Source organism: Humulus lupulus, chromosome 9 (assembly GCF_963169125.1).
Source record: "Humulus lupulus chromosome 9, drHumLupu1.1, whole genome shotgun sequence".
Taxonomy (NCBI): domain Eukaryota; kingdom Viridiplantae; phylum Streptophyta; class Magnoliopsida; order Rosales; family Cannabaceae; genus Humulus; species Humulus lupulus.
The window spans coordinates 155,907,771-155,979,859 of record NC_084801.1 but is presented as its reverse complement, the minus strand read 5'-3'; the positions used below and the strand labels follow the sequence as shown (position 1 = coordinate 155,979,859).

At 40.7% G+C, this 72,089-nt stretch overlaps 1 protein-coding gene and 1 long non-coding RNA gene across 3 annotated transcripts; both read right to left on the bottom strand.

Moving 5' to 3' along the window:
* Nucleotides 1–41,036: 41,036 nt before the first annotated feature.
* On the bottom strand, nucleotides 41,037–42,488 carry LOC133800208 (uncharacterized). Its single transcript, XM_062238160.1, has 3 exons — nucleotides 41,832–42,488; nucleotides 41,243–41,789; nucleotides 41,037–41,152 (listed from the first exon to the last, which is right to left on the bottom strand). The coding sequence occupies exons 1-3, from the start codon at nucleotides 42,486–42,488 to the stop codon at nucleotides 41,037–41,039; spliced, it is 1,320 nt and encodes a 439-aa protein (XP_062094144.1).
* Nucleotides 42,489–67,376: 24,888 nt separating this feature from the next.
* Nucleotides 67,377–70,564, bottom strand: LOC133802256 (uncharacterized). 2 transcript variants are annotated; one of them, XR_009877224.1, is made up of 3 exons: nucleotides 70,398–70,564; nucleotides 70,237–70,315; nucleotides 67,377–67,630 (listed from the first exon to the last, which is right to left on the bottom strand). It is a non-coding gene; the product is annotated as an uncharacterized LOC133802256 (long non-coding RNA). The 2 variants fall into 2 exon arrangements; XR_009877225.1 differs by lacking the exon at nucleotides 67,377–67,630 and adding an exon at nucleotides 68,641–68,687.
* Nucleotides 70,565–72,089: the final 1,525 nt, after the last annotated feature.

Below are 72,089 nucleotides of genomic sequence, written 5' to 3'. Positions count from 1 at the left end.
GATCTGGTTAGTACCAGCTAGAGATCAGGGAGAAGGATATGCAAAAGATTATTTGTACCAGTTAAGAGCACTGGGAGTGCTGAGTATGTTTTGAGAATTTATTTAATGCTAAGTGTTTATGAATCAGATGAATAAAGCATTCAAAGGTTTATTTGAATGGGATTTGTAATCGTCTTGGACAATGGTATTGTGGTGTATTCTCTGCGGAGATTTGCCAAGGTTAAGGAACGCCTTAGGGGCAGGAGTTTCCTTGGGTAATAAGGATATTACATGTGCCTTGAGAAAGCGTTCTGAGTCTTCTTGTAGATCAGAATCAGTTAGTAGGTGGTTATGACACCTTAGTGGCAGGGAAAAGGGTTGCTTATGCAACATGTTGGTTAAAGTATCTGACCAGAACTAGAGTAGAGTTTCTAGTGGGCTAGGTGGCCAGTTTTATGTTTGAGATTATCATTTCAGAAAGGATCAAAAGGAAATAAGACTAAGTGAACCACAAATAGGAAAGATTGAGTGGAAAGTCTTAGCTGGATTAGCTAAGGGTTTTACAGTTTCAGGTATGAATTTATTATGGTATAAGGATCGGACTTGGGATCCGATGGGCACTAAGATTAATTGGGAGATTCTGGATGAATCTCATGCTATTCTTTTATTCTCTTCATTCAGGCATCATGGAAATGTAATAGGATATGAAAGCTTTATAGTGGTGGCCTGAGATGGAGAGATACATAATGGAATGCGTGGTAGAGTTCTTAACCTGTTAGCAGGTCAAGACAGAGCATCGAAAGTCAGCAGGGCCATTCCAGCCTTTGAGTATTTTGTAAAGGAAATAAGAAAGAATTGCGATGGGTTTTGCGGTGGGATTGCCCAGGTTAGTGGGACAATATGAATTGGCATTGGATCATTATGGACTAGTTTTTGAAGTGTATTTATTTTCATCAGTAAGAACAAGTAACACAGCTGATCCGTGTTCAGATCTCTATGTGAGAGAGAGGTAATGCGCCTTCATGGAATTCAAGGTCTATCTTATCAGATGAAGACTCTATTGTTACTTCCAGGTTTTGGAAGGGTTAAGAAAGGAAATAGGTATATAGATGGAATTCAGTACAATTTATTATTCTCAGACCGATGGTAAATCAGAGAGGGAAAGAGAGAGTTATCCAGTATTGGAAAGGTACCTTATGAGATGGGTGAGATGTTATATCTAGATCCTGAGGTGGTTCAGGGGACCATTGAGATTATTAGAAGTTTGAGCTTGGATGCTCACTTCTCAAAGTAAATGAAAAAGTTTTACTGAATAGAAAAGCAAGAGCATGGAGTTCCAAGTAGAAGATTGTATCTTCCTTAAAAGTATCACCATAGAAATGGTTGAGGAGTTAAGGGCAAGTTCAACCCTAAAGTAGTATAACAGTTTGAGTCCTGGATAGGACTGGTCAGGTTGACTTTGGTTCGATCATATCTTTGGCACTGTCAGTTGTGAACAGTGTATTTTGTATTTCCATGCTGAGGACGTGGGTTGAAAGAAACTCATGAGTTGAGCTATGAGAATCTGGGGATTTGTGGCTAAGTTATCCTGTAAGAAATATCCAATCCAGATATGAGACAGAAAGAATAAGTTTCTGAGGAACAAAGTTATACCTTGGGTTAAGGTATGTTGCAGAAACAGTGAGGTCAAGGGAATGACCTAGGAAACTGGAATCAGTTGTGCATAATTTATATTCCGGGCGGTTCAAATAAATTTTGAGGACGGAATTTCTGTAAGGAAGGGATAGTTGTAATGCCCCAAATTTCCTAATAAGGTGTAGGACCTTGATTAGGAGGCTGGGAGGGCCATAATTGATTTATTGTGTTATTAAATGATAATATGCATGTTTAGGTGTATTAAATATGCATGTGAACCCATTCCTGAGTAATTGGGTGATTTTCATATTTTGGCCATTTCGGGCATATTTGGCATATATGTGATATGTGTGTGGTGCTTTATTATTATTTGGTTATGCCAGGGTTACTCAGCACGAGATGAACCTAGGAGGTAAACTAGTGGGAAAATCACAACGGGATTTATTCTTGACTCGGAGTGAGTCAAGGGGTATTTAGAGCTTACCGGGTTATTGGGTAATGGGAATAAATATTTGGTGATAAATTGGGAGTTAGTAAGATCAGGGGGAAATTCTTGAGGTTTTGACTATTTTTCCCCCGGGGACGTTTTCGGGACCCCGAGTGTTAGAATTTGTTTGAGGCTACTTAAGCTTGAAGTAAACTTTAAAGGAATAAAATGAACGTTCAGAACGTTCTCTCTCCCTCTAAGTTCCATTTTCGTCTCCCGATCGCATTTTCGAAGGAAACTTGAGTTCTAGGACTCGGATTCAAGCAAGAATCGAGGCATAGCGATCCTAGGAAAGATTAGAAGCGTATTAGCTGGAGCATTTAGTTGGAAACAACTCGATTGAAGGTAATTCAAGTTTTAAGTTTTATTACTATTCATGAGCATATTGAGTTTTCTTGCTGGGCTTCGGCTCACGGGTGCTATGTGGTGCAGGTAAAGGAAAAAGAAAGTTGGACCATCCTTGAGTTGGAGAGCTTAGGTGATGATGTGTACATATGCAGCTGCTCGATCGCCACGACTGAGGGTTGAAAGAGGAACTAGGGTTAAACCCTATTTTGCCGCTTAGATCGGCTGGTTGTAAATATTTTCTTGCAATAGATCTTTAAATTATATTTTTGGGATCCCAATGTGTACTAAAACGTTCTATTGAAACGTTACATCTGAACCAAAAATTTTAATCCCTGAACTGGTAATCATACTTAGTTACATGATTTTGGCCAAATGACTCGATTAGTGAGTTTAGCACTATTTATAAGGCACACTGTAACGGTCCCTGGTGTTTAGGGCGTTAGAGAAGCTCTGATGTGGTGGAGAATAGTACCTTAGATCAGGAATGTCGCCATGATGGGTTGGGAGGAATTCAGACAGTGACTTGACAAAAGAGCCTACTATGACGCAGTTTGAACTACGAAGAATAAAGAGGTTATGAACTCAGTTCAGAATGGTAGGATGATGATAGAGTATGTCAATAAATTTGATGGGTTGGTCAACCCGTTTCTGATTTGATACAAGCAGGTGTAGGCTAGAAAACAGATTTTTTGAAAGACTGAACTCTGGGATGGTCCAGAGCACCAGGGTCGTTCCAGTGTATGAGATTTTCATCTACGCTTGACTAGTAGGGAGGGCCTTGTTATTAATGACATAAGAGATAAGATATGGAGTGTGAAAGTCGTAAGGCAAGAAACGCAGTCAATGGTATTCCCATTAGCGGGATTAAGTAAGGGCAGATGCCCAGTAACCAGAAAAGAATGACTCCTGATAGTTTTACTACTCCTGGTTTTGACATAAAGGATTATAGTTTATAGGTTAGCCGCCAGGGTGGCGATGAGCCCTGGTAAGGTTATTTTGTATGCGCCAGATGTGGGAGATGCCATATAGGAGGATACTAAGCGAAGGCATGTTCTCTACAGGTAATAATTAAGCACGTTAGGGCAGATTGCCCAAGATTGGAGAAGGGGGCACTAGTTTGCCTTGTTACAGTCAGAGCCTGAGGCTAGTCCCTCAAAGGCAACCGGTTAACTAGTTAGTCATTTGCTACATAATGAGCTGGATGAGTTCGGTGTTGTGTGTCTCCCAGAAAAGATCTAAATAAAAAGTACATTCTTCAAGGTTGTATACGATGGGGCTTGAGATATTAGTGCCTGCTGGGGAAGTATTGGAATGCAAGTGGTAAAAGGTTTACGGTAAAAGTGATTGAACTCGTCATATGAGAGTTTTCATATGAGCTTGAGTAGGAGCTGATCTGTTAAATAAGGGGCAACCATGGATTGCAGAAGATGGTGGTAATGTCTGGACTTGAAAGGGAAGGGCCTGGTTGCTTCTACAGGATGCTTAGGCATTGGGGTAGATATCAACTGGAATATATCAGTTAAAATGAATGGAAACTAGATTAGCCAGTAAGGTTTCAGATGGGTGCACACATAATTATTGGGTATGCTATGGGCTTTGGGTATGGATAGACTCAGTATCAAGGAAATTACGAAGAATAATAATAACTTAGCAGAAAGAATTAATGGTTCAGTTGAAGAAAGTATCTGATTTAAGGATGAATCAGACAGAGCATCATATCGTGTGACACGTCGACATTGCTTGTTAAGGATGAAGGGTTCAATTTCCTGGTTGTAAGATAGGACAATGTTCTCAGGAATTGATTTTCGATCTGGTTATTACCAGCTGAGGATCAAGGAAAGAGACATTCTTAAAGTTACTTCTTGCACTAAGTAGGATGTAACAGATTATCAGTGAAAATTCTTAACTAACCAATGCTTCAACGACACAAGTAAGTTTGACAAACAGAGACTAAAGAAACGACATGGATGAGTCATATCCAGGTTGGTTGGGAATGTGTTGGTCTACTCCTAGTTAGAAGCAGAACGTGAATGACTACTGCATTGATAATATTAAGACTGATGAAGCAAGGTGTCAGGTATGGCTCCAGAAAGTGTATGCTTTAATTTCTCCAAAGGTACTCAAGGTCATGTTATAGGAAGTAAAGGGATCATGTATGGAGGAATGCAATCAGAAGTCACAGAGAAATTATTGAAGAACGCCTGAGTGGTGAAAATTACAGTGAGACCATCAAGACACGTCAGTTACTACTCGAAGCATTTTCGAAGACAGCTACACTCAAGATTAGGATGACACAAGAACCTAAGGTTGGGCTGAATGAATAGTTTTGTATCAGATATTCAGAAGATAGACTAAGAATTGGTTGGCACCCTATGGTATTAGAATCCGTATGCAATGGATGGATACGGAAGGACAACGAGAAGGGTACTTTGCTTAAGACATGAAACTGTAAGGTGGTACATTAAATACTACGATCCACCCAGGTATAGACTGAAAGGATGATTGTTCGTGCTTCACAGTAGATGAAAGAATAAGAACACGGATGATATACATGGAGCATTAAGTTGATAGTACTACTAGATAACCATGGTTAGGGTGCGGTGTGGGCATCTGCGAAATAGAAGTGAATGTATTAGCGCAAATGATTTGAGCATTTGGTCATCTGTAGAGGAATAGCCTTGAGACCAAGACCTAGTGGAAATTAATGGGTTATTTGTATTAGAAACCCTTGGTTGCATAAGGGAAGATTAATATGGAAGTTGACCTCCTAAAGTTGGAGAGGCCTGTGCCAATTGGATATGATGCCACAGGTTATAGTAAAGTAAGACAAGATAATGATCAAGATTGATATGGTATCCGCACTTGACAATGGATAGATATATCTCTATGGACAACGAAATTCAGAGAAAAGATCATGTAGGAATGGTTCAAAATCTTACTATTGTAGTATGAATGTATTAAAATATGAAGATCGGATAAGTGATCCGATGGAACCTGGTGTTGAAGGGGAGATTCTAGATGAATACAGTAACCAGGACATTTAAATGGATGTTGAAATTTAGAAAAACCCGTATATTGGAAGGTAAAAAGGTGTAGTAGTGGACCGTAAGAGTGGACCATATTAGACGGCAAGTAAGAAGGTTGGAATTGAAAGGTTACGACTTGACAGATTGAGTTAACACACTTCAGTTCATGTGCACATCGATAAGGCATTTGGGCAACATGAGACTGTATGTCCCCATAGAACACAGAAGTTGATAGTGTCAGATTGAGACCCTTTACTTTCCAAGTTCAGGAAAAGGATATAGAAGATAAAGAGAATAAGAATAAAACTTAGAACTATTGGTTACCTTCAGATTGACTGGCAATCTGAAGAAGTGATTCAGATTTTGAAGAATTATGCATCGAATGTGCAAGTGTTTGGGGCATCAAGACAAGTACAATCCCTTGGTGGAATAGTCATAGTGGTGAATGCCAGTCAACGATTAGGGTGACTCAGCATAAGATATAGTAAGGTAGAGAGCAAGAAGTACTTGTTCTAAGTAATGAAATGAAAAACAGAGAATATTAGTATTCAGTACGAGTTCGGGGAAACCAATGTAGATATTAGGATTATTAGGGCAGAAGTGTCTGCCAATCTGAAAGGACATAAGACTTTGCAAATTTCAAATATGGGAACACGAAGTTCCAGGACATGAGACTTTGTATTTCTCCAAATATTGTAGGAAAGAAAGGATAAGATATTTTGGGAAAGAAAAAGAATTTTTGACTCCTGTTTTAATAAGATTTCTGAAATCTTACCAAGGACTAGGCTGGGGGCTTGTAGGCTAGCCTTACCCTAGTATGGGTGGTGGCTTATAAATGTTACTGGTACCAATTTCAAGGAAAGAATTGTATGATATCACTGCTGATGAGGCGAGGAGACCCTAGGATTCCAGCGAGAGCTATTGAACAAGGAAAATGTAATGGAATTATGATAAATGAGATAAGGTTTTATGGATTAAGACTGTCACTCTAATAAGAGTGTTACTGAAGGATAAAAGGGTAAAAGAATGGACTCTGTGGTTATAGTCAGGTTTATAGGATTTGTGTTCCGAAGTGTTTGAATAAATTTCGAGGATGAAATTTCATTAAGGAGGGGATAGTTGTAACGTCCCAAAAATGCTAATAGGGTATAATGCCTTGATTAACGTGCCAGGAGGGTATAACTGGATATATGTGTGATTAACTTATTAAATTTGTGACTATGTGGCATGCATGATATATATATAATAATGTGATTATGATTATATGCATGTTTACAAATATTAAATATGCATGTGGGCCTATTCTTGATAATTGGGGCATATTTTTAATATTAGCCTGTCGCGGGCATAAATGTAATTATATGTGTGTAAATGATTGAGACCACATTATTATGTAGATAAATTTGCAGTATACGGCTCGAGGTATTCATAGTAAGTGGATTGGCGGAATAGTCACAACAGGGTCCATTACCTGACTCGGGTGAACCTTGGGGTATTTTGGGAAGTTTAATGTATAATTGGGGTTTATTGAGTAATGGGTAAATATTTGATAATTAGTTGGGCATGACGAGATTAATTGGCAATTTGTAGGATGACTTGAGGAATTAGCAGGAAACAGAGGGAAAAATGACCATTTTGCCCTTAAGGGCAATTGAGAGGTTGAGTTAATATCAAGGGAAATATGGTCTTTTTAGTTTGTGGATAGGCTCATTAGAAGCCTGTAGACACAAGGAAATAGGCAGAGTATATTTCTCTCTCTCTCCCTCCTTGGTCGGTTTAAACTTCTTCCTTTGGTGGGCATTGAAGCAAGTAGAGTTCTTGGGGAATTACTAAGGAAAATGCTGAGAATTTGAGCTTTAGAGCCAGAGAATTGAAGTTAGGATCACTGAAGATTTAATTCAAGGGCTTAATCTGTAGTAAGGGTAAGAGAATCTCTCTATTCTTAACTGAATTTTAAAGTTTGGTTTAGCTGTATTTAAGTTCTAACTTTGAGTCTGAATTTGAGTTTTGTTGAAGATATGGATTAGTTCCTATGGTAATTATGATAAATTTGTTGTGATATTATGGATTCTAGGCTTGATTTTCAGGTCTGGTTATGATTTGGGTGTATAAGTAGGTTGGGTTCTAGGCCTTTGAGATGGGAAAAAACTCTGGAAAACCCAGGGGATTCTGGGTTCACGGGGGCACGCCACGACTCTGTTCATGGGCACCGTGACCCGCATGCCCCAGATGCCCTGGGAGGGCGTCTGATTTAAGGGTGCGCTGCAACCTTAGGGGTTCAAGTCATGACCCGCCTCCCAATGATGCAAGAGGTCGTGCCTCTGACTTGAGGCGCGCCTCGACCCTTAGGGCCAGGTCGCGACCCACCTAGACATTTTTGGCCTAGGTTTGTCTTAAGGCTTGGGGAGGCTTGGGGATTTAAACTTAAGCGCTCGACACGATTTCTACTATCTAGTTTAGTAATAAGGTGAGGGAGGCGATCAAACATCTCCTGCGGCCATTAGAAATGAGGAGACACTATTTCAACGTTGAAGAATTGTTAAGGGCTTGGGATGAGGGAAATTGATAATTTGAGGTGAGTTATTCGTCAAGCCTAGTCATAAATTTAAGTAAAAACCACTTGAAGGTTTCATAAGCAACAATCGTCCACGTAGAGTTAGGTGTCGAATAGTAGGGAAATTGATAGATCAGTTAGAATAATGGCCAAAATAGGTTATGTCAGAGGGATTAGTTATATTAAGTATATGATGGGCACGAGTGTTTGTACGAGAAGAAGATACTGTACACTCAGGATGCGGTATGATGAAGAGATGATGATTACGTAAGTACTTGGCACAAATATTCATACGCACAAACTTGGATGACAAATTTTACCAAGCTCGTAGACCTATTGGAAAGATTCTCGAAGAACTATTAGGAATGAACACATCAACAAGGCTAGCAAAGTTATTTAAGTTATATGGGAAGTAACCACAAATCATATGAGATTTTGGGACAAATAAGAGTGGATGCACAATTTATGCTCAAGCTTCAGAGAAGATGCTGAGAATCAATAGATGGCTAAAAGGAAAAGTTGAGAAGTAGACGTGCTTGTAGGGTGAACTACAACATTGACATGGATACAACCAGAGGGGTTCTTTGATAGTCATGTAAAAACTCAAATCTAAAGCGATGGGAAGGAACCTATAATGACTGCAAATCTTCAAATTAGAGATGTCTATGTAGCAGGGAGCGAGACGATTAATTTTATAGGATGAGGAGTTAAGTGGACAAGCTTTACGAAACATTAATAAGGAACTCAACAATTCCATTCTACGAAAGGATAGTACGAATATAAAAAAATGAACGAAACACTATCTACAAGGGAGATGAGGGGCGACTATGCGCAAATAAGGAAAAATAGACAGTCACGATGAAGAAGTCAACAACCTGAAGCACGGCACGACAGCCGACAACTAATACACAATTGATAAGTTAACACAATGGAGGTACAACATTTGTAGCTAGAATGGTGGACAAAGTAGTAGATCATTATTAGAATGCGAGAGCATCAAAGTGACGTGCATCTTCAAAAGGATATTAGAAGAAGGTTTTAAGAGCTACAACTATGCGGAAGTGATCAATATGGCAAGATTTCATCAGGGACAACGACGACTTCAAAAGCACCTTACCAGATGGAGCAAGGGTGAGTAGAAGACCAAAAATCACAATAATATGAGCAGTGGACAACAACATTAGGCAAATAAGTGAATTGAATTGGGAATATAACAAATATGATTGTCTTGGAGACAGTCAGGGCAACAATGATATGCTTCGACTACAAGAAATGAATAAGGTTTTCAAGGCATGCTTGATCAAGTTCATCACAGTATCTATGGAAGATACCTTGGATTATTTTATAGAGAGGAATGAGTAATGGCATTTATGAATAACTCAAGAAGTTATTGCAAACCATGAATGTGCCAAAGGGCAGAATGTGATCAAGTAAATATGGGAATCATTACGAGATTTTTTGAGAACGTTAAGGTAGCAGGTAAAACCGTAGGGATGATTGTAGAATAGACGTAAAAAGATAGCACATCTTTTAAGCATGCAAAGGTTTGCATAAGGAAATGAACAAAAAAAAAGTTGAAGTTTAGCTGGAACCAAGAAGGGAAATCCAATTTTTGGAGACAAGAAGAGAGAACAGGTCTTGGGTTTAAGGGAATCTTAAAGTAAGTGTCCATTATTGAATAAATCTTTATACTACCATAGCTAACCAAGGGTAAGTAAGGTTATACTGTATGAGAAAAAAAGGATGAAACAAGACGATGAAATGGATGATGTGTTCTAAGCAAGGAGAATGTGTACTTTGAGGTTGGGAACATGTATCTTTATGAGTATCTCTAAGGAGAGGCCTTATGAAATTGACACAAAAAACAAGCTAAAACAAGGCACCTTAGGCCTTTGAGGTTCTCAAAATATGTTGCTTGGCTTATAACAAATGTAATAATTGAATATGTGATTCGTGGTAAATTATGCACCACTTATGTTGCATATGATGAGTTGCTAAGCAATGGAGATTTAGAAAGATATGCATAAAATACAACAAGGATTCCAAATGAGAAGGATATGTCATTGATTAATGGAGTTGTGGAGAAAGCTACATGGAATATGTAAGAGCAGATTCTAGAAGATGTGATGAGTTGCGTATTAGACTTCACAGGATGTTGAAGTAAATATTTACTATTGATGGAGTTCTCTTACAACAATAGTTACCACTCTACTATAGGGATGACACCTTATGATATATTGTACAAAAAGAAATGTAGATCACATTTACACTAGGATGAGGTTGGTGAAATGCGATATTTAGGTCCGGAAGTAGTATGACAAGCAAGTGAAGCGGTAGAGAAAATCAGAAAGTGAAAGATAATTTCTCAGAGTTGAAAAAATGAGCTATTCAGATCCCAAGCGAAGGAATATTGAGTTTGTAGTAGGTGATCAAGTATTTTTTAATGTATCACTTATGAATGGTGTTATGAGTTTCAGAAAGAAGGGCAAGCTAAGTCTACGATATATAGGCCCATTTGATATTTTGGACAGGATTGGACAGGTGGCCTACCGATTAGCACTACCATCGGCATTAGGTAAGACACATAATGTGTTCCATATTTCAATGCTAAGGAAATACGTGTCAGAACCATCTCACATGCTGAATTATGACGTTTAAGAACTGAAGCAGGACTTGAGTTACGATGAACGACCAATACGCATTCTAAAGAAGGGAACTAAGGAGTTAAGGTCCAAGAATATCCCTTTAGTCAAAGTCCTGTGGGGTAATCGTTAAGAAAGAGAAACAAGATGGGAGTTAGAGGAGGACATGAAGGAACAATATCTTGAACTATTTGGTAAGTTAAATTTCAAGGATGAAATTCCTTTATGGAGGGAAGATTGCAATAACCAATTATTATTCTACTCTCTGGAATAATGAGATTTCTTCAAAGGTTTATGTTTTCCCAAAAAAGATTCACTTGATGATGTGGAAAAATTAGTACGCACGGGGGATACACGTGACTGTTTAGATGGTTAATTTCTGGTCGACCATCGACCAGAAGAGAATTCGTACGACAGAGGGCATATTTCGTAGGCGACACGGACTGGTCGCAGTATGTCAGATATTTTATATAGATATTTGTTCTTATACTTATGTAAAAAGTGTAATTTCCATTATTATTCAGATATGTTTGTATTAAATGTAATCAAGGCCCATCAGCCCATAAATAGATTCTTGAGCCTATAAATAAGACTCAAAGGGCTCATGAGAGGGATCTCTAGAGACTGGGAGAGAAAATCATTGTTCTTACACAATTCTTTGTATCTATTATTGAGCTTGTGAAACTTGGTAAACCCTTGTTTACTGATTGCGAGTTTTCATTACATTAATAAGAACACTAAGTGGACGTAGGTCATTACCATCACTTGAGGCCAAGCCACTATAAATCCTTGTGTCAGTTATCTTCTTGACTTGAATTCATCTAATTTCTGTCGTTTCTTTTTTGACTCTGTGTCGTTGACCAAATCTAGGGTCAATATTTTGGTGCTTTCATTGAGAGCTGAACTGAAGACCTCCAAGAAGATCGAATGGCGAAAACAACTAGGAAAACTGAGCAAACCTCTGGGAATGTGCCAAACCAACCTCCCCCTCAAGGTGTAGCTGAGGATGAGCCACATGTGGAATTGGAAGAGGATCAGATGGATGCTGAAAATTTAAGGACGACTTTGATTGTGTTGCAAGAGGAATTAGCTAATTTGAGAGAAAATCAAGAGAATGTGGCTGAAACAATGGTGTTGCAGCAGAGGGAGATTGATAGGTAGCGCCAAGAGTTGAATGAGCGGCAGGCTGACATGGACCGCCGACAGAGGGATGCCACTGCTGCCTTAGAGGCAGCCATTCAATTGGCACGATGACAGACTGCACCTGCCTCCCAATCGGATAAGACACCTAGTGCTCACCCACAAAAAAATCCGTATTCAGAGCATCCCCAGCATCACCACAATCTGCCGCAACCAATGCATCCTCAGAGGCTAGGGCAACCCCCTGTCGCTCAACAGGAGAGGCCTTTCCTAGATCCTGAGCAACAACCAGCCTCTCACGTTGGTCAAGAAAACACCCAGCAGCCAAGGCAGAATAGGGCCGAACAAAATCCTAAAAGCCCTACACGCCCGACGGCTGAGGAACAAAACCCCTCGAGCAGAGGACAACGTCCTTCGGGGGGCAGAGGGCAGGTGAAGTCAAGCTCTGCGGTTACGGATCCCCCACGACATAATAATGCCAGGGTTCCTACCAACCAAGGCTGGCCTCCACCTATTTATCAGGACGTTCCAGTAGGGAGAGAGGGAAATAGTGCGAACAGAAGATCGCACCGTCATAGGTCACAATTTAGATATGGCCATGATTATAATGAGGCGAATTCTGGTAGGAGGTATGTCGGTTGATGGCAAGAGGAGAAGGGTGAAGGGCAGAACCCTGCCAATGGAGAACCGACCAATAAGCCAGAATGCTGGGGGGCAACCTATACAGCCCAATGTATTTGACCGACTACGTGTGAGTGAGAAAAGCCGTAGGGCTGAAGATCTGAGGGATGTTCTCAATGATCGAAGAGAAAGGCACGACGAGTATTTCCCCCCAGCACTGGTCGCTCTAGCAATACCAGATGCTATACAGGCCTAACTAGATGCTTTAAATCAGGCTGTCCAACAACTGGTTGGGAACCGGACATCCCATATAGAATTTGACTGGAGAAAGGGCACTCCATTTGTGTAGAGAATCGTTGTGGCAGAGACTCCAAGAAAATTTAGAATGCCGATCTTACCCAACTTCAATGGATTAGAAGATCTTGTATCTAATGTTAACAAATTCGAGATACATATGGACATCCTAAAGGTGTCAGACGATGCTCGGTGCATAATTTTTCTGGCAACTTTATCTGAAACTGCTCAGGAGTGGTTTTTCAAATTTCCTCCAACCAATATAGTATCATGGGAAATGTTCATAAAGGAGTTTTATGGACAGTTCTATGATGGTCAAGTACATTCGATTGAGGTCAATCAGCTGGTCGAAATACGCTAGAAGGAAGGAGAGACCCTGAAGGGGTATATTCAACGATTCATGCGAGCAGCTGTTGGGGCCAAGACGGTTGGGGATGAGGGAAAGATAATGGCTCTCACTGCTGGGGTACAATGCCACTCACCCCTTTGGAACAATTTATGGAAGAATAGAGCCAAGAGCACTTAAGAATTTCTGGATCGAGCAGACGGGTATATCAAGCTCGAGGAGGCCATTGCCAATGAAAGAAAGTCTCCTACAGACGACCAGGGCCCGAAAGAAGATCCCACCAAAGCTGCCAAAGGATCTGGGAGAACCAATGGAAACATTAAAAATAATGGGAAGAATGGGGGAAAAAGGGCGAACCATGAGCCAACAACGTCTGATAACAAGCGCCCGAAACAGAATAGATACAAGCTGAGGTTCACCAATTACACAGCCCTAGTCGATAGCAGAGCGGAGGTATACCAGGCCAGTCACACTACTATTCCCTTTAGGCGACTAGCCCCAATCAGGAAAGATATATCCAAGAGAGACACTACCAAGTTTTGTCATTTTCATAACGACTATGGCCATGACACCAAAGAGTGCAACCAGCTCAAGGATGAAATTGAGTTCCTTATCAAATAAGGACATCTGAGGAAGTATGTGCGAGCGACTGGAGGTTCTCAGCAAGAGGCTCAAGGGGGCAACAAGCAAGCACCTGTACGCCAACGCTTGCCTCCTTTACAACCAGCTCCAGTTGCTGGTGCATTGATGACCATCTGTGGGGGACCACACATAGCAGGTGACAGTGGGAAGGAAAGAGAAAGGTATGCTAGAACCTTACGGCACAATTAGGATATTGAAATGCTGAACGTTGAGGAGCAAACTCCCAAAAAATCTCGAACAGAGGAAGAATCAATAACTTTATCTGAGCTAGACGCTTAGCATGTTCAATTTCCCCACTCAGATCCTCTGGTAGTGGATGTTCAGATCGCCAACATGATGGTTAAGCGAGTGTTGGTGGATACAGGAAGTTCAGTCAACATTTTGTATAAATCTTCACTGGAAAAGTTGAAATTGTCAGTGCAACATTTGGAACGATGCAACCAAACCATTTATGGTTTTTTCGACGAAGGGCTCGCACCGACTGGCTCGATCAGGCTTCTAGTCACAGCAAGGGCTACACCTGAGAATAAGACAATACTCGCAACTTTCATAGTAGTTGATTGTCCTTCCGCATATAACGCTGTGATTGGAAGGCCCATTCTCGTTGATCTACGGGCAGTGACCTCAGTATGGCATTTGGCCATGAAGTTTCCAATCGACGTAGGAATTGGATGCATGTTGGGAAACTAGCGAGAAGCACGGGAATGTTATAACTCCTTGATCACAAAAGCAAAAAGAGGCGGATTAGGAGAAAAAGCCGAGAAAAGGTTGCTGGTGACAAATGAAATACAAGCCCAATCAGGTGAACAGGTCACGAAATAGGGTGTTGCCCAAAGGGAGGTTAGGGATTTAGATCCTTGCTTTGGGTATTTTGAAGAGAACATTGGACCCGTGGAAGACCTCGAGGAGGTCCAATTAGAAGAAGCAGATCCGACCAGGGTTGTGAAAGTCGGTATAAACTTAGAGACAACAAAAAAAAAAAAAACAGGTGGAATTTTTGAAAGAGCACTAGGAGGTGTTTGCCTGGTCGCATAATGATATGGTTGGGATAGACCCAGCAATGATCAACCATGTCTTAAGAATAGACAAAAACTTTCCACCTGTGCAACAAAAAAGAAGGTTGCTCGACAAAGACAGATCGAAGGCCTTAAAACAAGAACCCGAGAAGCTGAAGGAAAATGGATTCATCAGGGTAGCATTTTATCCATCTTGGGTCTCTAATCCCGTACTGGTTCCCAAGCCGAATGGCAAGTGAAGGACGTGCATGGATTTGACAGACCTTAATAAAGCCTGCCCGAAGGATTGTTTCCCACTTCCAAGAATCAATCAGCTTGTCGATGCTATATTAGGGCATGAAATTTTATCGTTCATGGATGCATAATCTAGATACAATCAAATCGGTATGCATCCACCTGATGAGGATTACACTAGCTTTCGAACAGATACAAGACTTTACTATTATAAAGTAATGCCCTTCTGTTTGAAAGACGCTGGTGCGACTTACCAGCGATTGTTCAACCATATGTTCAAAGAGCTAATCAGCGTTAACATGGAAGTATATGTCGATGACATGCTGGTTAAGACAAAGAAGGCTAAAGAACACATCAAGGACCTGTAAGAATGCTTCAAAATCTTGAACAAATATCAGATGAAGCTGAACCCTCTCAAGTGTTCCTTTGGTGTTGGATAAGGAAATTTTTTGGGATTCATAGTAAACTCATGAGGAATCAAAGGTAATCCTAAAAAAATTCAGGAACTGATCGAGATGCAATCTTCTACCAAGATTAAAGATATTGAAAGCCTAACAGGAAGGATTGCCGCCCTGAGTAGATTCATATCTAAGTCAATGGACAAGTGTGTTCCATTTTTTTATCTACGCAGGGGTAACAAGAAGTTTGAATGGACAGGAGAGTGCGAGTAGGCCTTTCAGGCGTTAAAATCCCACATGTCGCAACCACCAATCCTCAGTCAAAAAAGAAACTTTGTTGATCTACTTAGAAATCACAGAGTATGCTGCTAGTGCTGTTCTAATCAGAGAAGAAGACAACATTCAGAAATCAGTATACTATGTAATCAAGAGGCTTGTGGGGGGAAGAATTACGGTATCCACCCATTGAAAATTTGGCCTATTGCTTAATGCTGGCCTCTAGAAAGCTGTGACCCTACTTTCAAGCTCACCCCATCGTGGTACTCACCGACCAGCCATTACTGCAAGTCTTGTAGAAACCAGAAGCCACTGGTCGGTTATTAAAATGGGTAGTTGAACTAGTGTAGTTCGAAATTTCTTATTCTCCACAAGTAGCTGTGAAAGGACAAGCTCTAGCAGATTTCATCGCAGAATTCACCAGAATCCCAGTTAGAGAATCGATGGAAGAAACTCATAGTCATCATCAAGCTCCTTCCTGGAAGTTGTTCATAGATGGCTCTTCAAATGAGCATAATGCAGGAGCAGGTTTGATTTTAATCACACCCTATGGACATCGGTTCCAGTGTGCAATCATATTCAACTTTACAACGTCCAACAATGAAGCCGAGTACAAAGCTCTGCTCGCAGGATTAAGACTAGCTAAGGACATGGATATAAAGTCACTAGAAATATATAGCGATTCCCAGCTAGTAGTTGATCATATTATGGGAGAGTATCAGGCTAGGGGTCTCAAGATGGTTGCTTATTTGAACAAAACAAAGGACTTATTGGCACAATTTGAAAAGTATACTCTCCAACAAGTGCCTCGTGATCAGAATTCAAATGTTGATGCCTTGGCCAAGTTAGCAAGTGTGAAAGATGTCGATGCCTTGAGCATAGTACTAGTTGAACATTAGTTGGCACCGAGCATTCAAATACAAGAATCCTCACTAGTGATTCAAGCTACAGACACGTGGATGATGCCCATCATCGAATATCTCGAACAGGGATTGCTACCAGTAGAAAGAAACAAGGCGAGGATGCTTCAAAGACAATCAGCTCGATTTATTCTGGTCGACAGAATTTTTTACAGAAGAGGATACTCAATACCTTTGTTACGGTGTGTTTCTAAGGAATAAGCCAAGGAACTGATGCAAGAGGTCCACGGAGGCTTTTGTGGAGATCACGCTGAAGGGCAGAGTTAGTCAAAAAAGATCTTAAGTCAAGGGTATTTCTGGCCTACCATGAATGAGGACTCTATGGATTTTGTTCGAAAATGTGACAAGTGTCAGAGATTCTCCAAGATATTGCGAGCATCCCCAAATGAGCTCAAACAGAAGAAAAGCTCGTGGCCATTCACAGTATGTGGAATTGATCTGGTCGGGTCTTTACCTACAGGAAAAGGGAATGCCAAGTATGCAGTAGTTGTTGTTGACTACTTTAAAAAGTGGGCCGAAGCTAAGCCACTAGCAACAATAACGACCAAGAAAGTATTGGACTTTGTTATAAGGAAAATCGTATGTCGATATGGGTTGCCAAGGAAAATTGTCTCAGATAATGACACACAATTTGACAGTGATCTTTTCACTGATTTCTGCGAAAGGCATTGAATTATAAAATGTTTTTCATCTGTAGCTCATCCACAGGAAAATGGACAAGTTGAGTCCGTCAACAAGGCTCTAAGGACACACTGAAGAAGAGACTCGAAGAAGCAAAAGGGTGTGTCCAGAACAATTACCAGAAGTACTCTGGTCGTATAGGACATCCCATCAAACAGCAACAGGCCATACGCCATTTTCCTTGGCCTACGGGTATGAAGCCATGTTTCCTGTTGAGCTAAATCCACCATCACATAGAAGGCTCACATACGATCAAAGCACTAATGATCAATTATTGATGGAGTCTTTGGACTTGGTCAACGAAAGGAGCGAGCAAGCTCAACTTTGAGTGGCAGCTTACCAACAAATGGTCGCTCGAGATTTTTACTCTATAGTACGTGAAATAAAGTTTAACGTGGGGGATTTGGTACTTAGAAGAATTTTTCTCAATACTCGTGATCAGGCTGCCGGAGTGCTCAGACCAAACTGGGAAGGTCCGTATCAGATTGAAGAAATCCTTCAACCAGGCACATATAAACTTGCTCGCTTAAATGGAGATCTCATTCCTCGCTATTGGAATGGAGAACACCTGCACAAGTATTATCAATGAACAATTATTTTTAAAGAATTGGCTTGTATTAATTTTACTTTTTACAAGGTTATGAATAAAGGCTAGTCAGTCATATGACTGGTCGCTTACAAGTGTAAGATCAATCTTCGATCACTCGTACAGACACGATTTTTGTCCATTTATTACAAGAAATAAAAGGAACTGTGCGCAACCAGTTATTCTTGATAATTATTATATTTATTACAAGTATTTGCTCATTACGTGTGTTGTTTTGCTATATTATCGATAATTGTTTATAAGTATGCGAGCAGTAATGTTCAAATAGGACTTGGTCATGGCAAGTGACCGAGAACCTTAAAGCTCCTCAATCACTTGGGGGGCATATAAGATACTAAGCAAGCAAAGCATATCAACTGGCATAGGTAAACACACGACCAAAATAAGGGAAAGCATACTACGACACTTAGAGCACTTTGCAAAAAATTTAATTAAATTTTGTAAAATCTAGAAAAAGTGTTATGCTAAGTTCGGTCATACGAGCAGATGTTATAATAGTAATAAAGATATTATAATATCATAATGAAATATCTTTACACCATGAGCAAGCTTTACACTGCTCGGATGTAATTAAAATTAAAAGAAAAGCTGCATTACGCAGCAAAATTGTCCCAACATTACGAACAAATGTTCGCATATTTTTACAAAGTAAAAAAGAAAAGAGAAAAAACTATTGCGCTGCTTGAGGAACGTCTTGCTGAGAGTGATGGTCGACTGTTGTCCCTGCATCTTCTTTGGCTCTGTCGATGCCTATCGCCAAGGAAATTTCAGGAGATTCTTGAGCTTTCTTTTCTGCTTCTAGGCGAGCAGTGCACTTCACAAGTTCAACTTGCCTCATCTGCTCGGGGAGGTTGTTCTTCCAGAATATATTGAAGCAATCGAAGGTCACTCCTTTGAACTTCTCCAGGTTCTGGGAGTTGTTTCCTCGAGCAGCCTGACTCGCCCCTCCAGCTCAGTGACCTCCTTCATGCTGGCCACCAGGTCATCTTGTAGTTTGGTCGCTTCTTTGAAGTTGTTCTCCGAAGCCTCCTTGAACTTTTCTTTGGCGGAAACACCTTTGGCTAACTCCTCATGGCACTTCTTTAACTCCTCGCTCAGGTTGGCAACTTTAGTCTCGGTTGTCTTAAACTTCTCCTCGCACACCTTGGTCTCCTTGGCATGTTGCTCGACTGAAACTATAAAAAAATATACTTACTCTAAGGACTTCAGAAAGCCCATGACTCAAAATGCATGATTGCAAAACAAAAACAAACGATCATACAAAGAAGTTTGGAGAAGTAATGGAATAATGGAAAGGGAAATTCTAAGTAGTATACCCGAACTATTATTACTGGTCGATATATTATCTATAGAACTACAACTACACTCACTATCTGCCTTGAAGAAGATTGAATTAAAATTACTAGTCATAAATTTAATGTTTCCATCCCTATCAAATAAGTGACAGGGGATAGACAAGTTATCTAAGAGAGAGAGGTCTATACCGTTCTCGTCAAAGGATTCGAATATCGGGCCAGTGTACTCTGGTAGTTTTTGTTTTCCCCTCCCATGGTGGGCAGGGGTAGAAGCAGCCCAAGGGTTACTGGGTGGGTCTCGGATGGTCACTCCCGAGGGTCGTCGTCTTGGGGGTTGTGACACATCTTGCTGTTGCTCGGGGAGTTTCTCTCCAGTAGCACTCCCCGTAGTGGATTCCCTCTTATTTGGATGAGGTTCCAAAAGACCGACCAGCCTTAGATTACTTTCTGTTACCAACTCCTTGACACTCTTCTCTATGTTCGTCATGCTGGCTAAGGTTGTGGCCCTTATCTCCATCTCTGTAGTGGGGTTTGGTCGGTGCTATGGACCTAGGCGCAACACCAACTTGCTAAGGATAATGAAAGGAAAAATTGACAAAAATAAACGACCAGAGACTAGAAAATTTACATCCTCGTGTAAAGGCCAGGTTGTTAGTGACCAGGTCCATCGTATGGAAGTACTCCTGGAAGTATTTTCCTATGTTGGATTTGTAGGTAACATCACTCAGGAATATGCGGGTAGATTCCTGGTGGCAGAAGTGGAAAAACCCCGAGTTGTTTTGGTTGGGGTTGGATTTAAGATTGAATAGATAGTTAATCTCGTGTGGTGTAGGCACAGGCCATTTTTTGTGGTTATAAATGATATAGAGTGTTGATAGTACTTTATATCCATTGGGTGTTATTTGAAAATGAGCGACCTCAAAATAATTGGCCACCCGTTGGAAAAATTCATGCATGAGCAAGATTACCCCTACCTCGATATGAAACCTCGACCAGGCGCTAAAGGCACCTTCGGGCATGTTTTCCCTCTGGTCAGGTGTGGGTTGTGTAAAGTAACTCCAGGAAGCCCATACTTCTTAAAATACTTAGCCACCGTCCTAGTGGATATGACACTAGGAGGGGGGACATACCAGTCCATTTCTGCTTGGACAAGATTTTGGCTGAATGTCTGGTGGAGAGAAATTTAGAGGGTGAGGGTCAGTTGACAGACCCTCAGTATTGGTTGTTTTTTTGTTAGAAGGAGAAATGATGGATTTCTTTTACCTGCGAGCTGTGTATTTGACACGACCCACGTGTGCCTGACTAACTGAAGGACTAGTCATGGGATTTTGATGTGAAAATGAAGGCTCAGGGAAGGGAAAGGAAGGTTTTTCTTGATCCTCGAACAGCAACGCAAGAAGATCGTCGTCTATTGGCCTCTCACCTCCCCAAGGATTGTGCATGAATATCTGAGAAGAGCAAGGGGGAAGTGAGAATCTACGACCAGTAGATAGAAGAAGAGAAATATAAGGATAACGTTGCTTGTGTATAAAAGTTAAGCTTTTATACGACCAGCAACATCCTAATATAAACACTACAAATATGCGAGCAGTTTCAAAAAACAGATCAAAAAGCGAATGTAGAAATTTTTTTCAAGCAAACTTTTTGACTCCGAATACAGTGGGGAAAAATCAAAATTTCACTTCGATTTCGGGCCATAAATCAGTACTCCTATGTCCCAAGTTAATTTCTAAACTCCACCTATTGTTTTATACTACCTAAAATGTCTATTCTACCATGTTTCAGCATATATTTGTACAAACCCAATGTTGACGCGGTTTTTCGCCAACAGTGAATTATTTAAATAACTAGGATGGATTAGTGCTTAATGATAAACCGTACTAAGAAAATGACAATGCTCAAGGATGTTGGAAATTAGCTGCAAAGAAAATGATCACTCCTTTTTACGTGGTTTGGAGGTTAAAATCCCCCTAGTCCACGAGTCAATATTATTGCTATAAACTTCTCTCTATTTTTACAGAGTATTTGCATTACAGAGAGAGTCCAACCCCTTGCACTACCCAGGATCCTAGTATTTATATGAGAATGATCTCTGGGTAGGTATTGGGGTCATCCCGTGATCTCTTGATCCTTCACATCATTTCTGTGACATTGATGATTGATATCTAAATTTTACATTGAAGTGTGGTCTAATCAACAGATAAAAAAGGTAATGGGCCGCATGGCCTAAATCAAGCGTGTGGCGTCTGATCACGCATGTTTATATTGCGTATCCGGGAATTCGGGAATGAAACAGACACATGATCTCTATTTTATGCACGTTTATATTGCGTGGTCAACTTTATAAAGACCCTGATGTACGTCAGACGTTTGGCGTACCACGAGCTTAATGGAATGTTAGCTCGTGCCTTTTGATGCCATATTGCACGAAATGGTTCCAGGTGACAGGTGGCTAAGTGTTTCATCAGCTCGAGCTATTTGTATAGGGGATGGCATCGAATGTCCTCGGCTGAGAGGTGACCACGTAGTGCATAGATTACGGCTTTTTATTAGCTCGCCGTACCTGAGTTATCTCAACAAGGTACGTGCTAATTTTCAGGGCGTATATTTTCCCCCAAGTCCCTGCTCCTGCTCCATGACATCACTTCAGACTTACACGGTAGGAACTTTTAAACTCCTATGGCAATCATTCGGACCATGTCCATTACTTGAGTATTGAACATGTGGAACGCCGTGATTGGCGTCGGTCCGGGTTTCGAGGATTGTATTAAATGGCCTGACCACCTTTTTGCCGCCGTTACGTCTTTCGAGTTATGACCCTCGTATCTCATATTAATTTGATCGGACGGTTCTCGCTTCCTCATGCCTCTTACGTATAAATAGGGTTGGCAGTTTTCAGTACTCATCACCTTTCATTCGAAATTTTTCTTTATTTTCTCTCTTCTGAATTTCAAAAGCTCTTCTTCTTCTGATTAAAATCCCATAAATCCCCATACTCTGACCACAAAAACCCTTCAGAAGTCCACTCTTAAGGATTCCTCCAGGACTCCTACTTCTACACTACCTGCAACCTTCTCTTGGAAAATATATTCTAAGTTTTCTATTTTTCGTGTGTTTTGATTTCCTTTTTTCTTTGTCATGCAAATCTACATTTCGTAGTCATAAACAGTAGGTTGTTCTAGAATCACTTTGGTGCACATGTTTAGATTTTAGGCGTATTGAGTAGACCCTAAAACTTGTCTAGGATTGTGATGTTCATAACTAGGTAATTTCTGGGTAGATTTTTGTGGTATGGAAGGCGAGAGGTTTTTAGGGTATAAAGCCGGGTAGCTTAAGGGTCACGTCTCTTGGGTGGTTTTTCTTTAAAACCCTCTTCCTAAGGAAAGTAGTGGCCTGACTCGCTTGACAGACGAATCCCTGAATATTAGGGGTCTGTTGGAAAACCTAGGCGCGTGGTACAGGCAACGTGTGGCATCACACGGGCTGATATTGCATCAGCTCACGTGTTAGGACATCTTGCCTTTAATGGAGAGATTAGTAGGCCGGGAGAGCCATACTTGTTTAATTATGCCATTAATTGATAATATGTGTGTATATGTGAATTATATTATAATATGACGTTAAATACATGCATGTGGGTCCACATTTTATTTACAGGGGTGTGATGGTAATTTGGCCCGTTGAGGGTATAATTGTATATTTTTATGCATGTTGACGATATATGTTGAGACCACATTATAATGTGGGTTTGTTCGAGCTATTCGGCATGAGACGATCTTGGAATATTGATTAGCGGTCTAGTCATAACAGGTTTAAGTTCGGGGCTCGGGATGAATCTCGGGGTGATTTTTATGATTAGAGCGTTACCGGGAATTAAAGGGTAACGAGATATAAATTATTGGTGTTTGAAATTATCGAGAATAGCGGGAATTGAAGAGCGTTAATTATGATTAACGAGATAGGTGGAAAATACCAATTTTGCCCTTGGGAGCCTTTAGAAACCTTTAATTGACCTAGGGGTATTTTGGTCTTTTACCCTTAGGATAGGTATAAACCATTTTTGAGTTGTGAAAGAGGTAGAAAAACAGAGTATATTCAAGAGCCTTTCCGTACCATCCTTTCCTTCATTTTCTTTGTGATTTTTGAACCATTCTTGAGGATTCAAGCTTGGGAAGTAAGCCTTGGGAGTTTGGGAGAGTGTTCCTCCATTGAAGAGCATCATAAGCTGAACTTGAGATAAGTTTCTAGCCATTGAATTCCCTGGTTTGCCATGCTTTAGTTCTGTTTTGCAGCTGTGATTTTTAGGTTGAATACTTGGTTTTGATTGGAGTTTTGGCTAGGGTTCTTATGGTTGTGATGTTTGGGGTATATTAGGATGGTTTTTGGGTTCATTTGGCACCAAAAATGGGATTTGGAAGTATTGGAATCAAGTTAGAATCGAAGGAGTTGAAGATGGAGGTTTCAAGGGGTACCTGGTTTGGAGGTAGCGCTATAGCGCCCACCCTAGGGCGCTACAGCGCTACACATGAGGCATTTAGGCATGTTGGGGGTTCTGAGTATAGCACTGGGGCGCTAGGTGTTGAGCATTGTAGCGCTACCCTGTTCCTTCAAAGTCCCGTTTTGAGTGTTTTTAAGGGTTTTTGACTTGGGGTTTCAATCCTTAAGGCCCGGAATCGAATCTACTCACCGCGTGGGCATGTTTCGAGGTCCCGAGAGTGGTGCTTATGTTAAGACCCTATTCATGTTGATTCTCATTAATGAAGGTTATAATTGGTTGTGATTAGGTAACCGCTAAGGAACTAAAAGGTTGATCATTCTCAGGAGTCGTTCTTATTATATTCCTCGCTCGAACAGGAGGTAAGAAAACCGCACCCTGTGTATGTGACATGCATGATTGTTGTTGAGGCATGTTAGTTGATAAATGTGGATATGGATTGCATTTTAAATGCTAGCAAATATTGTTTACTTGTATATGGCACTGACTAGTCAGGGACACTGACCTAAGAGTCAGAAACGGCAGAAGCGTCCTGAATGCAGGGCCGAATGAAGCCTAGATCTAACCGATATCAGCATTGAATGGCTCTAAGGAATTAATGCTGGACCGACCCTAAGGTCGATGAAACTTATAAGCGCCTGGCTAGTCTAAGACTAGTTACTAAGAGCCAGGGCCTAAGGCCCAGGTGACCGTTTGTCGCATGGCTAGGGAACGATGTTCCAGGGTTATGACTCTATGGTCATGAGGAGGGTTATGTTGGTGACCAGTCACCATGCACCTATCCTGTTCAAGCTAGTGAAAGGTTCACTTATCTGTTAAGTCCCGGTGACCCTTTCGTAACAAGGCTAAAGGGGGCTATACCCAACTTAGTGACTTTTGCGACTATCACTTACTTGTTTTGGACTGCAAGTCCTTAGTGACTATTATGATCATTGTTGATATTATATCATGCTATATTTTGTTTTCTTGCTGGGGCTTGGCTCATGGGTGCTATGTGGTGCAGGTAAAGGAAAAGAAAAGCTCACCCAACCTTGAGTGGAGAACTTAGGTGGTGATGTGTACATATGTGGCTGCTTGACCACCACGGCCAAGGAGTTCTCAGAAGAACTAGGGGTTTACCCTATTTTTGCCGCTTAGATCGGCGGGGTTGTAAATTTGAAACAGTAGCGACCACTTTGAATTATTAATAACTTGTAAATGTTTTAATGAGCTCATGAACAGTTTATATATTTAATAAAATATATCATTTCCTTTTTATTGGTTTTCCACCTTAGCCTGTTAATAACACTTAGAGCACATTTTTTAACCAAATGACTCGTGTAGCGAGTCAAATTTCCAGTTCACCGTTCACCGTAACTGTTCTAGGGTAACCAGGGCGTTACATTATTGCTTCTGTTAAAAAATTCTACGTCGCCCACTAAAACCCCCGTCGTTTTTATTCGATAGGCAATCTGATGGCACCAAAGAAAGGAGCATCTAAAAAGAACGCGGCTGGCTCATCGTCTCGCAGCCTCGGAAGGGGAAGGAGGTCGTCCCCGTCTGTAATGCCCCGAATTCTCCGATGTGGTTTAATGGCGGGACTAGTAGGCCGGGAAGGCCATACTTGTTTAATTACGCCATTAAATGATATTATGCACATGTATGTGAATTGTATTTTAATATGATGTTAAATGCATGCATGTGGGTCCACATTTTAATTACAGGGGTGTGATGGTAATTTGGCCCGTTGAGGGTATAATTGTATACTTGTATGCATGTCGATGATATGTGTTGAAACCACACTATAATGTGGGTTTTTTTGAGCTATTCGTCATGAGACGATCTTGGATATTGATTAGCGGTCTAGTCACAACAGGTTTAAGTGCGGGGCTCAGGTTGAGTTCCGGGATGATTTTAATGATTAGAGCGTTACCGGGAATTAAAGGGTAACGGGATGTGATTTGATGGTGTAAGAGATTATTGAGAATAGCGAGAATTGGAGAGCGTTAATTATAATTAACGAGATAGGAGGAAAGTACCAAATATGCCCTTGGGAGTCTTTAGAAATCTTAAATTGACCTAGGGGTAAAATGGCCATTTCACCCCTAGGATAGATAAAGCCATTGGTGGCTGAAAGAAGAGAGAAAAACAGAGCAAGTTTCAAAGTTTCTCCCGTACCATCTTCTCCTTCAGTTTTCTTTGTAATTTTTGAACCATTCTTGAGGATTCAAGCTTGGGAAGCAAGCCTTGGGAGTTTTGGAGTGTGTTTCCCCTTTGAAGAACATCATAAGCTGAGCTTTGGGTAAGTTTCTAACCATAGAATTCTCTGGTTTGCCCTGTTTTGGTTTTGTATTGCAGCTGAGATTTCTAGGGTGAATACTTGGTTTTGTTGGGAGTTTTGGCTAGGGTTCCTATGCTTGTGATGATTGGGGTGTGTTAGGATGTTTTTTGGGTTCATTTGGCATTAAGAATGGGATTTGGAACCTTGGGAATCAGGTTGGAATCGAAGGAGATGAAGAAGGTCGGTTCAGGGGAGTTTTAGTCTGGAGGTAACGCTATAGGGCCCACCCAAGGGCGCTACAGCGCTCCTCAGGAGGATTTTAGGCATGTTGGGGATTCTGAGTATAGCACTAGGGCGCTAGGTGTTGAGCATTGTAGCGCTACCCTGTTCCTTCAAAGTCCCGTTTTGAGTGTTTTTAAGGGTTTTTGACTTGGGGTTTCAATCCTTAAGGCCCGGGATCGAATCTACTCACCGTGTGGGCATGTTACGAGGTCCCGAGAGTGGTGCTTATGTTAAGACCCTATTCATGTTGATTCTCATTAATGGAGGTTATAATTGGTTGTGATTGGGTAACCGCTAAGGAACTAAAAGGTCGATCGTTCTCAGGGGTCGTCCTTATTATATTTCTCGCTCGAAACTGAGGTAAGAAAACTGCACCCTGTGTATATATATGACATGCGTATTTGCTATAGAGGCATGTTGATTGGTAAATGTGGACATGGATTGCATATTAAATGCTAGTGAATGTTGATTACTTGTATATGGCACTGACCAGTCAAGGATACAGAACTAATCGATATCAGTGTTGAATGGCTCTAAGGCATTAACACTGGACCGACCCTAAGGTCGATGAACTTATAAGCACTTTGCTAGTCTAAGACTAGTTACTCAGAGCTAGGGCATAAGGCCCGGTGACTGTTGTCACATGGCTAGGGAACGATGTTCCAGGGTTATGACTCTATGGTCATGAGGAGGGTTATGTTGGTGACTATTCACCATACACCTATCCTAGTCAAACTTATGAAAGGCTCACTTATCAGATAAGCCCTGGTGATCCTATCTTCACATGGCTAGAGGGGGTTGTATCCACTTTTGTGACTTTTGCGACTGTCACCTATCTGTTTTGGACTGATAGTCCTGGATGATTATTACGATCATTGTTGATATTATATCATGCTATACTGTGTTTTCTTTCTGGGCCTTGGCTCATGGGTGCTATGTGGTGCAGGTAAAGGGAAAGAAAAGCTCACCCAACTGTGAGTGTTAAGCTTAGGTGGTGATGTGTACATATGCGGACGCTTAACCACCACGGCCAAGGAGTTCTCAGAGGAACTAGGGGGCTTACCCTATTTTACCGCTTCAGACGGCGGGATTGTAAATTTAAAACAGTAATGACCATTTTGTACTAAGAACAACTTGTAAATGTTTTGATTAGCTCTACAGAGCAGTTTGTAATGAAAAATATCCATTCCTTTTTATTAGTTTTCCACCTTAACCTGTTAATCACATTTAGATCATGTTTTTAACCAAAGGACTCGGGTAGCGGGTCAAATTTCCGGTTCACCGATCACCGTAACTGTTCTGGGGTAACCATGGCGTTACACCATCTCCCTCCTTCCTGAGTTTGGTCCCGTGGTGGAGGCGGAGGTCACAGTTGCCCTTGATGCCTTTTTCGAGGCCGAGAGGTTCAACTCCAAGATAACGACCCAAGGGAGGGTCAACAAAATCCTTCTGTCCCACAACATTGAGGATGGGAAAGGTGCTTAATCGCTCGACCTCCCTACAAGGGGCAGCGGAGTTATTCACCGCTCCAGGATGATTTCGCGGCCTGGAGTGATGAACATCTGAAGGCCAGGGTATTTCTTCCCCTCGATCAGTATTTTGCAGACTTCCTCAATTATCTGAGGTTGGTGTCGTTCCAGCTCCCCTCTAACTAGTACAGGCTGTTGGCGGGGTTAAAATAACTTTTTCTGAAGCATGAGTGGGAGCTCCCCACTCCAGCGGACATCCTCTACTTCTTCTGCCTCAAAGCCAGTCCAGACCAGAGGGGTCGACAGGACGAGTTCTATTACTTGACTCGGTTCCCGAAATCGCCTGCAGTCATCGAGCTGCCCAGTCACCCAAATGACTTCAAAGACCAATTCTTCATGTCGAATGGGTTCCGCAACTGCAAAGACCGATACTTCAACTACCCCCGTAAGTTTTCTTTCCTTAGGTCGCATAAAATTCCTTTCATACTTAGTCTTCCTTGTGCATAAATTGATTGGAATGTTTTGTGCAGCCATTTTTGCGGGGACGGCCAGATCTGTGACCCTTGGGGGTCAATACGAGACTTTGGTGAGGCTCCCATCCAATGAGAAGGACTAGCGCTAGCTCGTGTCTGATGACATGATGTTGGCGTGTTGGCTGATTGCTGAAGGTCAGACCTTGGCCTTGAGAAGGACGCGGGCCAATGTTTCTATAATCCGCGAGCTCCCTCCTATTTCTGAAAAGAATGTTCAGGCCGATGGCGAGGAGTCGGACGAGGACGATGTACCCCTCATGTGAAAGAGGCGAGCTCCTGAGGCTGCCGGGGATCCCATTGCTGAGCGGGCTGCATCGGGGGCAGCAGCCGGCCCCTCCGGCCAAGGTAACCCATATTGTTTTAGGGATTTAGATAGGGTTGTGGCCGACCTTAGGCTAGTTAGGTTTAACCCCAACTAGCTCGTACATTGTAACTCAGATGACCCAGAACACAATATTACCTCGCTCCAGTGTGTTGACCACTTAGTTCTCCGGTATTATATGGGCCATCCTAGGGGGACCATAGTGGTGGACAATACCTTGTCCTTTCAGTCAGCCTTCTTTGAAGAGTATGGAACTAATCTTAGGTCGTGGCCATCTCTTCTTCAAGGTATTGTTGCCCCTGGACTTAGGCAATACGGAGAGGAGTCCAGCCCCGAGGTAGAACCTGACCCAGAAACTCCATTAATCCAGGAAGTGGTTGACTTCGACTCTCCTTCCTCAATAGAAGCTCCGAGGCCGGAGGTCGTGGAAATAGACTCCTCCTCTAGCTCGGAGGGTAGGATTTTTTTATACCTTGAATGTACTTTCCTTGCAAACTGATGAGCATGTATGCATACTTAACATATTTCTCTTTCTTTTTCAGTTGAGGAGAAGGCACAGTGAGGGTAACCCGACATCCGCGCGATGTTCCAGAAGGGGAGATCCAACGAGAGTCCCCTGGTCAAGAAACTTCGACCTACGTCGAAGAAAACTCCTCCGGCTGCGACTGCTTCCAATTCCCTGGCCAATGAGGCAGGCAAGGGCTCAGGAGCTGCGCCTGCTGCACTTGCTGAGAAGAGGGGTCTGGCTGCACCCCCTCCTCACCTTCCTCCAGTTCCTGCTCAGGATTAGGTAGCACCAACTGGTCCCCCGGCTTCATTAATCCATTTCGCCTCAGTCCACATTCATGTTAACCCCCAAGACCTAGAGCAAATTCCAAACACTTTTCAGGGGACTGTCTCCGGATGGCAAACTACGCGGTGGAACATTTTTACAAGGCCAATCCCAACGACCAGAGGGCGATCGAGGAGAGGAGCTTGGAGAACGTCATGGAGTTAGCCCTGGAAATGAACCTCACAGTAAGCACTTTTTCAGACCTGATATTTGTTATTTTCCCTGGTATGTTCCTAACTGTTTCTCTGCCTTTTTGCAGGCGGTCCTGGCTCAACATCGCAGTATATCTCGGGCAAGGACCAGGAATGATGAACTCCAGGCCGAGCTGATTGCGGCCCAAACCGCTCTCGCCAACTCTTAACAGATTGAACAGAGCGCCAAGGCTGCCTTGGTGGTGGCCGAGGCGGGTGAACAGGCGGCGAAGGCTGCCTTAACCAATGCTCAGGAAGGCGAGCAGGCGACGAAGGCTGCCTTGATAGCCCTTCAGGCCGAACTCGAGGGGGCTAAGGCCAAACAGCTGGAGGTCAAGGCGACCCTTCTAGAGGAGAAGAAAGCGTCTACATCCTCCATGGAGATAATGCCTTCAACCAGGACGGTAACTTCTCCTTTATGGCCTCCGACACGTGGGGGCACTACCTCGAGAAGTTCAAGCCTCGGCTACAATAGGAGCTACAGATTGAGATCGGGGAGGCCTCTACTGCTGGCGAGCAGAAGACTAATGAGGTAATGTCCTCAAACCGGCCTAGACGGGCTTAGAGTTTTTTGTATTTTTATGTTATTTGTAAATGCTAAGTTTATACATTATGATGTGCTCGAGACAATTTAGTTCGTGTTAATTTTTGTTGACATCTCATTTCTATAGAAGAAACATCATTAATCTATTAACCAACTTCTAAGTTTCTGAAACCTGGTCGTGTCGAGGATATTTAATTTGAAAAACTTAGTTCGCATTAGTTTTATTGACTCCTCGCATTTTTTAGAAAAAACACTCGTTAATCAATTTAACCAACTTCTAAGTTTTGGAACCTGGTCGTGTCCAGGATATTTAATTTTAAAAATTTAGTTTGCGTCAGTTTTATTGACAATTTGAATTTTTTAGAAAAAACACTGGTCAATCAATTTAACCAACTTCTAATTTTCTGAAACCTGGTCATGTCCAGGATATTTAATTTGAAAAACTTAGTTCGTGTTAGTTTTATTGACACCTCGCGTTTTTTTAGAAAAAACACTAGTTAATCAATTTAACCAACTTCTAAGTTTTGGAACCTGGTCGTGTCCAGGATATTTAATTTAAAAATTTAGTTAGTGTTAGTTTTATTGACACATCGCGTATTTTAGAAAAAACACTGGTTAATCAATTTAACCAACTTCTAATTTTTGGAACCTGGTCGTGTCCGGGATATTTAATTTTTAAAAAAAATTTAGTTCGCGTTAGTTTTATTGACACCTCGCATTTTTTTGAAAAAAACACTGGTTAATCAATTTAACCAACTTCCATGTTTCGAAACACTTGTTAATCGATTTAACCAACTTCCAAGTTTCGAACCTAGTCCTCGGGTTATCTGCCCCCCTAAGTAATCAGGAAGTGGACTTGCTAGGTTACTTTGAACTAACATACAAATGAAACCGTACAAAGATACAAATACTCCGTAAGAATTTTTTTACTATATTCTTTTAAAATTAACTGACATTTATATCCAAGCCTTACATAGACAGGCAGCTTGATTACTGATAGTATTTTTTTCAGATGTATAGCGTTCCAGGTCCGTGGTACCACTTCCCCATTAAGTCAGGCTAATTTGAAAGTACCTTCCTATATGATTTCGATTATTTGATAGGGCCATTCCCAGCTCAGGCCTAAGGCTCCATCTTTGGGGTCCTTGCCTGCTAAAAACACCCTTCAGAGTACCAGCTCTCCCAATCCAAAGACACACTTCTTGACTCTTGTATTAAAGTAACGAGTGATTTTTTATTGATAATGCATGAGTCGTAGCTGTGAATCTTCTCACTTTTCATCAATCAGGTTGAGGGACGCGCTGAGCAATTTATCATTCTGCTCCTGGTTGAAGGCCTGGATCCTGTGCGTAGCTATCTTTGTTTCGACAGGAAGGACGACCTCACTTCCGAAAGTCAGGGAAAAAGGGGTGTGCCCCGTCGAAGTTCAATGTGAGGTCTGGTATGCCCACAGTACCTGCGGGAGCTGCTCAAGCCAAACTCCCTTGGCCTCATTTAGCCTCTTTTTAAGGCTTTCCTTGAGCGTTTTGTTCACAGCTTCGACCTACCCATTAGCCTGGGGGTAGGCCAATAAGGAGAAACTCTTAATTATGCTGTGTCTTCCACAAAATTCAGTGAAGAGGTCATTATCGAACCATTGTCTGATACGATCTTCTTTGGCAGTCTGAACCGGCAGACGATATTCTTAACCACAAAATAAAGGACTCTATTTGACGTTATTGTTGCCAGGGGCTCTTCTTCTGCCCATTTCGTGAAATAGTGAATGGCCACGACTGCATAGCAAACTCTTCCTTTTCCCATGGGCAGAGCTCCAATTAAATCAATTCCCCACACCACGAACGACCATGGGGACGAGATCATCTTTTGCTCGACTGGTGGAGCTTGGGCGATCATAGCAAACCGTTGGCATTTGTCACACTTTCAGACGTAGGAAATTGAGTCCTTTGATTGAGTGGGCCAATAATATACTTGCCTCAATATTTTGAAGTCCGGGTTTTGCCCCCGGCGTGATCTCCACAAAAGCCTTCATGCACCTCCTGCAAAATTGTTTTAGCCTCCTCCAGCAGAATGCATCGCTGAAGAGGCAGGGAAAGGCCATGCCAGTATAACGTTCCGTCCATGATTGTATACCTCGGAGCTTGATATAGTATCTTCCTCGTGTCATTTCGCTCGTCGGGTAACATCCCTATTTTAAGGTATTCGACTATGGGAATCATCTAGGTTGGCCTGGTGTCGATCATCTCGACCTCCCTTGTACTTTCCACCACGCCTAGCTTTTCCAAGAATTCCACCGGTATCAGGCTCAAGTTTTCGGCCTCCTTGGAGGTGGTGAGCCTTGCTAGAGCATCAGCATTGGCATTCTGCTCCCGAGGGATTTGCTCGACTAGGTTGTATTCAAATTCAGACAGCTCTGTCTTCACCTGGGCCAGATTGGCCGCCATCTTGGTTCCTCGCGCTTGGTATTCCCCTAATACTTGGTTTACCACGAGCTGGGAATCACTGTAGCACTGGACGACCCTGGCCTTCAACTCGTTTGCCACTCTAAGCCCAGCCAATAGAGCTTTGTACACAGCCTTGTTGTTGGACGCTTCGAATCTGAATCGTAACACGGAGTGGAAACGATGCCCCTCTAGGGATATCAAAATGATTCCAGCTCCAGACTCAATTTCGTTAGATGAACCATCCACTAAGACTCTCCACAAGGCCAGCACCGGTTCTCCCACAGGTTCCTCTTGGAATCCTGTGCATTCAGCCATGAAATCAGCCAAAGCTTGGCTTTTGATTGCTATCCGTGGTACGTACAATATTTCGAACTGGCTGAGCTCAATAGCACATTTCAAAAGACGTCTCGATGCCTTAGGTTTCTGGAGTACCTGCCTTAAAGGTTGATCGGTCATGACGTGGATTGAGTGGGACTGGAAGTACGGCCTAAGCTTTCTGGAGGTCGTGATAAGGCAGAAAGCCATCTTTTCCATTATAGGATATCGCGACTCAGCTCCGAGAAGTATTTTTCTAATGTAATAAACCGGCTTTTGAACTCGGTCCTCTTCCCGGACCAGCACAGAACTAGCTGCCTCTTCCGTAACAGCTAAGTAAAGAAAAATAGGCTATCCTGTCATTGATTTAGACAACACTGGCGGCTTGGCTAAATGCATTTTTAGATCGAGGAAGGCCCGTTCGCACTCTTCGGTCCATTCAAACTTTTTGTTCCTCAGAGCATGTTATAGAATGGCAAACACTTGTCAGTAGACTAGGAAATAAACCGATTAAGGGCTGCCACTCTTCCTGTTAGACTCTGGACGTCTTTTCGCGACCTGGGCGATGGCATTTCAAGCAGCGATTTAATTTTGTCAGAGTTCGCCTCTATCGCTCTAGTGTTGACTATGAACCCCAGAAATTTTCCCGATGCCACCCCGAAGGTACATTTTTGGGGATTCATCCTCATACCATAATTCCTTAGGATCTCACTACACTCCCTCAGATCGGGAACATGGTTATCGGCAGTTTTTGACTTTACCACATGTCGTCAACATACACTTCCATGTTTTTCCCGATCTGATCAGCGAACTTTCTGTTAACAAATCTCTTATATGTAGCACCGGCGTTCTTCAGCCCGAAGGGCATGACCTTATAATAATAGACGTTGGTTGGAGTCATGAAGCTTTTATGTTCCTGGTCCGGGGGATTCATAGCGATCTGGTTATAACCAGAGTATGCATCCATGAAGGACACGAGCTCATGTCCCGCTGTGGCATCCATCAATTGGTCAATTCTCGGCAAGGGGAAGTAATCCTTGGGACATGCTTTATTTAGGTCAAAGAAGTTGATGCAGGTCTGCCACTTTCTGTTAGGTTTTGGAACCAGAACGGGATTGGCGACCCAGATCGGGTATTTTACTTCAGGAATAAAGCCACAATTTAAAACCGAGCTACTTCCTCTTCCAGGGCCATAGCTCGGGTCGTGCCCAGACGCCTCTATTTCTGAGACTTCACAGGCATGCTTTTGTCCAAGTTAAGGGTATGCATGATGATGCTCGGGCTGATCCCTACCATATCTTCATGAGCCCAAACAAAAAACGTCTAGATTTCCTTGCAGAAATTTCAGAAGCTCCGCCTTTCTCTCGCCGCCAAGGTTTTTCTCGAGCCTAACCACCCTCGAAGGGTCTTTAGGATCGATGTTTACCTCTTCGAGCTCTTCGATAGACTGGAGCTCAGAGTGGTACCAACACCATCGGCTTGTTGAGCTTCTTCTATCCCGGCGCTATCCCTCACTTCCTGGGATTCCTCGCTCCCACCTTGGATGGCCATCGTCTGTTGCCCGGGTTGTGACTTTCCCTTCATGGAAATTCTATAGCATTCCCTGGAAGTGAGCTGGTCGCCTCAGACCGTACATATCCCCGTAGAAGAGGGGAATTTAACCACGAGGTGGTGGATAGAAGTTATGCCTGCTAATTCCATCAACGTAGGCCGACCCAAAATTGCATTGTACGCGGACAATCGATGACCATAAACTCGAGGAGCTTGGAAATAGTTCGGGGTCCCTCACCCAAGGCTATTACTAACTTGATTGTTCCTAGCGCTGCCGACCCTTCGCCAGAAAAACCCATATAACATCATGGAGGTGGCCTTTATCTCAGTTACAGACAACCCCATTTTCTCTAACGAGGACCAAAACAACAGGTTCACCAAACTCCCAATATCAACTAGAATCCTCCTAACTCTCCGATTGGCGAGCTGTGGGGTAATGACTAGAGGATCGTTGTGCGGGAACTGGACATGACTAGCATCTTCTTCGATAAAACTGATTGGCTGTCTCTCCCATCGTTGCTGTTTAGGAAGAGGTTGCTCCGGGATAAACTCAACTCTGTTATGAGACCTTAGTTCATTGATGTATATCTTTCGGGAACCTCTGCTTGTGCCTGCCAGATGAGGGCCTCTGAAGATGGTGGTTATCTCTCCACCTACTATGGGAGGAAGGGTATCCTGATTTACCTAGGCCCCGGGCTGGTTTATAGGAGCCTCTGAAGCTTGTTTAGTGCCTTGCCCAGCATGCTAACTGGAAGGGAATCGATTCCGCGCATACTGGGCCAAGGGTCTGACCCTGATGGATGTCTCGATCTCATCCTTCAAATGCTTGCAATCGTCTGAGTTGTGACCAATGTTGTTGTGGAATCGACAAAATTTGGAAGGGTCCCTCTTTGCCCTTTGATTTTTTAAGGGCTCTAACTTTTTCCAAGGAAGGCGAGCCGAATTTGCAAGAAAAATACGCTCTCTAGTATCCGTGAGGTCGACATAAGTGGCATAGACTAGTTTGAATTTCTCCACTGGCTTGTTTTTCTTAGGAACATTCTGGCCGCCCTCACCACTTCCCTTTCTCTTGCTTCCTCCCCGCTGGTTATTCTGGGGAATGGTTTGAGTCGTTGTTACGACGTTCGTATCGGCTCCAATGGGCTGGTCAGGGACATGGCCGGTTTGTGCGACCGATGCTCGTGCTTCTTCCAAGTGTATCCATCTCTGGGCCTTGTTCAAGCATTCATCCATGGTGCTGATGACCTTCCTCTGGATTTCTTTCCACAGATCGCCCCCAACAAGGATTCCAGTTCTCATAGCCATGAGTCTGGAACTTTCGTCCGCGTCTCTAGCTCGGGCCGCAACATTGTCAAACTTGCCCAGATACGCTTTAAGGGTTCTCCAGGCTGCTGGTTTACGTTTGTACGGGAGTCTGCCTTGACGCGAACTGCTTGAGAGGCTCGAAATGCCCTATTGAAATTGGTAGAGAAACTTTTCCACGAGCTGATAAAATGTTTCTTATACTGCTTAAACCATTGCCTGGGTGGTCCGATCAGAGTCGAAGGGAATATCAAGCATCTTAACTCGGGCCCGATATTATGGGCCATCATCAGGGCGTTGAACATCCCCAAGTGATCTGACAAATCTCCGTCCCCATCGAATTTGGATAGATGGGGCATCCTGAAACCCGGCGGGTACGCCATTGCTGTGATGTTGGGGGCAAAAAGCTCGATCTCATCCCCCAAGTCATATTCGTCTTTTCCCTTTTCTGATAGGAGCCTCTTCATTAGCTCCGCCATCTGAGCTAACCTTTTGAGGGTTTGGTCTTTGATCCCTTGGTTATTCTGGGGCTGTTCAACAGCTCCCATCCCGTTGTACGTGTTAAGTGGGTTATTGTCCTTCCAAGCTTGAGCTTGGTTTAGTGGGACATTCCCATTGTCACGTATTTCGGAAGGACCATTCTCTTGGCGAGTATGACTTTCATATCTGGTCGGATCTCCTCTCTGCAAGTTGAGGTGATCTCAAAGGTCGGTCTGCGGGGCGGATCGAGGGCTTTATGCCGAACTTAAATGATTTCTTAGATCTCCACCAATTCTTCCACTTCAGAGGCTTTCAGTCCAAAAACTTCCATTAGAGAAGCTCAGAGCCTGCTGCCAAGGGTGAGGATCTGGGACATTTCCTTGCGCTCGTGGGGGATGAGCAGGAACAGCGGGAGGAAGATTCCTCCTGCTATGTCTGTATGCAGGAATGTATCGAGAAGGATGAGGAGGAGATGGATATCTTATTGGTGACTGATCGGTGATGCAATTCTAGTTCTGTCAAGTCGGACCGAAGTAGCATGTGGTCTCTCTGCTCCAGCGCATTCAGCCCTCTGTGTCTGGCGTTCCGATCGTTGCGCGGGGGGGCTAGCTGGAGCAGGTTGACCATGCGAGGTCCCCCCAGACCTCCTTCTTGAACTGTTGTGAGCTCTCCTGGGTGCATACGAAGGTGGAGCCGAACTTGGGGTTGAAGTTCTGACTGACCAGCTGAGGTGCAGAACTCGGGGTTGAGGTTCTAACCGATTGACTGGGCCTGGGCCGACTATCCCAGCGGGACTTGTGAGTCTTGCTTTGCCTCTTTTCGACATAAATGTCGGTCGCAAGAGGGGGTAGCCAGACATGGACTTCCTCGATTTGCTTATTTTCTTTGGCTAGATGGCTCCTCAACTGAATGTTTTCCATCTCCACCACCGTCAGGTAACCTGGGTTTTGGTTTAGCGGTAGAGGCGCTGCACTTTCGGTGTCATCATGGCCCATCGGTTGCTTCCCTGATCATTACTGAATCTCTGGGTTTTGTTCATAGGATACAGCGGTATGGTGAGCTTCCTGCCCACCATGCTGTACTTTTCGCGATAGCACTTATCTAAAACCTCTCAATGAAAGAACCAAACTGTTGACGCAGTTTTTTGCCAACAGTGAATTATATGAATAACTAGGATGGATTAGTGCTTAATGAAAAACCTTACTAAGAAAGTGATAATGCTCAAGGATGATGGAAATTAGCTGCAAAGAAAATGATCACTCCTTGTTACGTGGTTTGGAGGTTAAAATCCCCCTAGTTCATGAGTCAATACTATTGCTATAAAATTCTCTCTATTTTTACAGAGTATTTGCATTACAGAGAGAGTCTAACCTCTTGCACTACCCAGGATCCTGGTATTTATAGGAGAATGATCTCTAGGTAGGTATTGGGGTCATCCCATGATCTCTAGATCCTTCACATCTTTTCTGCGACATTAATGATTGATATCTAAATTTTACATTGAAGTGTGGTCTAATCAACAGATAAAAAAGGTAATGGGCCGCATGGCCTAAATCAAGCGTGTGATGTCTGATCACGCACGTTTATATTGCACATCCGAGAATTTGGGAATAAAACAGACATGTGATGTCTGTTTTATGCATGTTTATATTGCATGGTCAACTTTATAAAGACCATGAGGTACGTCAGACCTTTGGCATACCACGAGCTTAATGTAATGTTAGCTCGTGCCTTTTGATGCCATATTGGACGAAATGGTTCCAGGTGACAGGTTGCTAAGTGTTTCATCAGCTCGAGCAATTTGTATAGGGTATGGCACTGAATGTCCTCGGCTGAGAGGAGACAACGTGGTGCATAGATTACAGCTTTTTAATGCTCGCCGTACCCGAGATGTCTCAACAAGTTACGTGCTAATTTTCAGGGCGTACAACCAATTACTCGAATAGTTTTTCTCAAGAACAATTCAGGCACAACCAGAAAAACTCATGAAATTTATTCTAGAATGCATGAAAGAGAAGGTGGGTTCAAAACTTACTTGGATTGCGGTGTGCAGAGGACTCACGAAGATTGTTGCTCAAAGAAAAGTTGAAGGCATCTCAGAATTTTTTCTGAGTTCTTGAAGAGAGAAAAAGCTTTGGTAAAAAGTGAAAAGTGGGAAAGGTAATATATTTATACTGATCGTGGTGTAGTAGAAAAGGTAGTGATGGGTGTGGGATTTCGATGTATGGGAAATCGCAATAACCGTTGAAATATTTTTGGGAAACTGTAAAAGTCATGATTGCTTACTTTTTCGAAAAGGTGCTGATAGATGGGACGGGTCAGACGAATAGCTGGTCGAGTAAGTTTATTAAATGCTGGTCGCAGTAAAATAAACTTTGGGGGAAAATGTTTACCCAAAAAAAATTCACTTGATGACGTGGCAAGATTAGTACGCACGGGGGATACACGTGACTGTTTAGATGGTTAGGTTCTGGTCAACCATCGACCAGAGGTGAATTCGTACGGCAGAAGGCATATTTCGTAGGCGACGAGGACTACTCGCAGTATGTCAGATATTTTCTAGAGATATTAGTTCTTGTATTTATGTTAATAGTGTAATTTCTATTATTATTCAGATATGTTTATATTAAATGTAATCAAGGCCCATCGACCCATAAGTAGATCATTGAGCCTATAAATATGACTCAAATGGCTCATGAGAGGGATATCTAGAGACTGGGAGAGAAAAGCATTGTTATTATACAGTTCTTTGAATCTATTATTGATCTTGTGAAACTTGGTAAACCTTTGTTTATTGATCGTAGGTTTTCATTACATTAATAAGAACATTAAGTGGACGTAGGTCATTACCATCACTTGGGGCCGAACTACTATAAATCCTTGTGTCATTTATCTTCTTGACATGAATTCATCTAATTTCTGTCATTTTATTTGACTCCGTGTCCTTGACTAAATCGAGGGCCAAAAGTTTGTTTCGCTACTCTAAATGTGGATATATGATGATTGCTTAAGTATGATAAATTTCTAAGTTGTGATTAAATTAGGGTTATTTGCGGCAATAATGCCTATGTAGTTAAGTTTGTTGCACTTGAATGCTTATGTAATTTTTTTGGCAGCAATAATGCCTACCGTTAATATTTTGGTGCAGTCGTTGGTCCCTGAGTCGTTAGGGGTATATAGGATACACATGGCACGACCCGATTGGGTTAAATTATTAAAATTTAAAACAAAAACAATTAATGTTTCTGATTTCTAATTTAAAACAAAAAAAAACTAACCATGATTAATATAACCAAAAAAACCGATTGTCCAAAACCAAAAAATCTCAAAATTCCATACCCAGAAAAACGATGAAGCTTTCCCCCCAACCACACCCAGACGATCCACCCCCGACAGTATAGCACGTGAACCTTCAGAAGAAACCTTATAATTCCTTTGAATTGGGGGTTAGGGCATCTTTTGCATCGGGTTAATGGAGATTGAAAAAAATTGCCATTGTCGACCACCAAGGCCAGTGGTAGAAAGAACGGCTTGAACAAACAAAAATCCTAGGCGAAGATTCAGAACATGCAACAAGTATCGGGTAAGATTGGTCTCCATTTGTTTTTGTAATCTGATTCATTGAATAAATGATTATGGGTGTTCACTAAAAAAATTTTATGTTTTGGTCAACTTAGATTCATGGCGGGTGTAATTTCTTTGAATGGATAGACTCTTCCATGTTCCAACGAGCAAAGGTGGTCATCCCTAGAATACTAAGAAAAATGTGTGACCTTGATACTGAAATCACATCCCTAAGTACGACAACTGACATTGGAAGTCATCGGCAATGCAGTGGTTCTTCAAATGGATTTGAGACACAATCTCACAACCTTCAAAATGTTGGAAGAGAAAGTTGGGAAAGTTGTGCTGAAAGTAGGGGTAGAGTTAATGATGGAGGTCAAATGTAGTGTTACTACTTTTTGAAAACTATGTATTTTGCTATAATTCTATTGGTTGTGGTTATTTGGGCTACAAAATCAAAGTAGAGCCACTGTAGGTATTGTTAGTTTATTTTTGGGTAATCTTCATGTGAAGTATTGGCAATGACTAAGCTATTGCACCCTAGGCATTGATTTGTAATGAATTTTGTTGTAAAATGAAACCCCGAATCAATGTAATCTATCTTGGTCCATTTTGAATTCAGTATTCTAGTTTATGTATTTTGTGAAATAAATATGATCAACAACTAGTTACATTCATTACCATAAGAGATAGGTACAAAAATATAGGCCTAAAAAGACAAATGTATCTGATCTGTACATGACCAATATCATGGCCAGCATGACCCTGTCATGACTCAAAAAACAGATATGATCAAAAGGTGATCTGTACACGACTATAAAATGGTTAACATAACACTTCATGACTCAAAAAACAGCCATCAACCACAACATCCAAATACCAACTTTGCATAACACATAATAAACACCAAAATACAACGTTCGACCACTAGTTCAAAATAAAATCAAAAGATGAAACTCCTTCCAGTCAGACAGTATCGGGTTGAGCATTCTTTGCACCACTAGTTCCTCCTTTAGCATGTTTTTTCAATCTTCTTTCCTTTCTTAAAAGTGTGGCTTCAGTTGGTTTCTGCAGTGGTGGACGACCGCGCTTTTTGACCACACGATTCTAAAATAGGTTGAACAAACAAATATTTAGCTCCAAATTCACAAAAAAAATGATAAAGCAACAAATCAATGATAAAAATAGGTTGAACAAGAGAAGAAAGCATAAATTTTATACCTCAACCACCTTAGCAGATTTTCATGTTTCTCTCCTATGGCCTGTTTTAAGACAATTGCTGCATGTTTTAACTTGTCCAGTTCTTTGAGCTTTCTATAAAGCAGGTGGAGGTTCATCTGTCTCCCTTCTCCTAGCTTTCTTAGGTCTTCCAGGCAGCATCGTCTCAGGTGGTGGATCAATTGGGTTGAGTCCTGTCTGAGGCCACATAACTGGACTAGGCATAGGATGCACACTCTATTCATATGCTTTTTGCAATGATTCTTTTTTATAGAATCCGTGGACATAATAAAAGCCATTACCTCCCATGAACCAGATAGTAGCTAGTGCATGGCCACAAGGAAGCCCAGATAGTTGAAATCTCCTACATGTACAAGTTCTGAATTCCAAATCGACAACCAAGGCACTACCATTGCTACTTTGAACCTGAAACTGAAACTTGTCAGACCAAGTAACCAGACAATGCTTTGCAACCTCTTTTTGCTTCTCAATTATCTTCAAAATTCTCTTCCCCATAGGTTGAGTCATCTTATTCAACTCAACTATTTTGTTATAAAATCGAGACATCAACCAAAATCTAATTTTCTCTAGTAAAGTTATAATTGGCTTGTCGCGAGCATCAAGTATGGCTGCATTGAAACTCTCACACAAATTATTCACCAAAATGTCACATTTTGGGTACTCTGAAATATGTGACTTACTCCATTCTATGGGGTTCTTCCCTGCTAGCCAATTGTAAGCATCATCCGAGACATCCTTGACTCTTTGCATTGCTCGAGCAAACTCAGCTTGTGTTGTAGTATTAGCTGCTGCCCACAAAAGTTGCTGAAGTAAAAGACCAGGATATTCCTTTTTAAAGTTAGCATGAAGATGTCAAACACAATACCTCACCTCACACCCACTAAAGATGGCTCCCACTGCATTTTCTAATCCTTTTTTACGATCCCTCATCATTGTCACCTTGGTAGGACTCAAATTCCCAAGATCATCCTTCAATAGCTCCAAGAACCAAGTCCAAACCTCAGTGTTTTCCTTTTCAGCAACACAGTAGGCAATGGGAAACATGGAGTTATTACCTTCAATGCCTACTGCAGCCAATAAAGTGCCCCTACAATATCCTTTTAAAAAGCAGCCATCAAGACCAATTAGAGGTCTACAACCCCCCAACCAGTCATCTCTACATGCCTTAAGACAAATATAAATACGCTGAAATGTCCTTCTCCCATTAACCAAATCAGTTTTCAAGTTCACAGTAGAGCCAAGATTGGTAGCCAACAACCCTTTACAGTAATCATCAAGAATGGCGTATTGTTCCTTGACAGACCCTTCCAACATCTTCCTTGCTTTTGTCTTGGCTCTGTAAAATGTCCAGCTAGACACATGTGAGTACTTCGTCTTTGTAGTCATCTCCCTAAATGTATTGCATTCCATACTCAGATTTAGCCTAAATTTCCCCCAAAAGTGCTTTGCAAGCCAAGTTGAGGTCAGCTTTTTATTGTCCAAAACAATGCCACAACTATGCTTGTCAACAAGTGTTTTGACCCTCATTGTCTTGCCATTTGTCTAGTTAACTATTGAAGCAAACAACATCCATTCATAGTTTGCACCCTTGCATTTAACTCTAACTCTATTTGAATCATTATCAATAAATACATTTTCTCGATCACCTTAAATAAAGTACTCCCTTATTGCATTCCTTAAAATTTTAACAGTGGCAAATTCCATGCCAATAACAAATTGGAAGTTTTGCATTTTGGTTTTCGGGTTGAATTCGTTGGAATTTTTACCAGCATCAAACTCATCATCTGAATTCAATTTGTGTAACTCCTCCTCAAAACATATACCATCTAAGTCTCCATCATCAACATTTTGAGTACAAAAATCTGAAAATGATCGCCACCACCTCCTAGGGTCAGACTGTGTACCTATCTCTATCTCAGCTTCAACATCTTGCTCAAACTCTTCCACCTCCAATATGAAATCTTCATTAGTTTGCTTTCCTTTCCCTTTTCTATCATGCTGAACTTTATCTTGTCTCTTCTCAGCTATATTTTCCTTCGCATTAGCTTGCTTTCCTTTCCCATTTCTGTCACTCTGAACCGGTTCTTGGTTCTCCTCAACTGTATCTTCCCTTACATCACCAATATCATTCTCTGAATCTGAAAGCACAACCACCTCTGGTATTTGGTTCTCCATATCACTTTCATAATCCATGTAGTCAAACTCTTCTTCATATTCCTCTTTATCAGGTTCATCAAAGTCAACATCCTGAAATTCCTCTGAATATTGATCAGCATCAAACTCTTCCTGTTCCCCATCAATGGTTGCATCAACAGGGATACCAACAACATCTGCAGGGACATCACAATCATCTGGTAGTTCCTCTATAGTACATCATTTCAGAGGAGGTAAAGTGGTAGCAGGGACATGTTTAACAACTTCTAAATCTTCCTTCCAATCTAAAGGTAGAACTGTTTCAGGAAAAACAAGATATATGTCAATCTTTGTAGCCTGATTCCTCTAAATATCCTCTACAATTCTTAGGATCTCCTTATCCCCTACCACCATGAAGCCCATATTAAGCACCTTTCCTATTGGGTTGTACATAAAACCCACTGGAAGTTTATCACCTAAGTCCAAGGCCATTCCATCCAATTCCATCCTAGTGAAGTAATCAATATCCACCCAATCAACATAATCAACTTTACCGCATTCATATCTTCTATTGCCGAATGGAGTAAACCAGCTTCCCCCATGGTGTATTGCAATAGTGAAGATGTCAGTATGACCACCTGTTAAATAAAGACAACTCTGGTTTAGAATACTGCCCTAGTCAATAGAAATAAAAAATGTTATGTCAATACTTCACACACACACAAACCAAAGCACAATATAGTTCACACACTTGAAGAGCAACATAGTCTACCACACGATTAAACCATGGACCACAACAACAAAGGTTCCCTTCAATAAACAAAGCATATATTTCAATGGACCCCACTTTGTCAATTGTATGCACATGCTTCCCAACAACAATTTTACCCAAAGATAATAATACCACCTACTATAAATCAACAAAATTCTCACCCCCAAAAAATTTGAAAACCGACACCCTTCCCCGCCCAAACTGTACTAGATAGAGTATCATTATCATTCTTCCCAAAAAATTGCTGCATGAACACTTTGAGAATAAATGAAACCCAGTCAACAGAAAAGAACTTTGGGTAAAAGAACTCTGTACAAAAGAAAAGAACTCACCGTAGTGGGGGGTTGTTCCTTCGGTTTTCGAATGGTCAGCATTGTGGAGGCAAAGTCGTCGTCGTCTCTTTGATCGTAGGGGGGAAAGCTTAGATCATTTTTCTGGGTATGGAATTTTGAGATTTTTTGGTTTTAGATTAGTTTTAGAACTTGTTATTAAGACAATCAGTTTTTTTTGTTATATTAATCATGGTTAGTTTTTTTATACTAAATTAGAAATCAGAAACATTAATTGTTTTCGTTTTAAATTTTAATAATTTAACCTAATCGGGTTGTGACACGTGTATCTTATATACCCCTAACGGCTCAGGGACCAACGGCTGCACCAAAACATTAACGGTAGGCATTATTGCCGCCAAAAAATTTACATAAGTATTTAAGTACAACAAACTTAACTACATAGGCATTATTTCCGCAAATAACCCATTAAATTATGGTATTAATTTAAAGCCCATGATGTGTTTTGACTTTATTAGTCAGAATAATAGTCTATTATTTAAGACAATATAAGTATAAGTATATATGTCACACATATTTGAAGAAATTATTTAGCATTTAAATTTGTTGGTTAAGATATTTGTGGAAGTTAGGAGAATTAGATAATTAAATGTAATTTTTGTAACTCTAGGGTGTTGTAACTTGGGACCCAGTTATGTTATAATATTGGAAAAATGATATTTCTAAATAGTTGTAGATAATTTAATTTGCTTTCTAACTATACAAACACTATCAAAATTGGATTATTACAGGTTCAGTAATGTTCATTTTACTGCAGATGAGTCTAAAGTTACGAGATTTCTAAGAAATGTAATTTTGAGAGATTTAAGCTAAGTTGGAACAACTTTGAATTGAATTACTTGATTATAGCATGCAGGCTTATGGAAGGAAGACTTGAATATAATTTAAACAATTAAATTTTAGGAACAAACAAACTAGACCTTGTTTGTAGACTAGGAACAAACAAACTACGTGGACTTGACCTTGTTTTGAACACCAAAGCTTAGGCATATGGCATTAGAGGAGGAAAAGTGGGAATTTGTTACACAAATATAGGATGGCTTAAACATAGGATTAGGAGAAGAGGTTGGAGGAAGTTTTCAAAATTTAAATAAAGGTTGAGAAAAATGGAGAGAGAAACTAGGTGGGAGGTTATACTTGGAGACTATAAATAGGTCCTTAAGCCTTTCATTTTACTGACCTTTTTTCAAACAAGCATGTGTGCATAAACAATCTCTTCTTTCTTAATCTTAATTTCTTCTTTGCTTGAGATACACTACACCCCAAGCCCCTATCATATTTTTGAAACCCTAGCTCACTATCTTATCCTCTCAAACCCATAACACTACACCTCTATAAACACACTTACATTGAAACCTTAGTTTTACAAAGCCGAAAGCCTAATGCAATTTTTGGTCGAAACTTAGTTGGTGTTTGAGATTCCGGGAGCTAGCTTTATTCTTTAAGGTTTCATGGTTCATTCATAGTCCGGAATAGGGTATTGATTCACGAAGTTAAGGTATGATTTATTAACATTTAGTGTTCGATTAAGGTATATGCTTTTTAGACTATAAGGTTATTTTATGTAAATGTTAAGATTTAAAGGAAACTTTGGGCATGTGGTTCTACGGATCTTAGCGCAATAATTCTCTTATCTCCATTTTCAAGGTAAATAACTTAGGTAGATATTTATGTTAGAATATGTATTTGTGATATGTATGGGTAACGTTACAGGAACAGGAGGGATTGTACGTGAGGTAATGTGGCTCTAGTTTTCCTACTATGGTTATCTCTACCCTCATAAACTGTCTATTTCGTTATTTTGTATGTAAGGAAATTAGGTAGACATATATAATAGAATATGTATGTATGACATGTGTGTATGGAATATGTATGGCTAACGTTGCAGGGGCAGGAGGGATTTCTACGTGAGGTAATGTGGCTCTGGTTTGCCTATTACGGTTATGTCTACCCTCATAACCTCTCTGTTTTGTTATTTTGTATGTAAGGATATCCTTGGTCTTTCCTAGGTTCACTTTTGGATTAAGCCATGATATTAGTAAGGTTTATGTATGAATTTGTATGGTTATGTCTAATAGGTATATGTATGGAAGATTAGTAAAAACCGCAACCACAGAGCACACTTAGAATTTTTAAAGATTTCACAACAATATAATTTTTGTGGTTTGCTAGTCCCCAGACCTATTTGATTCCACTTACTTGCATGCTACTAACAACTCCCCGGGGTTAATTAGCAGAGGCGGATTGAGAATTTTGTTCAAACTACCTTTAAGCAAAGATTGCTTATGGTGAAAGGACAAGATTTATGATTTTTTTCAAGTATTTTTCACTATTACACAAATAATACGATATAAGAAATAAAATAAGATGAAATAGATAAAGTTAACTAAAATTGAACAAGAGTTGGGAGACATAGCATGCCATCAACCATAAAGAAAATAAAGCAAAAACTTGGGGGCAAAAATTGCCATCAACTAATAAATATAAGGTAAAAAACTAAATAAATAAAGAAAATTACAACAAAAGTTAAGAGGCACAAGTGTCGTCAACTAAAAAAATAATAGAAATCATAAGTATAAATAGATACTGTTTACCGAGATTTTCGGAAACTATATTAATGAATATTAAATAAGGCTAATGATATGGAATTTAGAAGATAAAAACAGGATTTTTACGTGGTTGTGGCGTTAATGAGCCTTAGTCCACGAGTCAGTTGTATTAGAGCTTGGAAAGTCTTTTACAGTGGATTTTCTCTCTATGTTTTGACAGAGTAACTGTATACAAGTCGAAAAGAGATCCCTTCTCCAGCGCTCTGTCACCTGTATTTATAGGCTCACAAGAGCACTGGGCTTGGGCCGGGTATGACCCAGGCCCATCAAGGATATAAATATCCTAGGCTTCTCTGATGGAACCCCAATACAAAGGATAAAAATACAAAAGACTAAGAACACCGAAGCCCACTAGGGCAGCCCAAAGCCTATATTTCGCTTGACAAAATGGGGCTTTTGGTCTGGGCGTTGCGAGTTACGAGGTAGATTCAGGAGACAAGATCGGTCAGTGTACTGGCAGCGCAGGTCTGAACCAGCGGCGTGCAATCCCGAGGTGGCCTTTTCCGTTGGTGAAAAGTGGGGACAGCCCCCACGCTTTGTGGGGCAGCTTCAGGGTCACGGACTCCTTTTCCTGCCAACCTAGAGGACTTGACCCGGGTTTGTTTACCTCTGTCCCCCTTCGTTTACCACAGACCCGGACCATTTACCTGGCTCCGGGACCATTTTGCGTACACCTTGACCGTAATCTCAACTGGCCATACATCTCCCGGCGCGACTGTCCCGGATCATCTTTCTGGACACCGTCCGGGTCTAGACCCACACTTGGGCCGTCGTCCTCGGTTACTCCCCTGCTAAGCGGGCCTGGGCTGGGCCCAAATCCAATTGCCCAGACCATGGGCCTAGACCATCGTCCCGAGCCCTCGACAGGAAATGGGGATAATAGATACATATATAAGTAATTTTTTATGGGTGGTAGAATCGTCCCAATTTTTTTTTCTTTTTATTTTTTTGTAGTTTTTTATTAGTGCGAAAATTAAAATAACTAGTAGAAGAATTTACTAACCTTGAGAAAAAATTTGTTCCATTTCTTGCGATTCCCCGGCAACGGCGCCAAAAACTTGATGGACCCAAGAGTGTGTACGTTTCAAATATTTATAACTCGCAAGCGCACGAACCATATATGGAGGATAGTCTTCTTTTAAGCCCGAGGTCGAGCCCAAATGAATTGACTAAAATAAAAAAAACTATTTTAAACCAAAATTAAATAAATTCTAACCTAGCTCCAAAGATTCATAAGATTTAATATCAAGAAAATAAATAAAAGATAGAAAACAAAGATATTTAAGACCAAAAAATTAACAAATTATTATTTGTAAACAAGTTGTAAAGGAAAGATTATTAAGGTATCAGAATCCACAAAATGTACGTTTAATAATACTTATAAGTATATTTATTCACAAGTTTTATTGACAGTAGAAATTAATCAGACTATCACTTTTTTTCAAATTAGATTTTTTATTTAAGCACAAGTTATTATCGAAATATAGGATTTATCTTCACTTATAAAATTATAATTTCAAAGTATTTAGTGTGAATCAATCTACTGAAACAACAAAGAAATCAAAGAACATTCTTTATAAGACAAAACATAATATTTTTGTTCTAAGCTTGGATGTGCTCAATTTAATGGAACCCCTTAATAAAAGAATATTATGATTTTGCACAAATGAAGAACAAAGTGTAAATATGTTCCAAAAAAAAAAAAAAATACAAGATATTAAAGATGAAATAAGATATTTGAAGAAGAAAATCCATAGACTTTATTGCACAAAATGGGAAATCAATATACAAAATAAACATTATCTAGTTACATATTATTTCATCATCACCTTAATAATCTTAAAAAGATTAGAAACTCATAACTAAAGTAGAAATTACAATACAAAAGAGATACATACTTGAAAATGCTCTTGAAAAATACTAAAACAGAGAAGAGAATGGTAGAGAGACAGTGTAGAAAAGATGATAATAACCCAAAAATTAAGCACCCAAAAATGGTCTTGAAACTACCTATTTATAGCCAAATGTAAGTATTAAAATAATCAATTTAAATAAATTAAATAGATTATATTAAATTTTCAATGAATAATAATATGGCAAGTAGAGGTAAATTTTAGGGTGTAATGATGGATTTTGTGGTCAAATATGTAGAAAAGTAGTATAAAAAAATGGCATTTATGGGACAAGGGAACAAGGAGACATTTGTGGGCTCAAGAGGAGAGAAGGCAGGTTGGTTTGGGGTGCAGGTGACTGGGTCGTGGGGTGTAGGTGGCTGGGCTGAAGGCTGGAGGTAGCTGAAGGCTAGAGAGGGCATGTGGGCCTGGGCTGAAGGCTGGAGGGCAGGCGAGCCTAAGCGAGTACGGGCTGGGCAGGCTGGGCCTAGAGAGGGCAGGTGTACCCAGGCATAAATGGGCTTCTCCTTTAAAAAATATCATAAATCCTTTGGGCTTTTGATTTTAAAAAATTCTAATTTCCCAATTCTCTTTTCAGCTTTAATTCTTTTCTTTTCACTTCTGTTCAAAGTACCAAATTGAAACATAATTCTTGCAAAAATAAATCAAATTAAATCTAAACTTAATATATTTAATTGTAAAATTTATTCCATTAATTTCTTGAAAATATTAATTAAGACTCAATTTAATTTGATATTTAAGATCAATAAATGTGCATTTTTTACCACTAATCACACAACACTAATTCAAGTAATTAAACTACAACATATTACAATAAAATAACTATAAAAATATACCAAAATCTATAAAATTAAAATAAACCTAATAAATTCAAAATAACTTAAAAATCTTAAGTGCTAAGCAACAATTAACATATAAAATGTGATAAAATAACTCTATTTTGTAGAGTTATCATCAATTCCCCTTATATTTATAGGGAATTGTGGTGGACAATATTGGGTAACCATACAATAAATGGTAACTTACAGAATTATGTAAATCCCCAAATAAATGGATACATAAATACCCTAATTAAGTCTATTGTCGTTATATTGACTTTAAATATATACCGATTACACTCATTTATTGAGCATATTGGGCATCCGAGTCTGTTGGGATTCTTCCATACGTGCGTCCTTGAACCACCACGTGCTAGATTCAACTCTCGAACTGGATGTGATTGGAGTTAAACGACTTGACTTAAATAATGCTCAGACTTGATGAGGGCGATCTGGAGACTAGACACCTCGATCTTTGTCATTACCATTTGAGACAATTAGGAGGATCCTGAGCTGTCCCAAACTCAGTGACACAACCTCGAGCTGTTTGATATGGATTTAATGAAATATCTCTGAAGCCTTGTAACCTTTATTTATTACGTGTTAGTTGTACCCCGAGCAAGATAATTGAGCTCATATTTTTAGGGTACAACAACTATTACAACATAGTTATCCAAATGTAAGTAGCATTTTTAACAAGTTATTATAATAAAAATATGTCTTAAACTTTAATAAGATAAATAATAATTTACTTACTTTAGGAACACAAATTTTTAGTTTAATAGACATTTTTTTGTCTTCGATGTGTATCATATTGATCTAATCCCTACACAAAATATTAATATTTATCCGAATGTGAGTTCCAAATGAAATTGTAAATTAATTAAGCAATATGTATAACTTACATGATAATTATCTCCTTGATTTCCGGACAAAAATGTGAATGCGCAGGATCTAAAAATGCCACTGAATGACTGTGTGGCTGAATCAATACTAACCTCTAGTGAAGCTACAACAAAATAATTAATCAATCAAACATACATAATTCCAACCTTATATCACCGCAACACACATCCCCAGAACCTATCTCCACTAACTTTTATGTCCTACATTCCACTAAGTTCAATATTTTAATTATATATTAAAGTCAAAAATATTACCTCAAACATAAAATTCTCCAAAGCTTGATCACTAACAAATTCGTCAACAAAAAACCTATTCAAATATAAAAATAAAAAAATAAAAAAGTTAACAAAATATATATAAAATATACTAAAACTATTCTAACTAAATAAATAATAAATTGGAACTTAAAAAAATATATAATTTATTATATATACCCTTCTAAATACTTAAACCCGAAATAAATTAATTTTTTTTAGAAAGTTAACAAAATATTAAAAAAAATTTACTAAAAATATTCTAACTAAATAAATAATAAAATGGAACTTAAAGAAAACAAATAATTTAATATATATACATATTTAAACAATTAAACTCGACATTGAATTTTGTTTTTTGAAAAAGTTAACAAAATATAAAGAAAAATTTACTAAAATATTCAAACTAAATAAATATTAAAGTGGAACTTAAAGAACACACATAATTTAATATTATATACCCATTTAAACACTTAAACCTGAAATTAAAAAAAATAAAGAAAAATTGAAAAAGTTAACAAAAACAAAAAGATATTATAATAAAAATATTAAAAAAAAAATTAAAATACTAAAATGCAAAGTTTAAACCTAAAACAATTACATAATCACCAATATAAAACTAACCAAAAAAATCATAAATATAACTAATTCATAAAAAAAATCTCAAAAATTAAATTTAATTCATAAAATATAATAAAATTGCACTTACTTGTAATAATGTAGTAATGTGGGATATTGAAGTAGCAAACCACAAAAAACTAAGTTTTTTGGGTTTTAAAAGTATAATCATAAAGAATCTAAAATCTACACAAAAAACTAAAATAAAACTATGTATAAGGTTCATAAACATATATAATTAATTATTTTACCCTTAAAATTGAAAAAAAAAACTCACCAAAATGGGTCAATACAGTCGAAGGCGCCATTGGTTTGGAGAGAAAACACTAAGAAATTTTTTTTGTTCTTTTAGGGTAAATGGGGCTATCGGTGAAGAAATTGGTCTCTAATGTGGGTAAGGGCGTTAACGTCAGTGCCTAACTGACGCTAATGGAAGAATTGCGTAAGTGGCGCACTGACGCAAACGTCTACGGTAAACGCGTGTTTTACTTAGACGTTTGTGTTAGTGCCCCACTGACACTAACCAGGTCGACTGATACGTTTTAAATTTAAAACAGTTCCAGATGACCCTTCCTATTCCTTATATGTCGTAGGGTTAAAACAAAAAATTATTGGTTGTTCTCCTAATGTTTCCTCATATTTTAAATAAAACCTTCTTGTAAAAGGATTTTCACAATATTTTCAGTGATATTAGTTTATGGTATTCAAACTGTTCTTTTTTTATTATTGTCAGCATTTCATATAGAGGTTAGTATATTAGCAATAGTGTCTTTACTCATAATAAATGAATATTTTGGTTGTCCCCCAATTCGGATATGATCAACATGCTTTTTTTTTTCTTTATTAGAAAATTAATGGCATATGCATGAGACACAAACAATCTACTAATTCTACTAAATTAATTTCATTCAAATACTATAAAATAAAAACTGCATTAGGTTCTCATCTTATAATACTTCAGGTGCTAACGAAACTATTTTAGTGAAATTTAATTGTCTTAATTCCCGGGCAATTACGCCAAAAATTCAATTTCCTTTTGGATTTCTTTCTTGATCAATAACAACTGCAGCATCATATCGTATTATCATACCATTTCCGCGTTTGAGTTCTTTATAAGTACGTAAAATTACAGATCTGATTACTTTGGATCTTTCTAGCGGTGTACTTGGTATTGCTTCCTTGATTACAACAACAATAACGTCACCAATATGAGCATATCGGCGATTATAGCTCCTATGAATCGAACACACATCAATTTTTTGGCTCTGCTGTTATCCGCTACATTCAATTGGGTTTAAGGTTGAATCATATCATTTTTATATGTTTTTCAAGGCAAAGGGCGAAGTAAAGTCTGTGCCCCACTGACGCAAACCTTTCGTTAGCGTCAGTTAGGCACTGACATTAACAGTCTCCTTTAATGCTACCAGTATTGTAACTGACGCAAATACCCTTTCATTTGTGGCAGTGCCCTACTGCCACAAATGCTAATTCACGGTGAATGACATAGTCAACTACGTTGAGTGATGCGTCTGACTCACACAAAAGGAGTTTTTTGGTGTAGAGTTTGAACTCCCATTAGGTGTATGGAGGCTACAAAATCATACGGGAATGTTATTGGGGCGTCTTGAGAAAATGTGCAAAATTGGGAGGTTACAACAACCTTCACGACCTGACCTGTGGTTTTGGCAGCCAAATTCCCATTTGCCTTTTTTTTCTTTTCTAATTTGAACGTTTTCAACAACCCAAGTAACTCCCAAATCTTCTTTTTAATTCCATAAACATCCAATTAAATATTGGTAACAGCTAAGTGGATTGGTGAAATTTAAAATTAAAAGGGTGTCTCAAAATTCTATAAATAAGAGCCTAATGCTCACTTGTAAGACACACTATTTCTATCCACTAGTGCACATGGCTAGAAATATACAAAAATGCTTGATAATTCCATAGAGCTATTTCCATTTGTGAGCTCCCATAGGGCTTAGAGAATAGGGGAAAAAAGATTTTGGGCAAAAAGTTCTTGAACCTTGTTCAAGTTGGCGATCCCCTCTACTCTACAATTTGGTTGTTTGAGTGTGAGATTTCTTTCTATTGTTCTTGTTGTAAAGATGTGTTTTTTTTTTTATATATAAACTAAACAATATATTTTTTTTAAAAGGTGGGACCCATCATGTCAATGAGACAAAGTCTCTATTTTTTTTTCTTTCTTTCTTTTCTTCTTCCCTTCCCAGATTGCTCTCTCTTCCCTTCCTCTTTCTCTTCTCTCCACGAAAACACACCACCACAAAGACCCAACCACCGACGACCTACATTTTTTACACGCGGAGGATCATTGGATTTTCCTTTCTTTGGTGACCTCAACCTCCAAGCGGCGCCACCCAACTCGCCATCAACTCTTCAGAATCGCGTGTAAAAGTTTTGATCTTTCAACTTTGACTGTGTTTTTCGACCAACTCCGACCACCGATCGGCGAGTGGTTGGACCTTTGGAACTATTGTGGAGAGAGGAACAAGACCCACTAAACCATTTCGGTCAACTTTCCATTTTTCTTCGGCGAGATTTTGGGTATCTCCGCCACTTTTTAGCGAGTTTGAGCAATTTTTGGACCGATGGTTGGCATGGACGTGATCTACTCTCTGATGTGGTCATTTTGATATATGCCATGCCTACCTTCATTGACATTTTTGATACACTGCTCATAGCCGAGTTTATTCACCGCTCGGGTGAGTTTCCAAACTTGAAATTTTAAATATAGTCATATTATATGTAGTTGGACACGATTTTGAATAAGGAATGCAATGATGATAATCAGTCGCTCATTTGATGAACATAGGGAAATAGTGATATATAAATTTGACTAAAGCACTATAGGATCATCGTTAAGCTTATGAGGCTCACTTTAGACTCGAATTGACAATTGGACTTATTTTACTCATATTGAATTGCATTAACATATTCCAATTTCGATATTTACAAAATGTGTGAAAATTTAAAACTTAATATGCATGTGTTTTTGATCTGTTCTGAGGGCACTGAGTGCAAAATATATTTTTATTCACTTATTTATGTAGGTTATGATTTTTGGATTTTATTCAAATGGAGTCGTTATGCTACCCAATTTTCGAAAATAGAAAGGGAATATGTTTCTTGCTTTTCATGACTGCCTGCATTTGGTTATAGTGATGAGAGCCATAATGATCATGAATTATCCATGTTGTTGTTTCATAACCTAGTCTCTGCGTCATCATAGGTAGATCAGGTGTCCACTCACCTTTAGGTGTAAAGACCAAGCATCTGTATACATGAAGTGTTCTGATCCTACCCGGTTTAGGATGTTAGTTTTCTATGGTGGGTAACGGGAACTAGGGATCTAGTGGACGGTGTGATGTGCACGTGTAGCAATGTTCTTGTGATTATGTGTGGTTTATCTCTATTTTGGTTTATACATGATGATGTATGTTTTATTTTCATAGCTAACCATGCAGGGGTTTATTAAACTTTTTGGGTCCTATGTTATTAGTTGCTTTCCTACTGGGCTTCATAAGCTCACCCCCTATATTTCTCCCATTCCAAGAACCCAACCTAGTTCTATTTAGTGCCATAGTCCTATCTTTTGAACATTATATGTGTATTTGATTTGGAACCTTATGGTTTGTGTATGCCCTAAATATCCATGGGCTATTAGCGAGCTGAGAAAAGGCATAGTTATATCAGCTACGTGGATGCCATGTACCCGGAGCTGCTGTTACAAGGTCCTACCTCTTTAGCTCGAGGAAACCTAAGGATTAATGGAGATTACTAAGGAATCGAGTCAGAAGTATGGACACCATGGGCTGAGACAACATCAAGCTCGAGATACGAGCTTGAGTTGGCACCTCTGACCCCTTATAAAGTCAACCACGCAATGTAAACGTGCATATATCAGACATCATGTGTCTGATCCATCCCTGAATTCTCGGACACGCAGCATAAACGTGCGTGTTCAGGCACCCACGACTGGGTTGGGTCGTGCGGCCCATTATCCCCCTTACCTATTGATTAGACCACACTTCATTGTCAGGTTTTAGGAATTAATCATGAATGTCACAGAAGTGACATGATGGGTAAGAAGGTCACGGGATGACCTCCCTTGCCAACCCCCAGGTGCCCTCTCCCTATAAATATGGAGGTCCTGGGAGTTGCAAGGGGTTGGATTCAAATTTGTAAGGAAATACCCTGAAAAGAATATCAAAGAGATATCAATAATATTGGCTGGTGGACTAGAATGATTTTAACCTTTGAACCACCTAAAAAAGCATTTTTTATCATTTTACTTTGAGATTATTCATCTATTACAGTTCATTATTTAGCACTAATCCCCCTCTTTATTCTATTAATTATCTGTTGCCGAAGAACCGCGTCAACAGTTTGTATCTTAAAATTAGCTATCTAAAAGTTAGGAATGAGGAATAATGGATGCTAATTATTATTTTTTTTATTTCATGACTTATTAAATTTAATTGTTTGGTGACTACATAACTATGAGAATATTATTGTTCTATGTAGAATGATAGATGATCCTGCTTTTATCACTAATATTTTTTATATATAATTATAGGAGTTAATCCATTATTTTTCACTTATAATTCTAGTACTATTTGGAATAAACTAAGGGATAATTTATAATTGTTATTTTCCAACAAGGTTCAAAGTTTGAAATTTGACCACCCAAGTTATGGATATTACAAATCTTCCACAACCTATGGCTCGGGTCGTGACAGAAAAGTGGTATCATAGCACCAGGTTTAAATACCTAGGAGTTTGTCATCAAATGGATTAAATTTATTTTTAAAGTAAAGTATTTTGATATATAAATGCAAATGTATGTAGAAAGCATCCATTCCTCGCTAACTACTTAGCTTTTAATTCTCAAAACTAAGAAAATGGCTTCGAGAGGAAGGGCAACAAGGAGAAGGCCTCCAGCTGAAGTCCCTGAGGCCAAGGTTCCCCCACAGCCAGTTGCATTCCCAATGAATGCCATTCTTGAGGCTTTAAGAGGCCTTCTTGCCCAACAGATGGATCATGCTACTCGGCATAGTCATCTATTCTAGATCTTCCACCGGGTTCAAATGCCTGAGTTTGAGGGTGGGAAAGACCCTATGATGGCAAAAATATGGTTGAGGCAGATTAAGGAAAATTTCAACGCCATGGGAACATTTGAAGAGTTTCAGGTGACTTTTGTTGTATCCAAGTTAGAGGGTAGGGCAGCGGATTGTTGGGAATCTTTGAGTAGGACCATCGAGATTGGAGGGATGACTTGGAGAGATTTTGAAAGGGTCTTCAAGGAGCAATATTTTAATCCATCTCATTAGAGGACCTTAATTGGGTCATTTGATAGCTTAAGATAGGGAGATATGACAGTAAATGAATTCTACATGAAGTTTGTAGAGTTATCTCCCTATGCTTATGCCGGTACGGTGATCAACCTCTTTTGATTGAGCAGTTCCTGCATTGCTTAAATCCTTCGATACTGGGTCCACTTGCCCCTATGACCCTTGGAAATTTTAATGAGTGTGCGACAACAAATGTTGTCCGTATTATCACCTCCTAACATGTGCAAATTAAGTGTGAGTGGTGATGAGGTGATCGGAGTGCAACCTCTCCAGGAAACCTAGTTCAGTTTAGTCGTGGACGTCTCTGAGGTATCCCACGCCCCGAGGTCTATCCTCGAGGTGAGGGTACCTCCAGGTAATTCCACCTCCTGGGCTAGCAGATAAGTTGTGGATGTCTCTGAGTGAGGTCACTCTCTGAGGTCCGTCCTCAGAATAGGGATCTCTCCAGGTGAGGCCATGTCCTGAGAAGCTCTCTTAACTCACTCATCCCCCAAGTCTATGATTCTGATCCTCAGACCCAGGAAAGTTGCCAGATGTTAGTCACTGTAATTGTGGGCCACTAGATGATCGTCTGAAAACTTTTAGTGAGCCTTGATTAGTGGTGTCGAGTTTGTACACTCAACAATTGTCATTTCCCACAATGCCACCTTACATGGGCAAACTTGCGCTGCAACCTGACAGCCACAGGCATGTTACCCATAAAGTTGGTGCGTGACTTTCAGCAATGGGCCCCGCAGAATCCGCATGGGCCAGTCTTTTTTTTTAGTACAACCCATTTTGTTTTAATTTAACATTAATACCCATAGTGGGGGAATTCTAATATTAATGAGAGATTATTAACATTAATGACCACAACCTCTATAAATAGGGTTGGGTTATCTCCTTGTAAAGGGTTCAATTTTAAGAAAGAAACTCTGTACTCAGTGAAATATGTACGCTGCCTAAGAATCACCATTGAAGCTTGCTACTACAAGCTTCAAGCTTACTAAATAATAGAAAGTCGTGGACTAGGGCTCTTTTATAGCCTGAACCACGTAAAACCCAGCGTTCTTTCCTTGTTTGTCCTTTATTCTCACAGATTAAGTTAGCAGTGAAAAAGGCAGTCAACATTTTGGTGCATTCATTGAGAGATTGAAGGATGCTTGGAAAATAGTCATGATGACCACTCGATGAAATGCACCAGATGATACCACCCCTCACGTTGCAGCTGAGGGAGGAGAAACCAGTCACATGTCGCCGCAAGACCACCCTGACGCGGTGGAGGACTACGACAAAAATTCCTAGAACAATGGAATGGGCGACGACATGGATGACTGGGGCGGCGATGAATAATACGAGTAGGAATATCCTCATCCCATGGATGCAGAGGAGACACCAGAAGTGGTGGCGCTCCATGACCAGGAGGCCACTCAATAGCAGAAGATTAAATACCAATATGGTAATATCGCCGCTCTGCAGGAGATGGTAAACGCCATGAGGGCTACTCTAGTGGCCCAAGGGCTGTGAGTGGACCCCCATGGCAAAGTACCATCTGGGCAGCCAGCTAGAATAACACATATCGCTTCAGCCGATATGCCTCTCGAGCACCCGAATGAGTTGGTGTGAGATCCACCAGTTGGCTTGCCTCCATGCACCCACTTGGAGATGGAACCCCACATGTGCCACAGCACCGTGGCAAAGGTAAGGTTGATGATAACCCTGCTCCCAAATCAAAGAAGACGCATCAAAACCCCAAAGACAACCAGGTCCCGAGGCTAGCTAGCATAGGTGAAGGCTTAGGAACCCAAGGACATTGCCAGGACGCCAGCGCTTGTGGAGCTCGGGGAGTTCTGCCCAGACGTGCCAATACGGATCAGGATAGGATCGGAGGTGGTGTCCCCTAGGCACTATAGAAGTAATGGTCGAGGGCCAGCATGCGAAATTTCCCTATCGGCAGAGAGCACAACATCAGATTCTCAGTTAACAATGAGAATGTTGAGTCTGATGAGGAAACGGAGGGGGCTCGTCCCGAGGATAATGGCGTGTTCTGAGGTCAAGCTGACCTACGGGACGACCTTAATGCTCTTCGGTGCAATAAGACCCCTGGGCGTGAACCTGCGAAGAAAGGTCCATCGGACCTCAAGCACAAAGTTAACGCTCGAAGGAGAGACAACCAGGCTCAAAGTGCCAACCAAGACTGAGACCTGCTGTGCATGGAGTTAGAGAGCCTAAAGATGATCATGCTCATAATGGCCCGCCGACAGGGCCACGACTCCAGCTCGAATGACGAAGATGGAGAGTCATGCGCTTCTCTCATATCAGAAGTCCCTTTGCCACAGGGCTTCAAGATGCATGTCATCACGTCTTATCATGGCGACACAGATTCCACCGACCACCTCTCAAAGTTTAATATGCTAGTGTCGGTACATCGCATGTTTGAGGACATCAAGTGTCATTTGTTCCCGATAACTTAAATGGGACCAACAGACAAATGGTTCAAAAAGCACAGGCCAGAATCCATTTAGTCGTGGCATCATATGTCATCCTCCTTCCGGAAACAGCTTATAGCAACTCGGAAGGTGAGCTTCGAGTTCAATGCTTTGGCCAATTTAAAGAAATTACCCTTCAAGACCCTCAAGGTGTATATCAACTGCTTTAAAGAAGAAGCTGTGAGAACCAAGAAGGTTGACGATGGCCAACAACTATTGGCATTGTAAGTCGGCATCCTCACGGGGTCTCCATTGTGGGATGACCTCGAGCAGAGAGGGTGCCAATGGCTCGACGACTTCATCTGTCGAGCACAAGAATATATCAGCTGGGAGGATGCCCATATTGGAGCATTTGGGGGGCCCGTCACCTTTCTCGCTCTGACAGCGCCTGGCCCCATCACTTCGGGGATCCAGTATCTGCCTTACGCTCCTGTTCAAACAACTGTGGGGGAGTCCAGTCCGAGTGTCCCCCAACTGGCTTTAGTGTCGTACTGATAGCTTGTTAAAGTGCGGCTCCAATAGGAAACGGAGTGGCGCCCACTAGGTATAGTGCTTTATAGCCAGTATTCAGTGCTGGAGTTGCCGCTCCATCCCAGTCTGCCGCACCTAGTTGAACCACCACCAGCAGTATACGCGAAGGCAAGGGCAAAAAGCCCAAGGGAAATGGGATCGCGCAGGATGAATATGGAACTACCTCTGGGAAGAATTATGTCTTGCTGTACTCCGACTACACTGATTTAGTGGACTCTCGGGAGAACATCTTTGTGGCCATGAAGCAACATGTCCATTACTGAAAGCCACAACCCATCTTGAGGGACAGGGAGAGGCGAAACCCTGATAATTTTTATCATTTTCATAATGATATAGGACACCACACAAATGAGTACCGCCATATCAAGGATGAGATTGAGAACCTCATCAAGTTGGGATACCTCCACCAATACGCTCGAAGCGGGCCTCGCAAACTCCGATCCCAACAGCAGAAATACTAGTGCAACCTGCTGCTCCTATCTCTCTGAGACCGGTGCTTATAGCTCCATCGCAGCCATTAGCAAACAGGCCCCCTCCAATGAATAGCAGAGTGGGAACTATTTCGACCCCACCTGGGAGGCACTTCTAGAGGCTCACGGAACAAGTATGTGCAGGCCTTAAACCACGATGATGAGGTGTTGGCCCTGAATAAATTTCCAGCCCAGATGTCACGGATGATAGACCAAGTCATCGCATTCTCCGACCACAATGCTCGGAGAGTTCACTTCTCTCACCACGATCCTTTAGTGGTCGAGAGCCAGGTGTCCAACAAGATGGTGGATAAGATCCTAGTGTACAATGGGAGTTCAATGAACGTCCTATTTAAATCCACTTTTGAGAAGATTGGGATGACCATGACCGACTTGTCCCCGTGCACCTCAAATCTTTACAGATTCTAGGGAGAGGGTCTCATCTTAATGGGCCAAATCGGGTTACTCGTGACACTGGGAGAAAAGCCTTGCCAGACCTTCAAATATTGCACTTTCGTGGTGGTTGATTGTCCCTCTGCGTATAACGCCATTTTAGGGCTTCCGGCCTTGGTGGAGTTCGGTGCCATCACCTTAATTCGGCATCTGTGCATGAAATTTCCCACAGAGACAGGAATTGGTACAGTCCGAGGAAAACAAAAGGATTCAAGGCAATGTTATAATGTCTCCCTCCGACAACTAGTAATGGTAGAAGAGACGAGGGACTGCGAATAGTCTCTTCTCAAGAATGTGGTAGTGCTAGCGATGCTGGCTGAAGAGGCAGATGAGCTGGACCTGTGGGTTCAAGAAGAGAGGGTGGTCGAGCCGATGGAGGAAGTCAAGGAGTTAGCTCTCTACTTGGCCAGTCCTGATAGGAGAACCAAGATTGGGAAAAAAGTCTGAAACTCACTTTTAGTCTTCCTCTGGGAAAACCAGGATGTCTTCGCCTGGTCTTAATCTGACATGACAGGCATTGACCCAATTATCATTTGCTATGCCTTGAATATCAATCCAAATGTTGCTCCAATCTAATAGAAACGGAGGATGTTTGACCAGACTAGACCGAAAGCCCTAAAGGCAGAGGTGGACAAACTACTTGCAAACAGTTTCATCCAGAGCGCATAGTATCAAAAGTGGGTATCCAATCCGATCCTCGTGCCTAAGCCAAACGACACCTGGAGGACCTACATAGACTTCTCCGATCTGAATAACACCTGCCCTAAGGACTGCTTTCCACTGTCGAAGATCGATCAGATGGTCAATGCAACCTCCGGGTACGAGATTTTGTGCTTCATGGATGCGTACTCGGGGTTTAACTACATTTCCATGCATGTCGTGGACCAAGAGCACACCAGCTTCCAAACGGACAAGGGAGTTTACTGCTATAGGGTGATGCCCTTCAGACTAAAGAATGTTGGGGCCAACTACCAAAGGCTCATGAACCGAATGTTCAAAGATCAGTTGGGACGGAATACGGAGGTGTATGTGGATGACATGTTGGTGAAGTCCTGAATGGCCCCCGACCACGTGAGGGACTTCGCAGAGGTGTTCTCGGTGCTTCTCAAGTTCAAAATGAAGCTAAATCCGCAAAAGTGAACTTTTGGCTTTGCCTTGGGAAAATTCCCATGCTTCATCATCAGTGGTCAGGGAATAGAAGCAAGCCCCGTAAAGATTAAAACCTTGATCGACATGCCATCCCCCCGAAGGCATAAGGAAGTTAAGAGCCTCATTGGAAGGATCGCTGCTCTATGTCATTTTGTTTACAAGGCGACAGACAAGTGAATCACATTCTTTAACATCCTCTGAGGAGGACGGAGGTTTGAATGGATGGAGGAATGTGAGCAAGCGTTCTAGCAACTAAAGGCTCATATGGAAAACCCTCATATCCTATCAAAGCTCGTGGACAAGAAACCCCTCTTACTCTACATGGATGTCTCTGAGAATGCCATCAGCGCCACCATAGTCCGCGAGGAGGGCCGTGTCCAGCACCCCGTGTACTATGTGAGCAAAAGGCTCCTCGGAGCGGAGACCAGGTACTCACTCATGGAGAAATTGAACTTTTTCCTGACGATAGGTTCTCAAAAGCTAAGGCTCTACTTCCATGCGCTTCCCATCAAAGTCCTCATGAACCACCCCTTGTGGCAAGTCCTCCAAAAATTGGAGTCATTCGGGAGAATCCTGAAGTCGGCTATCGAACTTAGTCAGTTCGACATCGAATATGTCCCAAGGACGGCCATATAGGGGCAGGCATTGGCAGATTTCATCACCAAGTGCATGAGAAATCATGAGGGACCTATGGGCGCCCCGATAAATGGGCCCACATGGAAGTTGTATGTCGATGGTTCATTGAATTAAAATTGGGCCAGAGAAGGTCTCATTTTAATATCCCTCGAAGGGCACAGGATCCACAGTGCCCTAAGATTTGGGTTTAATGCCTCCAATAATGAAGTAGAGTATGAGGCGCTGATTTCTGGGCTTCAAGTTGCGCTTGAGCTTAAAGCTGAGGGCCTCGATATTTTAAGTGACTCATTAGCTGGTAGTTAATTAGGTACTCGGGGAGTACCATGCCCAAGGAACGAAAATGATGCTTACCTAGCAAAGACCGAAGAGATGCTACATGGCTTCAAAAAATTCACAATTCGATAAGTGCCATGAGAACAGAACTTAAACGATGACGTCCTGGCCACGCTTGCAACCACCAAGGACGCTGAACTGATCAATGTAGTCCTCATCAACTATTTGTCATCTCCGAGCATCTTAGCACCCAAGGAAGTGGACGCAATCCAGCCCCAGGACGGATGGATGGAACCCATAATTAAATATCTCATCTCCGGGGAGTTGCTACAGGACAAGAAAGTAGCTCGGAAGTTGCTCTACCAGTCGCCTTGGTACATTATCATGGATGACAAGTTGTATAGGCGAGGATATTTATTTCCCCTTCTATGGTCCGTGTCTAGCCGGGAAGCGAACTTGATACTTCGAGAAGTGCATGAAGGTTTTTCCGGGGACCACGCAAGGGGCAAAGCCTCGCCAAGAAAATCTTGAGACAAGGATACTTCTGGCCCACCATGAACGGAGATGTGAAGGACTATGTTAAGAAATGTGATAAGTGTCAGTGCTTTGCCAACAGACCTTGAGCTCCTCCGAATGAGCTCACTCAGATGACAAGTCATTGGCCCTTTGCGGTCTGGGGAATCGATCTTATCAGGTCACTACCCAGAGGAAAATGAGGTGTGAAGTATGCGAAAGTGGCGGTTGACTACTTCATGAAGTGGGTCGAGGCCGAGCCACTCACTACTATCACATCCAAGAATGCATTAGATTTTGTCATCAAAAATATCATTTGCCGTTACGGGCTTCCTCGGAAGATAGTCTCCGACAACGGTCTGTAGTTCGACAACGAGGTGTTCATAGATTTTTGTCAGTGACACGGAGTCATGAAAAGCTTTTCTTCCATCACCTACCATAGGAAAATGGTTAGGTGGAAGTAGTCAACAAGACGCTCAAAACTACCTTAAAGAAAAGGCTTGAGCAGGCGGAAGGTGCCTTGCCCAAGGAACTGCCTAGTGCAATGTGGAGCTACTGCACCACTACCACGACCTCCATCGACCACTTGCCATTCTCAATGGCCTATGGGTATGTGGCCATGATCCCGGTTGAGGCAAAAATCTCCATGCACCGACGGGACTCATATGACCCGACCACAAATCACGCTTTACTCTGAGAATCCCTAGACCTAGTGGAGGAGCTTAGAGAAGCTTCTTAGCTTCGAGTAGTGTCCTACCAACAAAGGGGGCTAGGTATTTCAACTCTAAAGTGAAGGGTAGAAAGTTTGGGGTCGGAGATCTGGTGCTGTGAAGAGTCTTCTTAGACAACTCGAGACCCCAGTGGAGGAGTGTTGGGTCCTAATTAGGAGGGCCCATACCAAGTCGAGAGCGTTGTATGTTCGAGGACATACAAATTGGCCCAACTAAATGGGGGGCTAATACCCCATGCCTGGAGTGTCGAGCATCTTCACTGGTATTACCAGTAATATGAGCAGTGAACTTTATTAATTTTTGTAATCTCCCTTGTAGCCTCCGGGCACATTTAATGGAAATTGTGTATATAAAACACGGTAAATAAGAAATTTGTTTGTCTGCTTATAGTTTATGGTTTCCTTTATTCTGTTAATGTTACGTATGAGATCACCCGCTCACTGGCCTGGACAAGTGAATGCAAACTAGTCTCCGATCACTTGAGGGGCATGGAGTTAGGGCAACATCACGCCTGGCGGGGAACGACCTAGGAAACTAAGCTTGTCAAAAGCAGAGTAAGCCTAGTGTAACTACCCTGAGAATAGAAAAACCTAGGAAACTAGTCGAGTCCAGCCTAAGAGGCTAAGCTTATTCCAAGTGGAATATGGCTTAGCATCTAGAGACTAGATGAATAATCTTAATAGAGCAAGAACGGACCTGCATCACCTCAAGTGGACATTGCGCCCGAGGAGCTCTGATCAAGTTCCTTAATCTCGAGATGCAAACGAAAGACTCAGTAATCTATACTTGGTCCCGAGGGAGACTTGGGACGCCTCCTGTGGACATTGGGTCCGAGGAGTTCTGCACAAGTCCTCCATATGCATCGAGCATGTAGTTTTAGGAAGTCCATAACACGGGGAGCTTGGCTAGACGATGAGTGAAGCACCTCTAGTGTCATGGGATCCTATAGCTAAATGGCTTGGAAGAAGATGGAGCCAAAAATATCCAAGTAATGTGAGATTGGATGTGGCGCATTCTCCTGAGGACGGCGAGCGCCCTAGGAGTAATGAACAAATTCCAATCCTCGAGATGAGAACAAAAGCCCGAGTCATCGGCACTCAGGCACGAGCATAAGTTGCCTTAGACTTAAGCATAGTGATCTACGGAATATTGACCCTAAGAGTAAATAAAACCTAAGTAGTGTGAGTATGGACTGATGTTACCTCCCGAGGACACTGTAACGTCCCGAATTTGCCATTAAGGCTGAGTGCCCTAATTATTATGCCTGGACAACCTAATTGAAATTATACGTGTGATTAATGGATTATGCGTGTCATTATGTGATATAAATTATTTGTGTGGTAATGTGACTAGATATACATGTTTATGTGTATTAAATATGCATGTGGGCCCATTTCTGTAAATTGGGGCATGTTTGTAATTTTGGACCGTTGAGGGCATAAATGTAATTGTGTATGTGTTGGGAATGAGCCAAGGGGTATTTTTGGAATGTAGTATGTATTCGAGGTTGAACGGGTAACGGGTAATTATTTAATAATTATTTGGGTATGTCGGGATCAATTGGGAATTTATACGACTGCTCGAGGAATTAGTGGGAATGCGGCAATGACGGGATCACCCTAGGAGGCATTAAGTGGCTAGGGATATTCTAGTCATCTTTTTTTTTTTTTTTTTAAAAAAAAAGTTAAAGATAAGCTTGGTGGGCTCTAGACACTAGCTGGACATTTAGGAAGGAAAGAATGAAGAAAAGGAAAAAAAAACACTGATTTCTCAGCCCTCACTCTATCCCTCAAACATTTCTCTCTCTCTCTCTCTCTCTCTCTCTCTCTCTCCCTTAGGTTGATGCTTACTTCCTTCTAAATTTCTGGTGAGAAAGGTGGCTTAGGAATTGAAGGGGATTGAAGGTTGGAAGTGGTTAATGATAGCTAAGGGTCGGATTTGTTGTTGAGGTAAGGTTATTTATGTGTTTCTTTTGGTAAATTTCTGCTGAGATTGAAGGTTAGCTAAGTCTTAGGCTTAGGTTGAGTTTGATCTTCATTAGGGGGAATTAGCTAGCTTTCTAGGGTGTTTATGCTACAAATGTGTCTTTGATATGAATCATGGACATAATTATGGGTTTAGTATTGAACTTAGTGGATTTTTACAGATTTAGCTTATGAAAACGCAGGGTAAAAACTAGGTTCGCAGATCCAAGAAGCGGCTATGTTCTTCAAGTGTCGCAGCACAGGCTAAGGCACGCCGCGGCTTGTGTCCCCTAGAAGACAGCCTCAAGGCTCTCACTAGTAGAGTGTCGCGACCCTAGGGGGCAAGCCGCAAGTCAAATTAGGGGAAATGGACAATATAGGGTTTTAAGCTTGGGAATCCAAACTTGAGGGCTTAGGAAGGATTCTACTACCTGATTTAGTAGAATTCGACGTCCCGGAGGCTAGAGTATTATTTTGAAGTCTTCATTTTCTTTATGGCTTGATGGATTATTATTATTATTATTATTGCGTTGTGACTAGGTCTTACGGTCAAGGCTCGGGTTTAGGCGATCGCGCTCGGGATCACAGTAGACAGTCAGCTCGGGACACTGGTAAGAAAATTTTATGTGCCCATAGAGCTATCTGTGCTTATATTGTGTCAAGTATTATGTGTAATTGCATGTAACTATTACATCATACATGTGTTTGTGACGAGAACGGCGAAGGCCGGGAACAGCGAAGGACGAGGACGGCAAAGGCCGGGATCGGCAATAAGCATGTTTAATGTAGGCTCCTAGGGCGAGACCCTCTAAGGGTATTGTTCTCACCCACTCGGGGAAGATCATGAGATTGGATCCTGGTAACACACCCTTATCAGCGTAGGCCACTATTGTGAATTCTTATAAAAGATTGTAATTGTCTGTTATGTCTGAGTAATTATGCATTTGTTGAAATAAATTATTATATGTTGTGTTGTGAAGTTTTCTTCCTAGGCTTCGGCTCACGGGTGCTCTATAGTGCAGGTAAGGGTGAAGGAAAGACCTACCAAGGATGAATTGGATGGCATGGAGCGGCGTGTACATGTTTGGCCTACCTGGCCGCCATGACTAAGGTTGTTTTGAGGGACATGTTGTAAACGTACGATTTTGTCGCTTAGGTTGACTGTATGCACAATTTTGGATTGTAAATGTATTTCAAAACAGTATTTTGGAATCCCAATGTAACCCTTTCATAATTTTAATGAATTTCCAACCCTTTATACTTAATTTTCATTAAAAGAGTCTTTATTTTGATTTAGTCACACTTTTCAATCTAATTCCTCGATTAGTGAGCTAATGGCACCTTTTAAAATCACATGATAATGACTCTAGGGTAGTAGGGCATTACAGACACCGCGCCCGAGGAACAGTGAATCAGTCCTATGATCTCGAGATGCGAATAAAGGCCCGAGTCGTTGGTGTAACGACCCGGATTTTCAAGACTCAATAATGCGGAAATATAAATGTTTTCATTTAACAAAATGTCTCAAAAACCCATAGAAAAAAAAAACTTTTTAAAAAGTCGTATGGCCATACTTAACATTTAGTTACAAACATGTTTTATAAAGATTAGAGTGAGCCTAGTTTAGGAAAATTACACAACATTTCCAAAAATAAAAAGGCTTCCCAAAAGGTCGGTCCACATGTACATTTGCAAGGAAGACTCCAGCGCTCACTGCTCTGCCTTGCCCTTGTTCTTACCTACAACATGAAACAACTAGGTAAGCGAAAACGCTTAGTAAGATCAACTTCCAAACAAAGCAGATAGAGAAATAGGGATCCGGACCCATCCGGACCCTACACAATCAATTTCAAGAACGCTAAAGCGTCCTGGCAAACTTATGGTCATGCCTGATAACCAATGATAAATTAATTCGTAACTAGATAAAAATCCTGCACTCAGAAAAATCCCAGAACAAGCAGATATATTATATCACAACTATATCTTATCAACAATTATATCCCTGCACTCAGAAAATCCCAGAGCAAGCAGATATATTATATCACAACATAATTCGAGACCAACGCTCGACAATTTCTAACAATTCATGCGTAACGCGCCCTCCAACATAATTGCTAATCTGTAAAAGAGAACCGAGTCTCCACACTAAGATCTAGCCAATAAATATTCTCATCAAGGGTAACTATCGTGTTACCTAGGGCATCGCTACTTATTCAAGAGTGTAATCCAATTTCCACGGTTTTACGGAGACTTCTATGTTAATCAGTGGTGCTGGTGAGCAGTTGCCCCTAGAGTGTTCAGCCTCACTCAATCTTGGCAACCCCTAGTATCTCTAGGCACTCTCACTGAATGGCCAATATTCACGGCTGCTATCCGGGAATAACTTATCAGAGCACTTGCTCGGATTCTAACCGTCCAATGATTAAGTAAGCATGAGGGCCCCTAGGTCCCATTTATCTTGGCGCCCCTAGGTTTAACTAGCTTATCCTCATCTCATGGCCACTCGTCGCGGTAATGAACCGGACATAAATAAAATCAAGCAGTGTGACGGGGATCAACCGTCTAGGATATGACGGACTTCTACCGTTCATATTTTCTAAATCAGCACTCACTAGACTAACGTCTCTAAGCAACTTTCTATGACAGCCTACATATGTGCATGTATCCCTATACTAACATACAAGACAATAATCATTTCATGTTGCAGCCATACAATATAAGTTGACTTACTTGGAGTCCTTAGCGCTCGGCAGGTTTTCACCCTCCAACGTTCAGTCCAGTTACGCTTAGCCAATACTGTAGTTATCCATACAGTATACTCGGATTAATTATGGCACTAATAATTCATTATTATTATTATTTTGGGCAGTTTGGTCATTTTAATAAAAGTCATTTGTAAGGATTTATAATCCTTATTTGGTTTTAAACCTATTAAGGAAAGTTATACAAAATATTCGAGACTAAGCCCTAAGTCTCGGGGAGACCTATCCTAAGGTCTCGATACCTAGGCTCGGGTATCACAATGGTATTTCCCACAATCCGCTAAAAATCTTATTCTTTCAAGGTATCGCTATTAACCCGCACTTTCGACTAGTCGGTTAAAATATGTAAGATTTTAGCCGGTATTATATCCAGAAAATACAAATAAATTCCTTAATTATTTTTAAAGAAAATAAACTCTTTAAATTTTCCTTTTATTTTTCTTAAGGTTTTAATATCTAAAAACCGTTTTAAGAAAATTGCCTAATTTGTCTTAATTAGGAAAACCGTTATAAATTTCTCATCTTGACTAATTAATTTTCCAAAAGCAATAAATCAATTTTACTTACTAGGAAAATAATTTATTTAATTATTTTCTCAAAATATAGGGTTTTAAACCCTCTTTTAATTTATTAACTACTAATAAATTAAATCTCTTATTTTTAGAAAGAATAAAAACTCTTTAATAAAAATAATTCATTTAAACTCAAAGGGATAATTTTAGTGAAAATATGATTTCAAGACTTACCAATTTATATCTTGAAATAAGCAAAATTTTACTTTTTACCTTATGTTCCAAAATCTCATTTTTACACTAAGTGTGAAAAACCTAATTTTCACATTTTTAACTACATACTTCGTTAGTTCATAACTTGAAATTTACTTACCCAATTGTTTCCAAAATTTCCCAATTCCATTTTTGTTATGCCATTTAGGTCTTTGTAAAATATTAGGTCAAAATGAGCATTTTCTATTGGTGAAATCATTTTCCAACAATGAGGTAAAAATGACCTTATTTTCAAGTCCTTATTTTTTCCAAACTTTGACAGTTAATAACTTTCAAACCATTTAATATTTTCTTACCAAATTTTACAGTGGACTAATAGGTTATGCCAGAAATATGTCCACAAAATTTTAGAAAAAACTGGGTTCATTTGCCCTATACAGTGGCTGTCCAAACTTGGTTCCGAAAATAAGAATACGAAAAAACAGTTTTTTACCTAATCTTTGAAATAGCATAACTTACTCATTTCTAAACATTTTTTAGTGTTTCAAAAGCTCAATTTTATGTAATCAATCTCAACAACATCACAGTACAATTAAATTTTACAAAAAAAATATACAGTGGCTGCTTGACCCCTTGGAAGTCACAGCTCAAAACATGTTTTGTTTTAGGGTATCCTACAAAACCCTTGGGGGTTTTGGTTCCCATTTTCAAAAATCAATACACATGCATCATAAAAATTATTAAACAACTACCATAACCTTATTACATCATCAACAAGAAACTCTAAGCATTAGATATACAAAATAATGCTTAAAACTAAAAACCCTACAACAAAATCATCAAAAGTAAACTTTTTACCTCTTTGGTGTTCTTGCTTAAGGTTTGGACCTTCCTATAAGCTTTGACTCCTTCAAAACCTTTCAAAAACCCTAACCAACTTCCTCCAACAACATAGGTAATTAGCTATTTGAAACTCTATGATTAAAACTTGACAAAAGTCTAGATTAATGAAACTTTACCTTAGGGAAAACCCTTCCTAGACCAAGACTTAGCTTCCAAGTTTCTTTGGTGTTCTTGGGGTTCAAAATGGAGAGAACACTTGAGAGAGTCTTCAAAAATCAGATGAGAGTGAATGAGGGAGGGAGAGTGGTCGGATTTGGGGGTTAGAATGGCTCACACAACTCTTTAAAATATCACAAAACACTTGAGTGATTTTCTACCCACTTGCCCACTTGACTTCTTAATTAAATGGGATTTGAATTTTATAAAATTGGGTTCACACCACTCTAAAATAGCACATGGCCAGCCACCCTTTTCCATATATGTGACCATTAATTTTTTTTATTTATTTTTTATTTTTTATAAAGGTTAATAAAGGTTTATAAGAAGAAAAGTCCAAATTGACTTTTGACACCTTTTTTCACTCTTATTAAGTTTTAATCACCAAACTTAACATTAATTAATTAAATTAAATGTCTCTCACATTTAATTTAATTAATCACATAATAAAATTTAACCTAAGGTCCATTCATGGAATAAAATTCCCCATTTCGGCAAAATTAGGCATTTAACACAAAATGCCCTAAAATTTCCATTTTCTTTTAGGTTTATTATTTTTGACCAAACCTTAACTTTTATGAATGTATTTTATGCCCAAAATATAATTGCCATGATTTTTCGTTTTATTTTCCGAGATTTTTACCCGATCAGGGTTTTTGTGTCGGTCCAGGACCGAAAGTCTTATCTTGACTTTTAAAATCACAAAATTCATATTTTGGCTAGCAATAACTCATGGAATACTTACAAACAAAATATAATATTATTTAAAATAATATTCTTAACCCGGGGGAAAAATACCGACCCGAGTCGTTTAAAGGTACCCGAAAACGTAGGACGTTACAGTTGGAACTTAGGGCCAGACCTCAAGCACTTAAAATCGAGTGTCACGATATACCTTTTCAAAGGGCGGGGAACTCAACCTCCAAGGCCTGGTATAATGAGTTGGCGACTTCCAAATGATTAGGTCCTGAGTTGTGTACTCGGGGGGCAAAGCAAGAATCCCAAGCTGGCCCACCAATGACCACGATCCTGGGGGCAGATAGCTCAGTGTGAACGACACCCTAAAGCGCTGTCAAAACTCGGGGGCACAGGATTGCATTAAGGTTACTTTCAAGGATATTGTGCCTGGAAGGCAACACTAAATATCTTAACTTTACAGCACTAAGGCTACACCCTACAATATAAGACATCCTAAAGCCCAAGTCGTTGGAACTCGAAGATGTAGTATAGTCTAGTGCCCTCACTTAACGTCGCGTCAAAGCTACTATTTTGACCTCGAGCATAAGACGAAACACTAGATGCACAAGCATCTAAACACTGGCAGGAAGATCCTCAAGCTCTAAGTACCACAGGCAGGCCTTGTCCTGAGTCATTGGAACTGGGAGACGTAGGGCCGGGTCGAGTAATCACTTCACCAGGCGTTAAAGTTACTCTCGAGAACCGCGAGCCTACAAAGCAACACTAGATGCATAAAAATTGTCTAAGTACTGATAGAAGTTGATAAAGACTAGAGTTTTCAAGGCTCGAGCGGAAGACCTAGGTCAACGTCAAGGGACCCTCGTGATTTACGATCGCGTTAAGGAGATAAAAACCCATTTAAAAGAAAACACATTGTATCGTTTGTACAAAATTAAAGTAGACAAATTAATTGT

Excerpts from the sequence above, each read along its gene's own strand:
- LOC133800208 (XM_062238160.1), bottom strand. The coding sequence starts at position 42,488 with ATGAGGGTCAAAACACTTGTTGACAAGCATAGTTGTGGCATTGTTTTG. Across the intron at positions 41,790-41,831 it reads CCATCTTTAGTGGGTGTGAG|GAATATCCTGGTCTTTTACT; the intron begins GTGAGGTATTGT and ends AACTTTAAAAAG. Across the intron at positions 41,153-41,242 it reads TACTATCTGGTTCATGGGAG|TTATGTGGCCTCAGACAGGA; the intron begins GTAATGGCTTTT and ends TGCCTAGTCCAG.